Genomic DNA, 72,089 nt, shown 5'->3' with positions numbered 1-72,089 from the left:
CGGATTTCGCTATCGCGTTCAATTCTTAAAGGTGAAGCTAAAGGGTCTCCCAATTTTCGGTGTGATAGTATTAAACGCGAGATTCATAGGAATTATCCAGTTTCATGTGAAACCATGGTAGGTTAGCGTGATATTGGCAGTTTCCATCTACTTAAAGCTATGCCATGGAGTTTCGGAAGTTGTGTCGATTCTCGTAACATTTGTTTGTCGGCACCGCATCCCCAGCCAGGCATCCTCTACATGCTGGCTCCCCTACGCGAGGACAAAAATCTAGTTGATGCCTTCTATATACAAGCATGGATAACGTCACAACCGAAGGGCATATACGAACAAACTGTGCCTCTAATAGAATTATTTGATGAGTGTTGTTTTTCCTTTTTTGTAAAAAACGTGCCTAAAGTCAAACTTCTTTAGCCCAATTCATTCGTTGCGCTGATTAATTTTGCTACAAAAAGTTTAACTTGTATTACATATTTCCTCTTATTACACTCATTAAATTGTCGTCTTTTGTTATAAGACAATAATCTTTCCTTTATTCAACTAATTTTTTCAGATATTCACCTCGTATGGGTAAACCTCACTGCTGCCTCTGCCACCGTTATATCCACTCCAACCATTAAGGGAGTGTGATCTCATCGCACGCCCATACAATTCCCCTTGTTTCTTTGTACTTCGAGCACACATCAGAAGACTGGCATAACTTTGCAACACTAACGCTTTACTTCACTCGAATCAAACCCGCACTCAAAGCACTGTTGAACAACGTATGTACACAAACTGCTTTCTTATCAGTCCGAATCTCTCCCCATGGGCTTCTGGTGTTAAAGAGGCATTTGCTTATGCAGAAACACACACACACAGACACACACAGAAACACACACACACACACACACACACACACACACACACACACACACACACACACACACACACACACACACACAAGCATATTATTGCTGCCCTGCTAATGTATGAAACTCTACCTAAACCCCTCATAACATTAATTTTAACCTACTTATGAACCTACGTGTTATAGCACGACTGAGATGGGGCCCTTCGGAGAAAAGTCTTCTGCAGTTATACAAGGCATTGTTTGTGGGCTATATAAGGTACAGCTCACCTGTGCTTTCCAACATGCGGGCAACGTGCCTTCGTACTTTAGAGAGCCTTCAGGCACGAGCACTGAGAATATGCCTTCGCCTGCCACGGTGCACGTCCATAGAGGAGTCACGCACCTACCCTATACAGGTTTACACGTCCTGTGAGCCTCTTCCAGTGCACCTTCGTCTTCTGACCCGACATGCACAGCACCCGTTGTCTGCGCTACAATTGGACCGACCAGGCACCTATTCGCGATGCCTCGATACGCATATGCACATGATCCCTTCAGGCTTTGCACCTGCCGTAATCTCTGCAGTGCCTCCATGGACATTGACTAAACCGCTGGTGTGCCTTCACATACTTGGAATTTCGTATAAGTCGCGTGTTTCTTATATTTCCCTCAAGCAACTCACCTTGGCACATTTAGATGACCGATACAGCAACTCTGTCCACATTTACACCGATGGATCCGTAACTTCATACGCCTTAGCTGCAGCCTTCGTGTTCCCTCAACTCAGTATTTCCTGACAGTACAAATTAGATCATAGGTCATCTTCGACAGCTGCAGAACTTGTTGCTATACAAGAAGCCATAAAATTTGTGAACAACCAAGCACCGCGTAAATGGACGATTCTGTCTGATTCAAAATCAGTGCTTCAAGCTATCCATTCTTGCTCAAGAAGAGGCCAATTTTACGAGTTAGCGTTAGGAACCGTCCAAGCATTTGACCTAACACACAGGAGCGGTCACTTGATTACACACCAATGGATTCCTGGACACTGCGGCCTGGTTGGCAACGAAACAGCCAATAGCGAAGCAGGAGCGGCAATATACAACGCTCCTATGCACGTCAAAGTACCGTACTCGCGAAGTGACGTCAAAACATTGTTGAGATCACTCATGCACGAATGCGCTGCCACTTACTGGTCGCTACCAGATCACCGGAACAAGCGCCTGCGGGAAACAGACCCCGGTACGACTTTTCGTCTGGGCGTCGCCTTCACTCGCCACTACACCCACCTAATCGGCCGTGCGGACAGCCCAAACTGTGAACGCTGCCAAGTGTGCGAAATCATAGCTCACATATTTTGTGACTGTGCATTATGCGTGGCGCAAAGAAAAATGCTAACTGCAACGTTGGCAAGCATTGGACGAACACCATTAAGTGAAAGTCACATATTGTCAGCAATGAACGACCAAACAGTGTCAAAAACTGCTACAAAGGCTGTTCTAGACTTTATAAAAAGCACTGGACTAGAAACTAGACTGTAGGGTACAATGCTAAGTGGCTACTGTACATACGCACCACCTCTTCTTGTCCTCCCCATCATCACCATTCATCCCTCTTTCCTTCCCCTTTCCCTTATCCCCTGTGTAGAGTAGCAAGCCAGAGCGAACTAGCTCAGGCCGACCTCTCTGCCTTCTAATAAATTCTCACTCTCTACTTATGAATAATAACTTGAATAACTTGATATAACTGCAGTCAATAAATTTACGCACCTAAACATTGACTTCATGTGGAGAAAATTTAGCGTGCGATTTTGACTGCTAATCCTACAAATATTATAACGATGGAATGTCGATACTTAAATAACCATAAGTGCCTTGTCCCGACGGCACAACCCTCCGACTCAACAATATAACATTAAGGCATAACTGACATTCGACCGCCATTAGCAGTGTGCGAGAGCTATACAATGTGTGCTTTCACTGTGCTATGCGTCAAAACACAGCCTGTGCCACAAGGGTAAACTTCAGAATTTGTGTGAAAGGAGAAAAAAAAAAGAAAACGAACACCAAAACACTGACGTAAAAGCATGTTTTACGATGGGGGCGTCAAACAAAAACAGAGGCTACAAAATCACTTAGCTCTGAAATAACCGAATGCTTACGGCTCTAAACGTTTGGTTTGAGTATACCACGTTATGTTTCAGGTCATTCAACGAGAAACCAGCCTTCGTAATGAATTCAAAATTTCGTAGTACAAACGCATACACTGAATATAGCTGCATGGCTTTCCAACGCATTTTCGCGGGATAGCTGCGTTGAAAGACCATGACCATGCAGCTATATTCAGTATATAGTTCCTTATTTTAAGTGCGGGTCATGGAGTGTGCTCCAGTGTCCATCTTATACATAGCTAGAGCCGTGGTAGCTTTCGCACTCTGCGCAAGCCTTGGCTGCGGGATCGGTCGGAGAAAAAGCGCCGCCTTGGGAGTATGAGAGGTCACATGGAAGCCGCTCGTTTTCAGCACTCAAGCCCATTGGGGCCGCCCTATACGAAGTGCCGATGGTCGCAACATGGCGCTCGCACTTAGCGACGGCACGTGCGATAAGGGCCACCGGTTCCGGTCTTAAAGCGTACCAAGGGGCAGCCAGCGGACCCCAATATCTCCTATCTGCGTATTTTATTTCTTGGGAGTGCTTGCAGTGTAAGCGTGTGCTGGTACTTTAGAAAGGGAGTCCTTCTTCTTTAGGTCTGCATGTATACGTGCTTGCTCGGTGCCTCCATCCTGAAAGTGCACGATGGGTGGCAATTATCCGAGCTTCCTTTCTTCGTTCTACGCTTTCCGAGCACGGGTAACGGCGCCAGCTACCGGTTCTTAGCACTGCATAAATTCTTGCAGCCCGAACAGTGTCACGACTGGCCCATTTACACCACGCCTCGGCCCACACCCATGAATGCTCTCATACTGCATTGCCGAGAGGTGCGAACACTGTCAGATATATATAGCGTGAGCATTAGTTTTACTGTAGGCCATATCATGTAACAAAAATGAATTAAAAAAAAAACAGTGTGGCCTAGTGCCAAAAGCGTGCAGGGGAGTGCGTTTGAAAGGCCAAGACTGTTGGAAATGAAGCGTTGTGCGTCGGTACTTCCTGTAGCACCGCAGTCGTGATGCGGCCGTTCTTCGGCTGTGTCGTCGTCAGGCTGGTCATAAGCCTCATTTTTATTCAAAGTGTTATGGCCATTTTAATAGCAACGTGATATTACATCACGCAACATGTCATTGCACAAGTGTACGCCATCTTCGCGAACAAATACAGTCATTGGCATCTTCCTAACTTTCCTGTTGCCACGATAGGTGTTTAAGCCGAAAGACTTAGGTAAGTCGTATGTGAATACAAAAATTGTTGTGAAGCTGCAAAAAAAAATAACGGGAAGCCTGCGCACAACACACAGCCCAATCACAGCGAAAGCTGTTCGAAGAAAAAGAGCGGGAAAAAAACTTGAATAAAACATGAGTCAGTGGATGTCAGGAGAAAGGCGAACTCTTCCATCACCCCTAGTCATTGGCCGGAATCCCTAGAGACAAAGCTCGTACAGACAAAGCCAGACATCGTCAGTGAAGCGAAAGGCTGAAACAATGGTCTTTATACGGCTCGTTGTAAACTCTCTTGGGTAACCACTATAAATTCATAACTTTTATGACATAGGGAAACACCCACAATGAAGTTATTTGTTATTCTGCGGAGAAACGCAGTATCCACTACAAATCTGTACAGCACTATATGCACTTCTTTGATGCTGAGGCTGATGACAATTAATAACGATGGCTAAAGTCTGTTATAGGTTGTAAGCCTTAACCAACCCACTCGTTAAACAATTCACGTTGTTTTCAGCAATTTGCCTTGTTGTTCTTTTACTCTTCTCCCACGATATATATTAGGTCAGGTAATGTGATTCCTAGCACGACACAACGCCTGCATAGGAACGTTTTTGCAAAGGAGATTTAAGCACCCACTGGCTCTGTGGTAGAATATTCGCCTACTACGCAGCAAGCTGGGTTCATATCCCACACGTTCCTGGATTTTATTTTAAATGCGAAGCATTTCTTAGTGAACTTTGGTGAGTTTGACCATATCTATCTATCTATCTATCTATCTATCTATCTATCTATCTATCTATCTATCTATCTATCTATCTATCTATCTATCTATCTATCTATCTATCTATCTATCTATCTATCTATCTATCTATCTATCTATCTATCTATCTATCTATCTATCTATCTATCTATCTATCTATCTATCTATCTACGACAGTTACCTCTCCTGGCCGTTTGGGTATTGGGATCTATAAAAAAACAGCTAGGCATAACATGACTGTACGACGAGCATAAGTGACTAGTCATAACATGAAATCATGACATGGATGTCATGAAGGTCGTGATTTACATGTTCTGGTCTTGCTGCTCCTGCGGTAGTTTCGTTCACATGGCATATCGTAAAACTGGTATGATATGACATGAATGCATGGCGTACATACGTGACAGGCCCTCACGTCAAAATCTTGACATGTGTGTCATGTAAGAAAAGTTCGGCAATTCCCATGTACCTGGGATTCGACGTTATGCGAAGCATGCGGAGGGAAGGTAATAATGTGGCAATTTTTTAATTGAGCGACGCGCCATGAAATGACGCTAAATATATGTAAAAATGTTGCACGCACAGACATATGTTGAAGAGTTGCACAAGTTTATATAACCAGTTGTTTGCACTTGCGTATCGATGCCAACCGGAACATGCGTATTAGCAACACTAGAAGCTGATATGAAGCGCTGATACTCGCGAGAATGCTGGCCCTGGACACTGCTGAATAAATCAACTTTAGCGCATGCCACCTAACCATAATTGACGTTATGCCGACGTGACGGCTGTATCAAAGGAGTACATATGTAATGTTTATAAAATTGGGTCGGCAGCACAGCAAGCACTATTGACATTTCACGAAGATTAGTGTGTATATTTGAAAAGTAGTTCCGAGACCAGTCGTAGCTTTGTGGTAGAATGCCTGACTTCCACGCAGAATGCTTGTGTTTGATACGTGCTGGGACCCTGAACTTCATTATTTGCATTAGTCGGGGGGTCAACACTGCCTATGTCAGGTTTTCCTTAACACTGACGTTTATTTCATGCATTCGTTGGGTCGACGCTACCAATGTCGGGTATTGCCTAATGTACACGCGTTAAAATTGCCCATGTGTGTTTTCGTCGTTTCTATGTAGATACTAAGTGTTAATCACCTGTAGTACATACCCGAATACCAGCGGCACATACCCATCCGTCGGTATGTGTCTCTGTCTAGAGGGAAGTGTTTGTCGACGTAGGCAACGGAATTGTGACGTTATTCATGTCTTGTCTTGACCAGTGCGTCATATTCGTGAAACCTTCTCACCCTCACGTGCTAATTTGGTTGACGCCAAGCTGAAGGGGTGACCTCGAGAGCACCAAAACGTAAGCGGCTAGATAGATAGATAGATAGATAGATAGATAGATAGATAGATAGATAGATAGATAGATAGATAGATAGATAGATAGATAGATAGATAGATAGATAGATAGATAGATAGATAGATAGATAGATAGATAGATAGATAGATACGCTCAATGTCACTGAAGTTCCCTAAGAAATGCTTCGCATTTACCATGACTACATGCAACACTCATGATGCGCTCGTGGTCGTTTTGCTAGCTTCACGTACACCAAATTTTGTATCACGTGGCGTGAATGGATGACGAAGGTATATGACTGGTGCAAGTATTACATTTATAACATGCGTGTCGTGTAAAAACACAACATACCATTCTCATGATGCGCACGTGGTCGTTGCGCTAGCTGCACATTTACAGAGTTTGGTAATAAATGACGCGAATGGACGACGAAGGTAAATTACACGTCCAAGCATGATAATCACTACAAGCGTGTCATGTAAAACAAGACTACATGCTACGCTCATAGCGCGCTCGCAGCTGTTTTACTATAACTTTAACTAGATCAAAATTTGGTAATACGTGACGCAAATGGATGACTGAGCCCAAGTGCCAGGCGCAAACATGATAATCATGACATGGAATTCATGTACGGTATAATTGATGTCCACCCCGAAACGTTGTGCTGATTTTAAAGTGACAATTCAACCATCTTCATTCGTGCTTCGCACATGATCGATTTCCACTGTATGTGCGATCTACAATTTATTTTCTTAATGCACGTGACAGCACTAACTACAATATCAAAATTAGCTGCTGTTGTGATCTCCTAATAGCTTTCGCTGAGAAGGAAAAACTATTGCAGCCTTTAAGTCGACACTTTCACGTGCTAGTTACGTGCCACGAAAAAGCATATGAAGTGAAGAGCAAGTGAAGAGCGGTCGAACAAATAGCTTTCAAGGCAGCCATCAGCGGAGAGCATAGGTAAGTGTCTTCATTGAAGAGGTAATTCGTTTCCACATTCACTCGGTTTGAAGCTTCAACACTACCGCATCAGATTTGTATTGTGAAAGATAAAATCCACCCTGAATCTACCACCCTCTGCGCACTAAACAAGGATTTTGCCTGCGCTGGTCAATGTATGTTCCAAGTCATCGGGTACTAATTTCACATAGTGCACTAAGAAGAAATAAGGGGGAAATACAGAGTAATTCACGAGATTCAGCACGTGTCATGTTCCGAAGGAAGGAGTCTTCAGTACAAAAATAAATTGGAAGGGTTCTACCCCAGCGATCGATGACTAGATCAGATTTCGTCAAGGACCGTACTTACCGCGCAAGTAACTGTGTGTCATTCTTCCACCGTTTCTCTAAGGAAGAAACTAAGTAGTTTACGGTGACTTATGCCATGGGGAAAGGGACTGGACTAACATACCAGGCTGGCCACAACAGCAAAAGGATTATCACCTGGACCTGTTTCCTTCTCAGAATATTCATCATATTTGGCGGTCAGTCAGTTAACTTCACCCTCAGAGGGCAGGATATGGACGCAACGTCAAGCCAATGAAGTGCGCCACAGTTACTGAAAGTGACAAAACGAAATCACTACTTCTATACACTATGACAAAGTGAAAGAGCATTGCTGTCATCAGCTTGGAACTGCCTGCTAACGCCAAGGTGCGAGCAGCACGCTGCGTCACGATGGGGACAAGACAACGTCCGCAATGCACGCTCTCAAACGACACATTAGTGGAATGACTGAATGAGTTCCAGACGTGGCGGTAAATACCTGGGCACACAGAAAGACCCCAGCGAAATGAAAAAGAGCGCAGCATATATTACTGTTTCAAAATTTAACATGTATAGAGATATCGTCCTGGCGAGGAAATGACGATGCTTTTTTTTAATTGTGCATTTAATAACTCAAATTGTTCGGTGAAGTTTCGATCATCTAGAGGCAAGAGGCACTCTTGCGAGAAGGTATTTTGTATTTAAGTAGCAAATTACTTTCATTAAGATTAATGCTGATTTATTCCTAGAGACCATGTGTATGTCGCTATCAAGCGTACGTCCAGCCTAAAATCAACACATGATAAGGCAGAAGAAAGCTTAGGTAGTGATATTTGTAGTTTTATTCAAGGGCACTAATAATTGAAAAAAGAATGAAGGTGGAAGAAGAAATCAGCTGGCCGCTTGAAGATAGAGTGGAGGATGGCGGACGCACAGCACTCGCGTTACGCGTACTGTGCATTACAAATTTATATAAGGAGCGGTCGTTCTCCTGTCTTCTTTCTTGGTTATTTTAGTATGTGAGGTTGTGAGTTCACCCCCCCCCCCCCGCTGCCATTTGTCCTCTCGAGCACTTGAAATCACGTTTCCATTACATCATAATTACTACTCCTCAATGAAATTCTTTAAATAACTCTCCTTATGCGGTTGGCTTCATTATTTGGCCGTTTCATACACTTCCCTATAAGAAGAATAGCGACTTATCAATTCACTTTGTTTTATGCAGTAAATAGACCATGTTGACCGTTCCTTCGAGGCTTTGTGCCGCTGGCAGAGCAGAAAAAAGGTTGATTGATTGATTGATTTGTGGGGTTTAACGTCCCAAAACCACCATATGATTATGAGAGACGCCGTAGTGGAGAGCTCCGAAAATTTCGACCACCTGGGGTTCTTTAACGTGCACCCAAATCTGAGCACACGGGCCTACAACATTTCCGCCTCCATCGGAAATCCAGCCGCCGCAGCCGGGATTCGAACCCGCGACTTGCGGGTCAGCAGCCGAGTACCTTAGCCACTAGACCACCGCGGCGGGGCAGCATAAAAGGGGTGACGATGGTTCACAAACCTCGAAAGATTAACCAAACAACGATGTAGCGTGCAAGGAACATGTCGTGGATGGTGCACACATTTTTTATGTTTTGCTCTGTTGCTTAGAACATACTTAATCGTTTTGCTGGATAAAATGGCACATCATTTACTGGTAAATAAACATTTTTTGTATGAGAAAATCAATGAGCGATTACAGAATTGCCAACAAACGTCGGCAATGCGATTGTGCTGTAGCTGCAAGCGTCAACTGCGAAATTTTTGTGTTTCCACTGGTATACACGTATGCCGGCGAAAAGCACAAATTCTTGTATACTTAGGTTAAGGTCAACTTTGAAGAAACCCCAGGTGATAAAAAGTTCTTTTGTGAAGTAACTCATATTAGCTTGCTTAATAAATATCATAATAACCAGCGCACGTGCTTGCGCGCGCACACCCACACCGTTTTGTGTGTACTTTACCGCATTTAACGGTAACGCATATTAAATAAACACGCAGATATACAGACACACACACGCACACACGCACACGCACACAGCGCGCACGAAACCCAAACACTGAACTTTAAAAAATACACTGCACCTGCATGTCGACCTGCCCTTTCCTGAGAAGCTGATTGGTTTATTGCTTGCGCTTTTATGACACAATCATTATGTTTTACCCTTGATATTTTTAAAAGAAGTTGGCTTTTGAAAAAAAAAATAACTTTGGAAAATTCAGCTCATCATTTATGTTAGACTGGCTTGTACCCGTTATACCTTCTGCATGGTGGTGTGGGCTACGCACATTTTCTTAGTTGTTTTCATATATTTGGGGACCAATCAACCACCACACACACACACACACACACACACGCACACACACACACACGCACACACACACACACACACACACACACAAACACATATACAAACACTCGGACAAAAGTGAGAAAACATGTATATAAAACATGTGCTTTACACCCCACTCGATGGTCAGTATGTTTTGGTGCACAAATCAATGGGCAGCTAGGATTGTTCTAGCTCTATTGCACACCTATAAAGGTCATCGTTAAAATATTATGCTTTATATGGTTTAGTGTTAGTGTCGGTCGTGTTGCTGATAAAGCCAGAGAACGAATAGCATAGCAGCAAAATCTGTACATAATACTGACCCTAATGTCTGATTATGTGATTAGCCTAACCTATTCGCATTACCATGAATTTGCCAGTTCCAACGAACTAAACACGTCGTGTCACCAATCGATATGAATGCTGGCTTTGAGAAGTTGGGCTGCACGTCAAAAACTACAGCATATGCCAGAACAAACTTCACAGGTAGCAGCGAATATGTATATTAGCATTTGTGACATCGACAAATTAGCAGCACTCCAAAAACAGAGGTGACGTCAATTTTAATGGCGTCTTTCTTTTTTTCTGTGCGTGTGACTGCTTTTACAGAGCATGTGGCTGCGCAGTGGAACTCCGCTCTATGCTTAGTTTTCAGTTAATTTATTTCGCTATCATTCGGCACATCATAAGTAGAAGCTTAGTCGCTATAAGAGGTCGGGTACCACACGTTAGCCTAATAGCTAAAGTGCAATGCCAGGTTTGCCGTTGTTGGCTACTTTGCGCCAATCTAGCTTTAATATGACCCCATCGTAGACAAAAAATTTAAGTTGGCTGCTTTGAACTTCTGTTTTGTCAAACCTACCAGCATTTTTAGGTAGCATTTGCAGAAAAAAACATATTGTTTTCAAGCTTTTATGTTACGTGAGCCGATGAACAAGCATGTCATCCACTCGCCAAAGAGCTGATAAGCACTTTCAAAGACGAAGTGGCGATGTTGCACGCATGTTTGCCGAAACGTAACAGGCAGGCTACTAACGCTGTGCGTCACGTATGCTAGTACTGAACGCCAGTTTGTAATGCTGAGGGGTAGCGTGTTTTCTAATGAGAACTTCACAAAAATAGATAAACCGAAAATAATGAAGCTGAACTGGTCTTATGTTATACTTCTAGTTATCAATTTCCAACTGCGGCCTCAAGTAGCGCGTGTTTTAAAGTTTGATGTTCTACTAACTTGTTGCCTTGAGTGAAACATAGTTGCTTTGTTTCTGCCCATAACTCGATGCATTCTACGTTTATGTGCACGGACACAGATATTGTCACATTTCTTTAATTTATTGGCAATTTTTTTACAGTTTGATAAACAAATGAGATGGCAGATAGGAAGATATTGTTCTTTTAGTGCTATGTCTAATCTTTTTTGAATATATTATTTTTTATTCTTCAGTATAAACATTCAATTCATAATACCACTTGCGTTCTACGTACAAATTTGACGGCAAAAACAAATGGTATGGCGACTTTGGGCTGGTTTTAGTATGAGTTCTGGCTCCTTTTCAATACTAATGAGCGTGAACCTTGTGTTATGCCCCTAAACTCGAGGATGCGGGCTCTATATCTGGCGTCACCGGCCACATTTTAGTCAAAAGGGGGGGGGGGAGGGAGTAAAATGCAATGACTACATAAGTAATTAGATTTAGACGCCCATTTAATGAAACTTCATATCTTTAAATTCATCCGGAGTTCCCCAGAACGGCGTGCCTCACAATAATATTGTGGTTCTGGCCCGTAAGACTTCAGAATTTATTATGCGTGGCATGCACGAATCCAAAGTAGCCTCAAACTGTATACAGCCATGCAACGTCGAACTTTTCTTTCAGCTTGTAGTCTGGGGAAGCGCGAGTACCAGTATAAGAACCTGTTTCGCATTGACCACTCCCCACGCGGCCTGCAAAAGTGCCTGCCGCCGGCAGGCGCGCACCTACATTATACACTCAACTGCTTTGATTTGAAGCCGGCCAAAATAAACACGGATAGAAAGACAGCGCCACGGGATGATTCGGCATTAGAATGCCAGTGCGCGTGTTCACGGGAAAGGAGCTCCTCAAAGACAAGTCGCTGCGGAATAATTGATTTCGGGCACGTCATTCGTCATCGGCAACGTGGCAGGGCGAGCCGAATCTGATCTGCAAACACAGACAAATCATCGTATTACTCATCTCAAATCACATATCTGTTGGAATGTGGCCCTCCACGTCGTGCTTGTCCGTTCGACGGTGCTGCTGCGTACATGCGTGCGTATGCGCAGCAAACTTGTACAGTTGTCATTATGCAGTAAAACGCATTAGCAAGCACTCTCTTTAGCCTGTCTCTGAGTGCATACCCTGATATCGGCATTAATTGAGGACAGCATTGTTCAAAATTCGGTTATTAAGCCAGGAGCCCTCGATGACGCTCTCTCATTCTGCCTAGGCAGAAACAGTATATTTGCAAGCGATCACTCACTGCAAGCACATTGCAAAATTTTCTTATTGTGATGAATAACCCGAAAAGAATAGGTGCCATTAAGAAAAATACCTCGGGTAAACATCTCGCGCATAAACGCGCGTCATCTGACATGTGAGTCAAAGGGTTCGCTTTTATTTCTATACAACGCTTCGAATGTCGCCACTTCAAAGCGTGTCATGGTTTGACGGAGAACCAACGTTTATAGCGCTAGCATTGATTCACAAGTGTACCAGCAACGTGGATTGTCAAGAAACAAGAAAAGATGAGCGTTCGCTTGGGCAGGACATTAAACGTGAAAGGTAGAAGACACAAAAAACCACCAGGCCTGCGCTGAACGCGCAGCAATGTCATAGCGAAAGCTAGAATAAACGCCTTGGCGAGCCTTTTTTACAAATTTTAGAGTAGCTGCTGCAAGCGCACTTCCAGGGTACCCACTATGCCATTAATGATGAGCTTTATTGAATTTCCCTATGTGCAAATACTGTAATCAAAAGAAAATGATTAGTCAGTTTTTATTATGTTGTCCCTGTTTATGTTTATTCAGTAAAAGCATACCAGCACCACGTCTTCAAAAACTTGGCCTGCAACTATCAGAACCTGCTCTTTTCTCGATTGGAGCCTCTACACCGGGTAGAGTCACAGAGATGTTTTATTCGCCGTTTAGGAATACTTCTCTGCGACTCAACCATTCCCTTGCTAAAGTGTGAGCTCATTAGATATTTTCAAACTCCCAATTGCCACTTAAAATCCTTATTAACTAACTAGCGGTCTTAGGAATGAAGCAATGCGAAAAGTATTGGGAAAATTCACCTTATAATCGCCCGATCCCCTCCCTTCGGTACGACCCATGTTCAGAGAAAACCAACAACAACAATAAGCGGGCATTCACTTTTCCATCCTTCATCATTCTTCGGAGAAGCTTGGTACCTGCTGCACACTTGCAAGAAACTTTGTGCAATATTTTGTGTGCCCTCGCTGACGACGATGAAGAATTATGCCAGAAGCTTTTCTAATGCACTAGGGTAAGCCATATGAATGCTTTATTCGCCATTCAGGAATACGTCACTGTGACGAAATGACTCTCTTGCTGAATTGCGGGCTCACTAGATATTTTCAAATTGACACTTGGAGCTTCAAAAAATAACTAACTGTAATTCCTAAGATTGAAGCACTGCAGGAAGTATCGGAAAAATTCACCTTATATTCAGTCTATCCCTTGCATTGAGTACGAGCCATGTGCAGAAGAAAACATCAACAAGAGCAATAATCCCCACAGCCTTCCACAGAGGGTATGCGCCACAGTTACTAGGTGAACAAAATCACTTTTGTAAAAGGGTTGGAGCATTCGAAGACCCATTTGTTGCGCAATTCACATTATCTGACACCTGATTGTTTTTTTGCTGTTCTATAACGCTCTATGACTCATATTAACGCCATTACTTTCCCGACATCTAGCCTTACTGGGGCCAATGTACAATCAAGATTCAAGCACCGGTGTGGCTCAGTGTTATAGAATACTGGGCTGGCCTGCAAAGGACCCGGGTTCAAATCTTATTGTGTCCTTGGTTATTTACTGACCATTTTAGGGGCGGAGATCCCAAAGCCGTGGGTTTGTCCTTCTACTGTGACCGGTTCATGACCGCCTAGTTTATGAATTTATGGATGCCTCAGCAGGTGGCGCTAGTATGAGTGACAGACAGACGGATGGATGGACGGACGGATTCACTGTTTACCGATAAAACCCTGCAAAGCTTCTCCCCACTCATTATCATTCGCTCCGTGCATATGCGGGGAATTTTTTTCTTATTATTGGGCGATAGTCGTTACCGACACCGGTGGCGGCAGCGGCTGACAACTACAGCGCACACGCGACCCGTGTTGTGATCTCATAAAAGCTTTCGCTGCAAAACAAAAATATCCGACTGCTGTCCAGTCGTCAGACCAACAAGCGAAAAGCCATTGCACGAGGTAAGCCTTTCTATAGCATGCAACTGATGTAGCCAAGATAAGGAATGGAGAAAGACGGCTATAAAACAAACTTCCTCAGCCTCGCTGTAATTGGGCACACGTGAAAGATCCCCTAGTTGATTGATTGATATGTGAGGTTTAACGTCCCAAAACAACCATATTATTAGGAGAGACGCCGTAGTGGAGGGCTTCCGGAATTTCGACCACCTGGACTCTTTAACGTGCACCCAAACCTGAGCACACGGGCCTACAGCATTTTCGGCTCCATCGAAAATGCAGCCTCTGCAGCTGGGATTCGATCCCGTGACGTGCAGGTCAGCTGCCGAGTACCTTAGCCCCTAGACCACCACCGCGGGACAAAGATCCCCAGGTGGTCAAAATTTCCGGAGCCCTCCACTGCGACATCTCTCACTCTCACTATCATATCATGGTTTTAGGACGTTAAACCACACATATCTATCAATCAATCAGCCTTGGTGTTCACTGATGAAAAGTGCTTTGGAAAGATTCTTTTGGGGGCATTGTAAGACGCGCAAAACAAAACAAAACAAAACAAAACAGGCCATGAAAAGGAACTTACAAAGATAATGTTTTTTTCCCCCTGGGTTTTTTCAAAAACTACAGGCGATGCAGTAAAGAGTATTGGTTTGAATGAAAATCCTTGATAAGCTATCTGTGCGTGATAATTCCGCAGCAATATAATAAATCCACAGAACTCGCTAAATAAAGTTAGACGCAGGCGAATAAGACACTCACAATTCATTATTTGCTTATTCTCTTCTTCATTTCACGTTTCCGGCATATTAATGGAAGAAAAAAAAATGACAGAACTACCTTCACGCGAAACCATAGTTACTACGAAACATGTGGTTCGACAACACAAAATGAGTTGAACCACAGACCTAGGAATATTTATCAGAAGATAACATTTATTTTCTTAATTTCTCAAATGAATCAACCTTTTTGTTTTGATGAGAGGTGTGATCCCTTCACTCGCATGTACGAATCTTAACAATGTCATGACGGTGCAAGGAAGCAGAAATTATGGGCCAGAAATTCTGCACGTGCCAAGCATATTGATGAACAATAGAAGAAAAATGTAAAATAAAAAAAATGCCAACTCCAAATCCTGAGACGCCGTCGAAAATCGGCAGTCTTACCTCCACAAATTGGATTATACCGGCAAGAGCGGTGGCCCACTAGGTATGCGCGCCCAGTCGCGAGCACGGAGTGATCAATCGAACGCACGCTGAGAAAACATCGGTGACGGGGTGCTCACTCTCAGCAAATTGAAAAAACACACAAAGGGAAGCGTTCGGGCGTTAATAAGCAGTCGCCATCCATCTTGGAGCCCGGGTGGAAGGAAAAAAAAAAAACTGTGGATGCGGCGTGCACTAGTGCGCGTCGCCGCATTAGCGCTTTGGTGGTTGTCACGTCGACCGTGACTACTCGCATATCTATACTATAGTGTTGGCAGCACGAGCGTAGTTACGGAAGACAGCCTCTCTTCGCTTAGACAGCGGTGTTGAGTACTTAACGCCTTAAAGGCGTGCCTGCAGCGGCGCGCAGTTAATGCGCACGGCGAGAGTGATATAGAGCAGAGCGGACATAGGCAATAAAACAAAGTAAATACGGAGTGAGTTGGCCGAAGCTGGTGGTCGTCGGCGTGTGCTCGAGGTCTCCACTCGGCTTCTCTGCACAGCATATACAGGAAAAATGTAATTCAGAAACATAAGATGAAGTTTACCTAACCTGCCGTATGACAAGGCAGCGCTCAATTTCCATCACAATCTTAGTTGTCACAAGCACCTCAAACCCTCTGCCGCCTAGAAAACCTTTTATTCCAGCTTTCAAAAGACGTTTGAGAAGCATGTTATGCGCGCTAGGAGATATAAAATAAAAGACATGAAAGGCCGGGCGGTATTTGATTTGAAGCAAATTCGAGAATCCTACTGGTGACTGTTCGCATATCTACACTTCGCATATCTCGAATGCTCAAACCTTCACTGTTGCAGCACAGAAGGCCAGTGCTTTCTTTGCGCAAGGGTTAGTGTACCACCATGTGCACCGTATTGTCCCATGCTATGCAGCAGCCTCTCACTCAAGTTCAGATGTTTCATATTGATCAACTTGTTTATGTTCCTCTTGATCAAATGGCTGCCCTTGATTGCCATTGCGATAGCCACTAAGATTGATGTTGCTTGCCAGAGATAAATTGTATATGCGGTAATTTGTTCAAACAAATGTAATTTATTCTTAACTAATCTACGCCTAGATTCAGGAGCCATGAAGACGATATCTACATTTACACCTACTCGCGAACGTTAAGTAGCTTCAGAGCGTCGTAAATGTGTTGACAATTTTAAGTGAAAGCAACGGAAAAAAATTTAATGGTATTTATTTCGAAGCACACGTCACTCCAGAAATTATGCGAAGTGCAGATGGCCTTGGAGAATGTCTGGCTTGATAAAATAATTAATTCAGATTCTGTTGCCAATATACAGTTTAGTGCTACACAGTGGTAATTGAATACAAGTTCTAGAAAGGCAGTCGAGACCTACTTTGTGGTTTTCAGAACAGTGCTCAAATCTGCTCAGACGTCATCTTTGTTTGGGTCAAATAGGGGTCCTTGTGTTGATGGCATCAACCAACACAGCATGAATGAAAAAAATGAAAATACCATTCATGAATCGAACCACCTATGTACCGTATTAATTGAATTATGATACACTAGTCTCACTGTCACTTATTCATTCGCCTCAGAGGACTAGAAGGCGAAAGCCCTGTCGTTCTTATTTTTTCTTTTTTTCTTTTTGCTGTCATTCGATAGTAAAGATACAAATACCTGCTCCCCGACGTTCTGTAGCCTCACGTACTGTTCACTGCTTTCGGCATCGGCCACTTTTTTATCTAGCGGTCATACGATTATGTGGCATTTCGGCTATCTGTGATGTGAGAGTTAAGCTACATCTTAACATCTTGAACGACTCATCTCGAAATCTTTTGTGACTTCATACGACTATTTAAGCATTTGCGCTGGCACCCCCATCGACGACGAAAGTATTTACTTGGCACATTTCGTGATGTATCTTTCTTATTGGCAATTCGCAATGGATGAAGCCCCGTTTCACATACGGTGGTCGCAATTACAGTTATGCCAGCACACGATGCAATATATATATATATATATATATATATATATATATATATATATATATATATATATATATATATATATATATATATATATATATATATATATATATATATATATATATATATATATATATATATATATATATATATATATATATATATATTGTGCCTAGACAACTGGCTTACTTGGTCTGGGTGCGTTGGGCATTAACTATCTGCATCGGTATTTATTTATTTCCTTCTCCGACGGTCTTCAGAATTCAGTCTTTTCGCCTCTCGGAGCTCCAATTTGCGTCGCTTCTTTGATGTCACCCCTTCTAAACCAGGCGCTTTTTTTTTCTGTGCGCGCCAGCATTTATTATTCCTTCCCTAATTTCGTCGCACACACTCCGAGACGTCGACGCGCGAGACTGAATAGGAAAGAGGCGGTGGCCGAATCTCGCGCCGCAGGTGTGATGAAGGAGCCCGGTGCTGCCGCACTTTTGCTGACTGACAGCGGTCGGTGCCCGCGAGCGTGGAGAAGACGTGCGAAGTGACCGAGGCGAGGCGCCTTGGCGACCTAGCGCTGCTTTTCGCCGCTGTCGACGGAAACATAAATCACGCCGGCGCGCGGACCCTAGGAACCAGCAGGAGAAAAAAAGAAAAAAAAAAAGGGGAGGGAGGGGAGTATGGATGAGCGCTCGCACTGCCGCCAGCGATGAACCGTACCCCGTGCTTTCCGTTTCGCTGCGGGCACTTTATGCGGCCATCGGGCCAGTAGCATATTTTAGGGCGCGGAGCCAGTATGACCGCACCTATCCCAATTCCTATAGCGCATCGCCAGTAATGTGGCAAACGCTACCGGAATTCAGCAGCATGTAGGTAGTAAACTGTGTGCCATGCATTAATCGTTTAAAATAAAGATGGGGTAAATGGGCGCTTGCGATGAGACATTCGTGAACAAGGGGTGCGTGCTGATCGATGTTTCAAGGTGACTTGTTGCAGGCTTGGAAAAGACGAGAGCACATCTCCAATCGTTGACTCCTGCACGCACCTTCTGTTGGCAAATTGCCCGTTAATGCTCCAAAAGCGTTATTATTGAAACATATCTTAAACTATGTGAGCCTAATGATCTAGATACAGGAGTCCATTTAATTAGACTACTCATTTTTCTTCTCATCTTAGTAATTTCACTTTGTTATGAAACGTGAAAGGGACAGTGCATATGAGACGACATACATTTCAGAACTGTGGTGTGCTTTACGTATGTGCGAAGTTTATGAAAGACATTCCGTATATTGAACTAACACATTAGGGCACTTATGTTCATTTTTTTTTTCGCAGAGCACGTTTCCTCTGACTGCAGAAGAATATCCAGTACTATCTAGAACAATAGTGAGAATGTATTCACAAGAAAAAAAACGTATGCTAGCCATTTGCAATCTAAATTTTTTGCTAAGAGCCTTCCGTTGTCTTTCGAACGAAACCACTACTTTCAATTAGTGGAGGTAAAATACCTCTTTATCAAATATTTCTTGATTGATTGATATGTGGGGTTTAACGTCCCAAAACCACCATATGATTATGAGAGACGCCGTAGTGGAGGGCTCCGGAAATTTCGACCACCTGGGGTTCTTTAACGTGCACCCAAATCTGAGCACACGGGCCTACACCATTTCCGCCTCCATCGGAAAAGCAGCCGCCGCAGCCGGGATTGTTGTACAGCCTTGTAAGAATATTTTTACGATCACTCTAATGACCACAGAAGCGGGCTGCTACTGCCTCAGCAGAGACACTGGACCCCACCACCGCAACGTGATAGGTGCTTAGACCTATATATTAAGGCTGTACAACAAGATGTCATAGATTCTTACAAAACTCGTGCTCCCCATCGACATAACTTATCAACAAAAGAAAAAAGGGCACTCGAAGAGCTAGCAAATAACCCCGACATCATAATCAAGCCGGCAGACAAAGGTGGCACTATTGTCATTCTTAATCAATGTGACTATATAGGTGAAGCTGAGAGGCAGCTCTCAGATCGAAACTTCTACAGACCACTCCCTACCGATCCTACAAACGACTACAAGGTCCAATTGCAGGACGCACTCGCACAACTTGTAAAAAATGAAAAGATAAATAAAACGATAGCCCGGTCACTCGTCCCACTCAGCCCTGTTGCAGGTAGATTTTATCTTCTGCCCAAGATACATAAAGTAAATAACCCCGGACGCCCTATCATCTCTGGCATAGGAACAGTAACTGAATACTTATCCAGGTTTGTCGATAGCCTCATAAACAGGATCCCACCTACTTTCTCGTCATTTATAAAGGACACAAATCACTTCTTGAAAGACATTTTAGACATAGGTGTTCCCGATGATAGCTTTCTGGTAACACTTGACGTGTCGTCCTTGTACACAAACATTCCACACAACGATGGAATTTGCGCTTTCATCAAGGCTTACGATGATTGTTGCTTTGACAAGCCAGTTGATGGTGAAACCATTGGTACTCTCATGAAGCTCATCTTAGAACCAAACAACTTCGAATTCAATAACTTGCACTACGTTCAAACAAACGGGACATCTATGGGCACCAGAGTAGGTCCTAACTACGCGAATATCTTTATGGGCCTGTTGGAAGCTAACTTCATGGAGAATTCACCTTTGAAGCCATGCTTCTACAGACGCTTCATCGATGACATCTTCATGATTTGGCCACATGGCGAAGCGAATCTCTTAAGCTTCATTAAGAATTTTAACAATGCCCACCCCGCCATTACTTTCACCCATAATTACTCATCAACAACAATAAACTTTCTTGACGTTACCGTCACAGCTAGCGAAGGACGGCTCTCCACAAATCTCTTTCGCAAACCGACTGATAGGCATCAACTCCTCCATTTCCATAGCAGTCACGTCCGACATTGCAAAACAGGGATACCGTACAGCCAAGCTCATAGGTTTAAAAGAATATGTTCCAGCCACGAAGATTTCCTTTCGAATTGCCAGGATCTGAAACGTTCGCTCATTCAACGTAAATATCCACGGGGAATAATTGATGACGCCATAAAGCGCGCTGACAAACTAAACCGAAATGACCTGCTCAACGCTGACCCCAAGGCGTTGTGTACATCCCAGGTTAACCTTGTGCTCACCCATTCAACGCAGCTCCAAACGTCACCGCGATTTTGAAGCGACTCCGCAACATATTAACGCAAAGCAAGCGCCTTAAAAATGTATTCGCAGAGCCACTGAGAGTGGTGTACAGACGTGCACGTAACCTCCGTGATATTCTTTCATCGTCTAAGCTCGCTGCCCGTAAACAAAATGGCTGCGCTCCTTGTGGGAAGTCGCGGTGCAAGGTGTGTGCGCACATGGTAACTACGCAAACTGTCATCAGTTCATCCACTGGCTTTCAGTTAACAATCAGGGGCAATCTAAATTGTGACAGTTCCAACGTAGTATACATGCTCGAATGCGATATCTGTAATCTACAATATATTAGCCATACAGAAACACCATTTAGAACTCGGTTTAATAATCATAAGTCGCATGTCAAAACCCTTCCAAATCTGCCTCTATCGAAACATCTAGCAATGCCTGGTCATTCTTTCGACAATATTAAAGCAACGGTACTGGAATCCGGTTTCCGCTCACATCATGAGCGGGAAATGCGCGAGTCGTTTCTAATCTACAAGTTCGGTACACTAAACTCTGGAATAAACGAACACGCAGGCACACTCGCTAATCTACCTTGCACCACTTAAGGTGTCTCATACCCTTCCGAGATTTCTAGTTCATTTTCTGTTATTTGACTCCTTATTTTTGTTTTCGGCAGAACCATCCTTGTTCCCAGCTTAACAAACTCAGTTTACCTGTTCATCTTTAGTATGTATACCGCTCGTTCATGTGCTTCAATCTGCACGCATGGTTATCCTAATGCTTTCTACACCATGCGCCATATTTATATTTAAAATCTCTTTCACTCGTACTGATGTCGCTATAACGATAAGAGGTGACCACTGTGTCCATGTTACTTTACGCATTGCATCTTCACACTAAATGTATTTTGCCTTTTTGTATAATCATGTCGAATTACTTCCGATTGCTATTGCGCATGTCCCAAAACTGTTTTAGAAATGTATATAATGGCTACGAAAGCTGCATTACATGTCACACTGACGAAGGCTGGCCCACCAGCCGAAACGTATGTGATTAATAAAAGTGTTTCCTTGTTAGTCGTGCTTTTTCGCTTGCGTATATATATATATATATATATATATATATATATATATATATATATATATATATATATATGTGCCAATGGCCAGTGTACGAACTCACTTTACCCGAAGATTTGAAGCTCTATAAGATGGTCGGCCTCTTGCGGGTTATTGAAGCCGTACTTTTGAGGTAAAAAACAATTCTATAAAATCCTAATACATACATGGAGACTATTAGATTTTTTAAGATAAGGTTTTTAAATGCCTCTAACACATAGCGTAATTCTAGACGTTGAGCGAGATTACTTGAGCGACATTTCTTGAGGAATAAATTCTGGTACATAATCAGCCAGTCAACAGAAATAACGAAGAAGCTTTAGAATAATTACGTAGGGACCGATATTCCAACTTTCGCATTGAGAATAACCCGTGCTTTGGGAAAGCTAATCCACTACGGAAGGAATTTCCAGAGTTACTCGGGAGTGGGCCCTCCAACAGGCCAGGGCCATCGCCGAGGACCTAAAAAAATGTTTCTCGAACGGTGGATCTCTGGCAGCCTTGCACCGGGTACAACCGTTGCACCAATAAAGTTTATTCAACTCAGGTGAAATTTTTCAGATGTTCATTCACAAAATGCACAGCAAAATACGCGTGGCGTTCTCTTACTCTGTCGCTCGCGTTTTTTTTTTCTGTTGCTGATATGCATCCACAAAACGGCATTCCGGCAAAAACAGAAAATTGAATGAATGGCAGATTCTACGCACTGTAGGAATTCCTGTAACGACAAGCAGCCTGCAAGGAGAAAATAATGCTGTACATGACACATACCGTAAGGTTTGCATTTTTGGACCTCAGATTTTATGTCGCCAAGCATCACCCCGTGCAATATGAATTTCAGTGTGTATCAAGCTAGCGAAACGGTCGTAAGCGCATTATGAGTGTGGCTTGTACTGCTTACCGCACAGGTTATGCATATCACAAATTTCATGTTACCCCCAGCCATTTACGTTTTTCACACTATCTATCTATCTATCTATCTATCTATCTATCTATCTATCTATCTATCTATCTATCTATCTATCTATCTATCTATCTATCTATCTATCTATCTATCTATCTATCTATCTAACCGTTTACGTTTGGGTGCTCTCGCGGTCACCCCCTTGGCCTGAACCCAAATTGCATGGGAGGGTAAGATGGTTTGACAATAGGGAGTTTTAGAATAGCGCACCTCGAGCCCTTGCGGTGCGGTCGCTGCCACTGCACATGCGTTGTAACGTGAGTCGGCCTTCGCGTTCGCGGACCGCACGCAAAAAATTCGAAATTGCGTGCGGTGATGGCGGCCCGCATGTGGTCGCAAGCGCTGGTTTCGAGGCAACGGTGTCGCTGCGATCGTGCGTTGCGGTTCGCTGCAGGGCAAACGCTATTCTAAAGCTCATATGGCGCCCACTACGCCCGCAACGCCCGCAGCGCTTGCAAACGGTATTCTAAAACTCCCTATTAAAGACGTGCTGGTCTAGACATGATTAAAGTCACAATCGCGTCACTACGTCGTCAAACGCTTCCCGCCAGACATTGACACATACCCACGGGCGTGTATGTGCCACATGTGATAGTATCTACCAAGAACGAGGAGAGCACACACGGGCAATTTTAACTCGCGAGCGTTAAAAATACCGGACATCGGTAACATCAACCCGACAAATGCAAACAATAATTGTGAGGGTCCCTGCTGGAATCGAACCCAAGCATTCTGCGTGGCAGTGAAGCTTTTACCACAGAGCTACGCCAGGTACGGAAGTGCTTTTCAAATAGACGCTAATCTTAGTGAAACGTCAACAGTGGTTGCAATGCTGCTTACCCCATTTCATAAACATTACACATGTACTACTTTGAGACAGCCGTCATGTCGGAATAACATCAATTGCGGTTAGTTGGCATGCGCTGACGTTGATTTACGCAGCAGTGTCTAGAGCCAAAATCTTCGCGAGCATCAGTGCTTCATATCAGCTTCTGGTGTTGCCAATACGCATATTACATTTGGCATAGTTGCGCAAGTGTAAACAACTAGTTATATGAACACCAGCAACTCTTTAACATATGTGTGTGTGTGTGTGCAACATTTGTGCATATATTCAGCGTCATTTCATGAAGTATCGCTCTTGAAAAATTCGCAACACGGTCACCTTCCCTCTACATGCTTTGCATAACGTCGATTCCAAGGTACATATGATTTGCCGAATATTTTTATCGTTTATTAATTTTATTTGCATTGGTCTCGATTCTTCGGTGACCCATAAGATCAGAATTTTTAATGATATGTTGGTTTTAACGTCCCAAAACCACCATATGATTATGAGAGATGCCATAGTGGAGGGCTACAGAAATTTCTACCAGCTGGGGTTCTTTGACGTGCACCCAAATCTGAGCACACGGGCCTACTACAGTTTCGCTTCCATTGAAAATGCAGCCGGCGTAGCCGGGATTCCATCGCGCTACCTGCGGGTGAGCAGCCGAGTAGCTTAGACACTAGACCAACATGGGGGAAAATGATTTTTCGCTCAGAATCAACGACGCAAACACTAGCGCTGACGTTGGAATTACTGGAAACGAGTTTTTTAACACTATCACGCTAATGATAATTTTGGTGCATATCGGGCTAGTGCGACGACCGTGGGCGCACCTTGAGTGGCATGTAATATATGCGTGCGCGACATGCATGTCACAATTTTCAGGTTACAAGCTGTCATTTTTATTCATGATACAGTCACGTCGAGCAATAAGAATTTTGTGACAAATGATGCTGCGAACCAGCCTTTGGCGCGCCATGAACGTGGCATGTAAGTTGTGTCATTCGTGACATGCATGTCGTGATTTTTATACTGCTACCCGGCATTTATCTTCCTCATTGAGTGGCGTCTCCAATTACCAAATCTGGTACATGTCAAGCTATCAAAATGCCGCGATGGCAAGTCATAGCTTACATGGCATGCTTGTCATAGTTTTTTTTGTGCTATCATTTGTCAACAAAGCTGCCCTTACAGAAATGTTTGTCAAACCAATTTTTAATATATTTAAACAGCAGCAGCTGCACTGAGACCATGTAACGTCAATGATTCCATACATGGCATGTATGTCATAATTTTACGTTAGGGCCTGTTGGTTAGGTTCGTCATATACTCTTTTTACGAAATGTCTGTTTTATTGCATATATCAAGTTAACGAAAAAGCCGGAAGAGCCTGAAGGCCACTGCATGCCGATGACGCCGTTCATGACCAGTATATTATGATTTTCATGGTATTACCTGTCACTTTTCTTCGTCATACAGTCATGTTACGCACCAATGTTATCACATCTCCCATTAACTATACAACCTGGAGGGCATAAAGTCGTAGCAGGATAGATAGATAGATAGATAGATAGATAGATAGATAGATAGATAGATAGATAGATAGATAGATAGATAGATAGATAGATAGATAGATAGATAGATAGATAGATAGAGCGCTTTAAAAAAGAACGGGAGCAACTGCGCATTTTTTACTAAATTTCATGGCGCACATTACAAACGGTTGTCAACCTCGGATTTCTTCATAAGTGAATATGCCTTGTAAACTTAGAGGCTAAAATCCATAAAGTGCCTAGAGGGAATAAATAGTGAATATATAATCGTTGCTAATGAAATAAATTCGTATCTTAATTTTATGTCAAGCTGTGTCCGTCACTTGGTGTAACCGAGCTGTAGGCAATCATGCTTCTACGGTGAAGTTTACCGAAAATCTAGATTGTACATATAATAAATAAAACAATGACCTAACGCCAAGATTTCTATAGTTAAAAAAATACTTACTTCACATATAAGTACCGAAGCGGTCTTCTTTTCCTTTCAACGGCATAATCGGCTGTGACATTAGCGCTTTATTACCGCCTTCGTCCATCTGTATGTGATTGTGCGCGCACTTTTTACGAATGAGCAGACTCGCCCGGCGGTTCTTGCAGTCATCAGGAGCCTATGAGGAGCCACTGAAGCGACCGGATGCGATTCTTTCGCCCCCGTTTGCTCCGTGCTGACGGAGTTTGCGGCTTTTGCGCTAAAAGTTATCGTGATGCCATAAATCTGCAGGGGACGCCATTTATGCGTGCTGCACAAAGAATACCTATACTTACGCTTCCGATTTTTTGCTCTAGATGATCAAATGAAAACAACAGAAAGAAAAAATGAACGTGGACAAAAAACTGAAAACAAAAATTCGGTGCCTGCCCCTTTTCTTTCCCGCTGTTATGCTCCTCTCCTCCGCGTGGCTGTGCTTGTAAGCGACGTGCTTGAGCCCCCGTGGTGTCGGCAGCCGGTCAAGCCGCCGACGGAGGATGATGAATGAGAACGAGGCTTGAGTGAGAAAAGGAAGCCAGGCTGTCGTCCACCGTGGCCAGCCGATGACTGGGCGGTGAAAGGCACTACTCGCCCAGGAGGGCGAGCGAAAGGGCGCCTCTTTCTGAGAAAGGTGCTGAGTGGCTCGCATGGCCTTGCCGGCCGCGTACGGCGCCGTAAAACGAGAGAGAAATGAAATTACATTCGCAACATACGAGACGGCAGAACCACATTACGAGCGTTAAAGGCAATGTGCATTAGCATGCGCACGCTTTTCAATTGCTCCTTAGATTCGCACTGCTATTTCAGTTGTGATTACGTTACGGGAATCGCTTGACTGACGAAACACAGAGCTTTGCTTGATCACATAAAACTAGCCGACAACAGGTCTAAAAACAGGTCATAAAACTAGCCGACAACAAAAAACGACAGGTCTGCGCGAAACGCGCAGCACAGTCACAGCAAAAGCTGGAAGAGTGGCCTTTCAGAATCTTCTTTAAACACTCTTTGGGTAACTGCTACAAGCACAATTGCTGGGTACCCACTACGCCATCAATAATCATATTTTTTGTGTAGTAGGCCTGCATGCACTACGCTATCTTTCGTTGTTCTTTCGAGAAGCGTCGTATCCGCTACACACTTGCTAGAAATTTTGTGCAATTTTTTATGCAGTTGCTGAGGACGATGAAGCATTATGCCTGAAGTGGGTAGGCGCCACAGTTAATATGTGATCGAGAACAAGCTTTAGTAAAGGGTTGGAGCATTGGGTGACCCACTCGATACGCTATTTGCATTCTGCGACGTCTGGTTGTTTTTTTGATATTCTAAAACGCTTTATTACTCATGTTAACACGATTCCTTTCCCGACATCAAGCCTGCCTAAGGCCGTTTAGAAACGAGTCTCAAGGACTAACGTGACTCAGTGGTAGAATTCAGGGCTAGCACGCAGATCAGCCGGGTTCGAATCTCATTGTGTACTTAGAGTCTTTCTATTTATTGAGTTTTTATTTCATGCGATACTGGCTACGGACACCAGTGGTGGCGGCGGACAACTACGGCGCTGCGCGTGACCTGCATTCTGATCTGATAACAGCTTTCGCTATAAAAACAAAAACAAAAAGAAAAGCACAGCATAGCGAGCATACCTGTAGGATTATCTATCAAACATTGGTGTGTTTGAATGACATAAAATATAAATTGTTTTCTTTCTCTTTTTTTTGTGCATAGTGGGTGCGGGAGATAGCGGGAAACCAGCACAGTCAACAATGCGCGCTATCACTCGATAAACTATGGAAAACTTAATGAAACGCACGTGATGGTCGTTCAACTGAAACAATGGAAGCGTACTCTTCGTTGTGTTTCTGTTTCATATTTAGCTTATATCTAATGTGGGTGGTTTTCTTGCCACCATGGACGTACATGTACTATCTATCTATCTATCTATCTATCTATCTATCTATCTATCTATCTATCTATCTATCTATCTATCTATCTATCTATCTATCTATCTATTTTCGTGTGACGAAGTACTCACTTCCTAGCAATCTAACTTCAACAAACGGAGTGAAGCTAAGGAAGGTGTACGAAACGTTATTGTTCTGAAATATATATATATATATATATATATATATATATATATATATATATTTAAATATATATCAATAAAGGAGCACAAAAAACAAGTAGCCAGTAGTTGGGACTGAACCAACAATCTCCGTCGGACAGCGTGTCCAATGCTACCAATTCAGGTTTCGTGGTTCTCGTTTATTCTCCAATCACCACCATGGCTACGTGCGGAGCTGGCTTACACTGGTTCGGAGCGTTATGAGATGGCACTCGTTAATGAAACTATATTCATACTGTGACATTCCGCAGCAAATATAATGAAAACGGAATGAATTCAGTAGGATAAACAGATACACGACATAACGCAACATTAGCGAACACCACGAAGGTCTCTGAAGTCGTTTTAACTGCAGTATCAACTTTAGTGGGAACACATACGGAAACTTTGGCCTACCACTGGACGGGAAGAACGCAAGGAAGCTCGATGCATCTGTCTTAACTTGGTGCGAAAGAAAGATCGGGTGCAAATCAGACTTCACATTGATAAAACGTATGAGGCATTGTTCCCTCTTATGAGAGCCGCTAACAGACGCATGCGTGGAAGCGAGGATCAGCTAGGTTACCCGGAGACCACATACGGGAAGATGGAAAAGAGAGAGAGAGAAAGCAAAAAAAAAAATATGTGGTGGCTATGTTGACTTAGCTTTAGATGCATCTATGTCACTCTTTATATTTCTGCTATCTTAATTCTGCCAACTTCTCTGCTGATTGCTTATGCGTCTTAGCAAAGAAGTTTTGCTGACGCACCTGCTTTTTGTGCGAATCGGTCTGACTTCTACACTTTAAGCAGGAGGCCAGTGTTGCTATGCGATGCACCGGAATATGTAGAGTTTAAAAGACTTTGTAGGTCATCCCAGAATGCAAGTATAATCACGTGAAAAAAAAGTGTAGAGAAGCAAGGTCAGCTGCACTCATAGACGCGGAGACAAACTTCATCTCACGTTGAGCACATCGTCGTCTTGTTAAGCACACTCTCAAACTATGCGCAGCTTTTTCAGGAAGCAATGCTCGTTCTGCCTCAAACTTTTATGACCGTGGTGGCCGGGCACCCATGCGGGCCGTCTGCGCTGTGCAGCGTGTTGTTCGGCTATGCGCATGTAAGGAAGCACATTTTGGAAATAATATATATACCTAACTGAACGGAAACTTTCAGTGCGCGTGAAACGAGCCACCAGTTTCTCTGCCGGGCGTTGATTAGGGCCCCTCGTGCTGGTCGCACTCCACGTTTTGAGAAGCGAAACTGGAGTATACGCCTCAAGGCCCCAGCGAAATGACTGCTATGAGGTGGAAGCAGCATTCACACAGTAAACAGCCGAGAAAAGAAATGGGTGCCCAGGTCAGTAACGCTCCTCCAGCGTGCGTATTCATGAGATGCAGAAATATGGCGATATGAGCTCATTTTTTTATTTTTTCGCTTCCTCTGCGGCAAGGGAAAAACTAAGGCCCACCTGCGAATTATCATGGCAGTCGGAGCGGTGTCGTTGCTGCAATATTAATGATGGAAGAGGAAACCCGGGCAGAGTATGAATGTATTTCCCTCTCTCTCTCTCTGACATGGGAGTGCGAAGGATAGAAAGGCAAGTGGAATCGGTACTGCGGAATTAGCCGCGAATAAAGGAGGGAGTCTTATTCAGAAGCTGACCGTGCGTCTAATGAGCACGGCGCTGCCGCACCTGATACGATACTTGCCGCGCTCTGGGACACCTTCGAGGCATGCAGCGGCCCTGAGAAATTGTGGCTGGGTTTTGAGATGCTATGCTGGCCGATTTTGGGCAATTAGTCAATCTTGCAAGTAGCAGACAAACAAACAGAAAACGCAACAGGTTACTGAAGCATTGCTCTGCACCCACGCGTTTTTAGCAATAGTGACCCACACTTCAGACGGGCTTTGTGTCATTATGCCAACTTACGAGAAACCGTTAAGCAAACAGTGTCACTGGCTCCAACGATTTTCTCTTTTCAAAGATTTTTCATCACTTCAAGCATTCAACTTGTGTTAAACGTCTCGTTTGTGTTTCTGCATGGACTGTCATGCGGCTGATTAGTGCTGATGTGTGAGACGTGTGATTTAGGAAGACGTTTTTAATGCACTTTTTACTACGCTGTTGCGTCCCTAAAGTTCTCATTTGTTTTTTTTTTCAACTTATGTGGACCTGAAAAAGGAATGGTGTTCGCAGGTTTAAACACACACGCACAGAAACAGCGTCACCCCCCCAAAAAAAGCTTACTGACTGTTGCTGCAAGTCCCGTGCTACGCCTTTTTCATTGAGAATCTTCACGTACTTTTGACGAACCGAGTAGGCAGGTGGAAAGCTAAAACTAAACAACAAATGTCATAGTTAGATTTTTTTAACTTGAAACTACCAAGAAACAGCGATCTTGGTAGATATATATATATAGGCGGTCCGATAGGCAGTGTCCTCTCTCGTACTTTGACCGTCTTATATATAAGACGGTCAAGACAAACGCACATAGTTTCTGCAGATGCTTGGTCACTGCTGGTCCATGCAACTTCAGCACGGTCTCAGTTTCCAAACCAACATCCCAAAATTGTCATGGTAGCGCGTGTAACCTACATGGTTACTGGTGGCATTGCACTTTCTTCGATGTTGCCGGCGAGCGTATACTTGTATTTTGAACATTCTTTGCAGCTACAAAAACTACGAGCAAAGGCCACTTTGCCGCCGTTCTGCGTAAGTAAGTTCTGGGGTACTGAGAGAAACATTGACTCAGTTGCCTGCACCAAAGCCGACGAAACCATATTATCATACCTCGTCTTCGAGCACATTCTGTTCGCCAACCTCCCAAGTATTTATGCAAAAGTAAGAATATGGCAAAAATTGCAAGGGATTGAAATATTCGCTTACTACAGCTCATCAGTATTCCAGCGGCGAGCGACGAGCTTGAACACGAACAGCATGATGGAAGCGCTGACGGAGAGCATCCTCCTTATAAGAAGCTGCCAATCAAAAAAAAAAGAACACTTAAAGTTCTCTCGGTTGTTTTCATCCACTCCAGTAAGCTCACGGGCATACAGGCTCACCAACTTCTGAATATACTGCTTTCTTACTTTGGCATTTTCGAACTTCTAAATAGACGGACGGAAGTGGAATGTTTTGTGCCAAATTCATGTGAGCAAGCAAGTGTAGCAAAAAAAAAGTCAAATACAAAAGTGCTAGAATTGTGCAAAAAGAATGCCTACTTCTAAACGGCCTCAAAACGAATTAGCGAAGCGCCAGTGCCCGGATAGAAACATTCTCTCACTGCTTCTTCGAACATAAAGGTTGCAAACCCGTGGGCGCAATAAAAACAAACGAGATAACATGAAGACAGAAATTTCTTTTCACAATGTACTTGAAGAACCTAAAAGAATCAAACCACTTGACAGACTAAAATGAGTGATGTTTGCCTCAAAGCTATATAGAGGACGTTGTATGTATGGAAAGCACTGAAATTTAATAAGGGGAGAAAATTCGGTGCACCTGTATAAATAGATTCAACCTCACAAAAAGCGCCATCACCATCCATTGTGCAGCCCGCTCAATCCTTCTCGCACGTTGTTGAAGATTTTGAGTGTGATAAAATTTTTATCCGTAAGTCTATGGCATTTAGGAGAATTTTCTTCATGTTTAGATCTCGTCGCAAAGGCGTCACATTCATCATATGTACTGCTTCACTTTAAAAAATGTGTACAACAAGAACAGCAACAAAAATGAAATAATAATAATAATAATAATAATAATAATAATGCTACTTTATTATCCACATCCATTAAAAGTAAAAAGAAAGGTGCGTATCTAGGTCTCCAAGGACTTGTGCGACTAGGCCCAGGATATGGTTACAAGGCCACAGGAACTATTTTTTTGCCAACGAACAACCACAGGTTAATACCCTTGCTTTTTTTCACAGGCAGTAAATAGAAAAAGAGGAAAATGGAGGGACCAAAAGCACATAATACATAGAAGTACACCATAGTCACATCAATTTACAGCTCAGAGAGTAATTTCTTTATTGCTTCTTTGAACTATCTGAAAAAAAAAACTCTTCAGGTACTTCATTGAAAATTTTGGGAATATATGCACTTCTACACGCTTCTCCGTAGCTGGTAGAAAATCGTGGTACAGTAAAACGTTTTTTTTCTCTCAAACGTTGACGCGCAACAAAAAGCACTTTAAAGTCATAACATCAATTGTATCTTAGAACAACTGTTTTTGTAAACACATCCTGGGAGTCACAAAAACCTAAATCACGAAAAATTGTATTGACATCTATGTTACTACCGCAAGCAACACTTTTTAGAATGTTTTGAAGCAAACTGTCAAGGTGTTTTTCAGTGCCCTCAGCTAAATGTGAAAATTGTTATACCATATCTCACAGCTCTATATCCAAGCGAACTCTTTATGTTGAAAAGCAGACATGCCACACTTCTATAGAACATATAAATTCCACTGTGATCCATTCACATGGATTGCAATTATTATTGTTATTATTATTATTATTATTATTATTATTATTATTATTGAATTCTAATAAAATTGGGCAGATCCCACGTACCTGGGAAGCAAGGTTATGCGAAGAATGCGGAGGGAAGGTGATCATGTCGCATTTTTCATATTGAGCAACACGCCATGAAATGACGCTAAATATATGTACAAATGTTGCACGCACAGACATATGTTGAAGAGTTGCCGATGTTTATATAGCCAGTTGTTTGCACTTGCGTAACGATGCAAACTGGAACATGCGTATTAGCAACAACATGCGTATTAGCAACACCCTTGCGAGCATCTTCGCGCTGATGCTCGCGAAGATCCTGGCCCTGGAAACTGCTACACAAATCAACTTCAGCGCATGGCAACTAACCACAATCGACGTTAACCCGACGTGACGGCTGTATCAAAGGAGTACATAAGTAATGTTTATAAAATTGGGTAGACAGCACTGCAACTACTATTGACGTTTCACGAGGATTAGCGTCTATTTGAAAAGTAGTTCCGAGACCTGGCGTAGCTCTATGGTAAAATGCTTCATTGGCACGCGGAATTCTTGGGTTCGATTCCAGCTGGGACCCTGACATTTCTTGTTTGCATTCGTCGAGTCGACGCTACCGATGTCGAGTATTTCTTGACGCTCGCGTGTTAAAATTGCCCATGTGTGTTCTCGTCGTTACTGGGTAGATACTGTCAATCACCTGTGGCACGTATACCCGCCTACCAGCGGCGCACACACGCCCGTGTGTATGTGCCATTGTCTCCTGGGAAATGTTTGACGATGAACGCGACGGTATTGTGACAGTATTCATGGATTTACCAGCGCGTCATGTTCGTCAAGCTATCTTACGCTCCCATGCTAACTTTGGTTCACGCAAAGTTAAGGGGGGGGGGGGGTTACCACGAGAGCACCCAAACGTAAGTGGCTAGATAGATAGATAGATAGATACGCTCAAAGTCACTGAAGTTCGCTATGAAATGCTTCGCATATAATACATCTGGCGTAATGTTGATAATACGTGTGACACAACGCAAGCTCCATTAGTAGTGATTAGCGCCGCACACTGAGAATCGACAGGTTGATAGCTACATTCCGCGAGTCGTATCCTTGCCTTCTCTTTTTTTCTTTGCAATCTCATAGTATACTTCAACGTCACTTCCGTGACGGACCACGTCAGCGGAGCCATCGTAGACCCCGACATAAAACACCGCCGTGGTAAAAAAGAACGGATAGACAATGAAGAAAATAGGGTACATATATCTTTAACACACTTGTATGCATAGCAGCGTTCTCGACGCATAGCCCTTGTGTTTCGATCTGTGAACTGTAACAAAGTACGCTTAGACTTCGCCTGTCTTAGATTAAGTACAATGCATCATGTGCACATTTTTAAGATAGCTTGCAACGTGCAAAAACTGGATCTAAGGTATGCAGAGCTTCCCAGCGGGCTACTGGACGTCTACTTGCTGACAGCTACCACAACTGCCACCACCACCACCCTATGCCAACGCGATACATTACGAAAGGTAAAAGGACGCCGAGACAATGAAAGCTTTAGCGGATGCCTACGGCCCTCATTACCATGATTTCGCTTTCTATAGAGCCGGTGCAAGGTTCCACTTATGGCGTCTGAGAGGAAGACCAACGTGTCATGGCTCATTTCATTGATTAATATGTAAAACTTAACGTCTCAAACCCACCATTTGATTATGAGAGACGCCGCAGTAGAGTACTTCAGATATTTCGACCACTTAGCGTTCTTTGCCCTGTGCCAAAATCTGAGTATACGGGCCTACAGCATTTTCGCCTCCTTCAAAAATGCTGCCGCCGCAGCCGGGATTCGATCGCGCTACCTCCGGCTCAGGAGCTGAGTACCTTAGCCACTGGGCCACCGCGGCGGGGCACATGTCACAGCTGTGTTAAGATCGTTGATAAACGAAATGCGCACGCTCAGGCCTTCACGGTAATGACAGCCCCATCAGTTAAATAGGCCGGATGAAGCATGTAATCACCGGATCAAACGACGCTGCTCATACGAACGGATTTAAGTATAAAATTCCACAGGCAGTCTCTTCGCAAGTAATTCTCGAATACCTAAAACTCCCCGTGTGCTATTGCCACCACAACTGCTCCGTCCAACAAATTTTGGCCCAGACATCTCGAAAACAGCACAGGTCTCAGCTTCGGCTCCTCTTTGGACGCGGTCAGGTAGCGTCCTTGTGCTGCGCAATAAACGCAACCAGGGTTTTTGAGTACGATGGGCTAAGGTAAATGCTATCAAAAGCTCCCTTACGTATGTATGTATGTATGTATGTATGTATGTATGTATGTATGTATGTATGTATGTATGTATGTATGTATGTATGTATGTATGTATGTATGTATGTATGTATGTATGTATGTATGTCAAAACAATAAATGATACAATGGATGTTACAAACAATATATTGATTCTGAAAACTACACAAAAACTGACATGGCATGCAGCGAGTAGAACAGTCCGTTCTCTTTTCAATTCCTCATTGCTGTTTGCAGACGCTTATTTTTGCTTTTAGCATTAGCAACTGCAGTGGTAGAGGGGTAGGGGCCTGTCCAGTCGCGCCTTCTGTCCTTCCTCTCACTATGGTTTATCGTTTCAAACAACATCGTAAACAACATAAACTATTGCAGAGAAAAGCCGCACTTTCGCACTCAGTATTTATCAAAGTGTGAGCAGTATCCAAGCTTCGCTTAACTGCAATCGCGTATCTTCAACCTACATTTTGACAACTAAGTTGGCAGCGAGCGCACTAATTGAATACAAAACTTAACGCCCATGATAGATGCAGTGGTTTCGGTATTGCCAGAGAAAACTTTCGAGAGGTGAAACGATGAGCGACCAAAGAAAACAATTGTCCGAAGGCTTCGTATTATGATTGATTTATATGAATTTATGTGTGTTTTTATCATTTCTTTGAGCTATTGTTTTTGCGCACCCTCATGTTAAGATGAGTTTACAACAATAAAACAATACTTCGTCAATATGGACAATAAACGCTTCTTCAATCTGGCTCCAGCCGATATTTGCATCGTATTACTACTCTGTGACATTAATTACCGTCTCAACTGTAAATACGTTTAGGAGTCTCAGAGGAAACTGCGCAACAATACTAAATATAGCGCCACGTACGAACTGTCTGAACATTGTCGCGGGCTTCTAAATTCTGCCGCAGCAAAGGACAGCAACGTGATAATACTAACTACGTGTTAATTCCTACTTAAGTTGTTATATGGTGGAAGGACATGCAACTACACAGAGAAGTATTCCTCGAAGCATTTATTTTTTGCGAGCACAAAAACAACACTAGCATAAAAAAAACAGCAGATTGAAATGGTATCTAGCGTAAGTTATATATCGCCATCACAGAGCAATTGCCATCGTATCCTGCTGCTTTCCATTGAAGCAGAAAGAAATTAGAGGAACTGATTTCAAGTGACGCCAGAGAGTGGGAAATCGGGGACACAACGGCTTTCAACAGTCCACATCCATCTTTGGTTGCTCGCAGTGAAATTACAGGCGGAGAAAAATTAAAAAAACGAGGCAAAAGAAAACCAAAATATGTGTACGAACCTCACGAGCACACCTGTAAATGAAACTATCCGAAGGGAGCGACATTGAAGCCTTATAAATGATATGATGGCCAATGAGAATGGAGAAGGTAAGTGGCAGTGAGGGAAAAAATAGAAAATTAACTGGGAAAGCTGGCGGCCCAGCTTAATTGACGACTTTCTGCTCAAGCAAAATGGCGATTTAGACGCTTTCTACAGGGCGCGCCCCAGGTAATTTCAACCATAAAGTTGCCGACGCACTTTATGATGACGCTACCAAATGAAAGTTGCTGACAAGTACATAAAGAAATAACACTATTTTTGTCATTGTTTATTTGTTTAGGCAAGATAAGATGAGCTGAATAACTTTTAAAATATCGAAGCTGGCCAAGAATCTCAGTTAGGAAGTTGCAAATGGGTTCGCAAAACGACCGATTAGATGCTTTCTAACTTTGTATTGATTGAGCATTGTGTGTTTCCATTTACTGCAAATACCCGAGAAATACACAAATTTCACTTTACACACATCGTGTGTGTGTGTGTGTGTGTGTGTGTGTGTGTGTGTGTGTGTGTGTGTGCGTGCGTGCGTGCGTGCGCCGAGCGGCTCCATTATTGTCATGTAACTGAGCAAGTGTGATGCTCACAGTGTAATGTAAACAATAAAGAATATAATAAGTTAGCGCAGCTTGCACTCACTCGCGCAAGACTGGGTCACAGCAGAGCTGGCAGGCACATGGTGAGCTGCTTCTATGCTTAGTTAGACTTTTAATTGGGAAGCACTTCTTAGCGACATTTGGCGAGTTTGACCATATCTGTCTATCTATCTACCTGGCCAACTACGACTTTTAGCTCTCGTCGCCGTTTGAATAATGGGATCTACACCAAAAGTGGTATGACAAAACATAACTGTATGGCGAGCATAAATGCCTAGTCATAATACGAAAATCATTACACGTATGTCATAAATGTAAAAATTTATATGTCATGATTTGGCTGCTCTTGTGGTGATTTCGCTCACATGACATATCGCAAAACTCGTATGGTATGACATCACTACCTGGTGAACATAAGTGACAGGCGCTCACGTGGAAATCATGACATGCGTGTCATATATGGACATCACTACATGCCGTGCTCACAGCATGCTCACAGTCATCTGGCTTGCTTCACATACACCGAATTGGGTATTACGTGACGTGAATAGACGACGAAAGTAAATGACACGTAGCATAATGATAATCATGACATGCATGTCATCTAAAACATGACTACATGCTACGCTCATAGCGTGCTCGCGGCCGTTTCTCTAGCTCCGGAAACACCAAATTTGGCATCACGTGACGTGAATAGGCGACCAAGGTAAATTACACGTCCAAACATGATAATCATGACATGCGTGTCATGTAAAACATGACTACATGCTATGCTCATAGCGTGCTCATGGTTGTTTCGCTAGCTCCATATACAACAAATTTGGTATCACGTCACGTGAAGCTAGCGTGGGAGCTAGCGTGGGTTTGTGTCTGCTATCGTGAAGAAAAATTTTCTCCGAGAATAATTTTCGAGCTTGTTTGGATGAAGGTAAATAACACGTACAAACATGATAATTATTATAAGTGTGTCTTGCAAAACTTGACTACATGCTAGGTTCATAGCGGGCTCGCGGCCATTTCGCTAGCTTTACATATACCAAATTTGGTATTACGTGATGCGAATGGTTGAGTGAGTGCAAATGCCTGACGAAAACACAATAATCATGATATGGGAATCATTTACTGCATAGTTTGCGTCCGCCTCGAAACGTTGTGATAATTTTAATGTGACAAGTGAACCTTCCTCATTCGTGCTTCGCATATCATTGTATCGATTTTCACTGTACGTGGGATCTGTCAATTTTTTATCCTCTCACATATCTCGTTCGCACCCTTTGCTGTAATATACTACACATGGTTATGTTTGGTTTGTTTATCTTCTTTAGTTTTTGCTTCTGTCATTTATTCTATCTCTTTCTGTCATCTCTTTATATTTGACTCTCGTTGTGTAGATGTTATCTAACCTTGTATCTTTTTCGCTCGTTCTTCTCTTTCTGTCTGTCTATTTCTGTCTTTCTCTTTATTTTATCTTCTCGTTCTTCTCTGTACCTTTTCCCCTTCGCCTTTACTGCTCGTCATCTTAACAATTCTCTCTTCACCCACGCTTTGATTTCCCGTTCCCTAGCTAAGATATACAAGGCTATGCTATGCCCTCCTAGCCAACGTTACTAGGACCTGGTTCTATTAACGTTGCTGCTAGCTTTTCCGTATAGTACAGCGGTTTGGACACTCGCCTTCAGATCGCGGATGCGTGGGTTTGTGTCTGCTATGGTGAAAAAAAATTTTCTCCGAGAATAATTTTCGAGCTTGTAAGTAAGCTGGTTGTCTATATTTTTCTTTTTTTCTTCTCTCTCTCTCTCTCTCTTTCTCTCTCTCTATACGCGTTCTCTCGCCTATTACAGTTATTTTATCCCACGCCAGAAGACAAAGATCGCGTGCCGGCTCATCATGATAATTTTCGATCTGAGACACACGTCAGACATCTAGCTTAACAGTTCTGCTGTAATCAATAGAATACGTACGGAAGCACTATCACACACACACACACACACACACACACACACACACACACACACACACACACACACACACACACACACACACACACACATCAACGAGCAGAGCAGTTGCAGGCTCATAATGATGCCATATACCACACAAGACGACGTAATATAGAGTATAAATGCCATGGGGCGCTAGTTAGAACCCAAGCGTGATTTAAATTGAGGGGTTAAAACTTATAGCTATATCACTGCGATGTATGAAGGCACACCAATAGAACACAATTTATCTGAAGCAACTTTTCTGCAAGCACGAAGATGGCAACACGACAGTACGCGCTCTACTGCCGAGACGCTGCGGATACGCGGCTTATCTGAACGGCTTCGCCGTACGAGCAGGAGCTTAGGACCACCGGCAAAGTGCCCCACGAGAGAATTTTGTCGGGCGAGAGAGAGCAGACCACAGCGGCCACACAGAATTAATCAAGCTCCACCAGGACGCGCCCGCACGATGCCCCCACTATACAAATAGAGCCTTATACGCTGTCAAAGCCAAGGTCACTTCCTTGCAACAGTACATATACTATAGCACGGTATATATTACCCCACTTAATATCAGCCGCCTCACCGATCCGATCAGCAGGACCCTAATTAAGACGCATCCGTAAAAAAAAAGGCAGGGATGCTCGGGGTGCCCGCGAAGGAGTGCAGGCCCAAATACTGTAATAGCCACACACGTTATCGCTTCCAGCTCAGCTTTGTCCCCAACCTAGGCCTCCAAATAGGGGCGAGTCCGTCGCAAATACATCAGAAGTGAGTTCTCTGAACGACTGCGGGTGCTCATGGAGACGTAATGGGCGTGCGTGAGGAGCAAATTTGCGATGCGGGCGGTGTTTGCCGGTAACCGCAGGCGGCACTTCCCAGTGTGACGGTTGCGTAAAAGTTCGCGATCACAATATCCACATATCTTTTCTCGCCCGTAGCTTGGCCGTATGCTTACAGTTATTAGGCGTGTAGCGAAGTATAAGTTATCGCCAGCACTCACGTCTACAAAACTATACATACAAGTGAATCACCTTGCTTAAGTAAAGGCTATTTCTTCGTTCGATAATACTACTTTAGTTGTTCTAAGTGGTTCAAAACGATAAAAAAGTAGACTAAGGAACCAAAGAATGTCTCCAATAATTCCCAACTTAAAAGTGTAATCCGCGCGAGGTCCACTCAAGTGTGATGCTACAAGAAAACTGCTTTACCCACTTTCTTCAGCTTAGTGGGCAAGAGGTTCGTTTAAACTGACATTTGTGAGTGTACCTCATTGCTTGCCGCATATTCTGAAAGACGTGAGGTCTGTTAGGCCTGCCACTTGATGTCTTTCTTAGGTTCCTTCGGGTGATTTCTCGCTCAGTTAACAACGAACATGTTAGAGTTTCCAGCGTTTAGAGGTCAATGCCCATAAAACGTAGGGTAATGCGATTGGGCCTTTCGGTGAAACCATAAATTTCAGATAGTTTCCAGCTCCCGAAACGAACACAGAGCTACTCCACAACGGAACCAGTTGCCTGTTACACCGGCTTCTATGTTAATCACCTCTACGTTTTGTTTGCACAGTACTATGCTGCGATATAGTCGTACCAAAGACTGCTTTATTTCAGAGCCAGTGCACACGCGCGTCTTAACGGGAGCCGTGGGTGCGACTTAATTCAGGGAGTGGTTGTGATGCGGCGCTATATGAGAGTTCGAGCTAGGGTTCCTCGATGCGCACTCCCCATCTGCCACTTTGGAGAGTGGAGACAACCGTGTCGTCTGCTATGGAATCTACCATTAGAATGCCCTCTCCGCAAGTCGTCTATAGCCACGACGGCCAGCCACCGAGTGTTGCGCTGCTGTATACAGTGTCTGTTGCGTCAAAACGTGTGGTACTCAAAGAACATAGTATTCCACCCTCCACTTTATAAGTTATATATGTGGATTGGACGTGGGAATGTGAGTCAGCGTCACCATTAGCTGTTGTGGCGAGTGTGGAACTCCCTTTATCAGCATGTTTAGCGTCACGTAGCCGAACTTATTGCAAGCTGGATATATATACCTTCGTTCCTTTTTTTGAGCCCCTGCGGATGATACTTACGTTTAAATCTCGAAGCGATGGTGTACTGCACTCAGGTCAGTGCAGGAATTTCAGAAAACATAATTCAGGCGCAATGCTAGAATAACATGGTATGGGCTGCGAGATATGGCAATGTTTCCGGAGCCCTCCACTATATGGCACCATTCATAATCCTATCATGGTTTTGGGACGTAGAACGCCACATATTACTGTTATTATCTACGACGTATCTTAGCCCTATTTGAGGGAATTCTCCACTGAAGATTGAGTTCAAGATGTGCACCATTCACTTTTTCTTTCTTTTTTCTATGATATGTAATTTTACGCCAAGTTAAGTATTGTTGCTTTAGTATTCACGACTTTTACGGCGTCCTCACATTCTTCTTATCATTACTGCAATAGTATTTGCTGAAAAGAATGCTTTTGAACACACACTGCTTGAAGTGTAATAGCCTGTTTTAGAGTAAACATTAAGCTCGAGTTGCTTGTTGAAAGAATTTCTTTATGCGCTAGACTGACCGACGTGTTAAGCACGCGCACAGTCGGTCGCATTTTCTCGAAAGCCCGTAAATAAGGAATTGTCGTAAATATGGTTGTGCGAATAAACGATCCATGCTAATTAATTTGGTCGTCACTCTAATCGACATTGTTTTGTTTGAATAAGGGATATTTATTTATTGCAGTTGTCGAAAAGTTCGCTCTTTTTTATTATTGCAATAGCAATTATAAGGAGACTCTCAGCTGAATTTTTACATATACGAAAACGCAAGAAAGAAATAATACAGAAAAAGACTCTGGCATGCCGAATCGAACGCGGGACCTCTGAATTGCGCGTGCGAAGCGGAGCCACTGAGCCACGAAGGAGCACCTACGTCAACACTCGAACGGCAAGCTATTTATATCTACCACTTACCGCTATAGTGACGGGAATTTCGGGGTGAACTATCGTGTTTCCAACATTATCAGCAAGGTGGCGCAATGAGCGCGTGTCGCCACATCATCACGACGTGGTGGTGCGCGCTCTCAGCTCCCACGCGTACTTTGCCCCGTGGAGAAGGGCAGGGTGGACCTCACGCGTGCCCTTATCTTGCGGTGGGGACAATCGTGCTTTTTGGCTGACCTTGGGTTTTGACCAGAACAATTCTTTTGCATACTTACCGGGCGCACAAAAATCACTGCAACCGTTGCACAGTCTTCGTTTGCAAATAGGGAGCGCTTTTCAGACTCGGTGAACTAACAACGGATACGCTTATTTGTGTTCATCTGTGCCTATTAGTGTGCTCCTTGCGTCATATGTGTGTGAGAAACGCGGGGAGTGTTTCGATTTGCTTGCCATTCTGCGCGTGACCTTCCGATTGGTTGATATCGTGTTCATTGCTTCGCCTTTGCGGCAACGCTGTGATTTTCTCGTTTTACAATCCGAACTGTCGAGTACGGAATCACAGCTCGCTTCATGTGCTACAATGGTACAATTTATAAAACAGAGGGGATGCTTGCGACCACTTCCGCACTTACATGCGCAAATATACTGCCAATAGATGCAGGCGCAAGGAATAAACGAAATTATCACTCGTTAAACGGCTAACTTACTATAATATAATTTGCTAACACATCTCAAAATAAAGTAAGCGTGGCACGCCTTGAGAACTGACTATCACGAATACGATAGTTTCGATCGGCAAATCTGCAAAATCATTACTTAATATTTTTAAAATTTCTAGAAAACAACCACAAATCAATATGTTTTTGGTTTCTGAATATCACGTGATAGTGGGTGTCAGCCGCTATAAATAATTAGCTCGTTCATTGCGATTTTATTTATGACAGGCTACATTTTGGAAAATGGGGAATAATGAATTATGCTGGCACAATTTACGCAGCCTTTTCTAAGTGCGCCTGGCTTGGAAGAAAGAAATAAACAATTCGTTCAGAGCATGCGTCAATGTAGGCCTAAAGAAAGCACGTTCTCGGGATAACGTTCTTTCGGGGTAGAAAAAGCTATAAGCATAAAAAACAGGGCGCCAAAAAACAAAAAAAAATGCTGACAACACAGACGCAATTTTTCTCCTCTCGTGTCCATGGTTGCCCTTCTATCTTTTGGTATACAATTAACATCACCGTATTCCCAAGATCGGTTTTTCAAATATCGTCAAAATTTACATATACCAATCAATTATTTGTAAGTTCCCCGGTTTGTGGGGTATATTTGACGCATGTTTTTCAGCAGAAGCGGGCAGTGCTGCATCTATTTGTGTGTTGCCACTGTGCCGAGGTCCAGAATCATGCTTGTCATTTTGTCATTACTTCCATGAGCGCTGCACTAGAGTCCTGGTGACAGTTCTTTAGAAGGCTTTGTCTCCGAACCGCTCGCCTTATTCAGGCTTATCACCGTTTCAATTTTCACTTTTAATTCACCGCGGCGGTCACGATAGACAGATTACCGAGGCAACATGGAGACTTAAAATTTGTGAGGGAAACGAATGCTGCATTGCGCAACTGCACAAGGAGTGTGGGAAGGCTCGGCATTTGCTGAAGCACTCGAATCGAGAATACTAGGGTAGAGAATCTAGAGAAAGTGATGCAGCTAAAAACTATAGCATTAATGCCACAGCGAATGCACGCCCTGGGCGATCATATAAATTCCCGTGATCCTGCAGTCTTTACCACTGGTCCGTACCAGCGGAACCGATAGCTTTGTAGAGACCTCCTCAACGAAGAGAATTTCTTGCGAAGGGATAGAGAGAAAGAGTGGAGTATTGCTTTGTCACCGGGCGCTAAGATACGCGGATCAAGCAGTGTCGTCTTCTTAAAGAGAGCCTCTGAAATGTCTGCGACGCCATCCACATGTTCCAACAACAAGAAGCCCTCTCTTCTCTAAGTGAGAACTTGACGTTCACAGTTTTGACAGGATGATCAGTCGCTAGCATTCCTCCCTGTATACTACTATTCGCGCTTCATTACGATGTATAATCTTCTGCGTTTGTAGGACGGCGTTTAAATTCGAACGCTTTTTTTTTAAACAGAAGCGCGCGTAGGTAATGCTCGTTAGTTAGGTATATATGATAGCCTTTGGTATACGATCATGTCATCTAGAATGGTAGTAACGATAGGACATTCTGACCAAATGATCTCTACAGTAACGTACTATAGCCAAATCTATGCACAATTTAACGAAAGCGTCAGCGCTAATGAGGGCACTATTTTTCCTTGCCGCGAACGTGCAAGCAGTGCAGATCCCGGTGCTCGGTAGTTTTCTTGTATGCATGCAGCATACACTTATGTCTTTCTCTGGTTGTTCTATTTACCTTTTTGCACATTCACGTTTGATGACATCTAAAGCTTTCACCTTTATATATTTCCTGTCCTCCACTAAAGATAAAAGTGCCTCGTATTGCGTGGAAATATTGCGGTTACGCAGTCAGACCCGCTACATACCGTACTTCGAGCATGTATAACAATAATTGTTCGGGTTTTATATTCTAAAAGTCATGATATGATTATCAGAGACATAGTATAGTGGAGGGCTCCGGAAACTTCGACCACCAAGGATCTCTAACGCGCTGCGGTCTTTTCATGCTGTGTATTCACCAAGTTTTTACCGTCAGTAAACATGTCAGATGCACGCCGCGGCCGCTCCACAGAGCACGACCATGCTGAGCCGTGTTCGCCCTAAGAAAGGATGACTCTGCATATGTTTGACCTTTTTGGTCCCCCGTGGTGGTGCAGAGGTTACGGTGCTCGAGTGCAGACCCGAAGGCCGTGGATTCGACCTCTGCTGCGGTGGTCGAATGACGATGGTGGTGCAATGCTATAAGCCGGTTCGTTGTGCGCTGTCAGTGCAGGATAAAGCACCACACACGGTCAGAATTCACGTAACCATATTCTGTTTTTAGGCATGAAAACAAAATTATTTTTATAATTATTATTATACTTTTCATAATGATAATAATAATATTACACCTTTAACGTGTCTACTCGCCGTTGTATCTTGAAGGTCAGTCTTATTTCTTACACTATGCATTGCGCTTCCTGCTGGATCATACTGCATCACTTGAAGATCATCTTTGGCGCACAAACACTTACACTATTGCATATTCTTAGTGCCAACTGCGCCCACTAACATCACATCTCTTCGCGATTTATCTCTCTCCTCAAATAAGATCAGCTTTATTGGAAACCCTCGTAGTGCCAACGTCTGCGCAAGAGACAAATGTACACACATGCCCTTTGTTTCTTTCTCAGGAGTTGGTATAGACGGTTGCTTGATGAGAGTCAACTACCAGATTCGCATTGTCCCGAGAAGCGGTTTGCCTTATGAGGAAACTTCAAACACTCGCGATGACCTATATCATGCACTGGGATAACGAGGTGTGCGCGTCAAGTCATTTGCATTTATACTGTGCCCTCCGGCATTAATTGCTTATCACTTTATATCAGAAAGCCCATGCATGTCAAAGCTGATGCTTGCGTGCACACGGCCACTACCTGGTGGCTGTGCGCACTGCGCAGACTTCCTGGCACCACTGGCAACATGTGGAACTTCAGGGAATCGCCGCCACCATTGGGGTGCTCTGCGTAAGTGGACGCTCTTTAGTACGCGGACGGACATTACAAGGGCGGTACATTTATCATACAGCCAGTTTCTCGGGCTCCATAAAAATGTGGGCATCTTACATTGGCACGTTTATTTCGTACTGCTATGCGCGCGGCTAAGCGGAAGGTAGGCGATGGCAGCGCGATGGTCCGAGAGGGGTCACGCAATTGCGCGAGCATATTTGCGCGCTGGTCCAGTTTCGGTGACGTGCACAGACTGTATAACGCGAGGCATTTCGTTTAATCTAAATTCATATCGGTTTTTCATGTACGCTTTGCCCTAATTAGTGCTCGCTTTTGAGCAGAACGCAACAGGGTAGCCCACCTTTAACCGTGATTTGACCATGTAAAACGTGTACAAATTGTCACAATTCTGAAGCATGACGTCATCAACAAATGCGCTGGCAAAAACTAAACGCTATTCAATGTTCAACATTACGACAACCAGATTTCATGCACCCACCAGGCAGCGTAAGCATGGGCAAGATAGTAGCACCAATCGCAAATTTCCTTTCATGCTATCATAGATGACAAAAAAGTATTTGATTCAATTTATTTTCGCAGATTGTTATTTTTTCCTTGCGCAGCTGTACTGCAGTGCGTTACTTGCTATACACACTGCTTTCTGTAAAATGCTATGGTAAGTGGTCGCTTCCAAGCCCTTTTTAGAGGCTTTTTGTCCACTGCCCACAATATCACTGTGCACTCTATCTTCGTGCTGAAAATAAACTGCAACTTAAACTGAATAAAGTATAGTTACCAGCAGACAATTTGTTCTGCATGAGCACGTTGAGGATGTGGTTTACTAAAAAAATGTTTCAAAAGGCTATACAATGTATTCAAGGCTATGCAAGGCTATACAACTATCTATTCTATGCTATTCACCGTATATTGAAGAATATTCAATCTATTGAATGGGAGGAACTTGTGGTAAAAAATAAATAACGTATATATTGAAACCAGCGCTTTGTTGTCATTGTCGTATTGGGTAACTCTGGAGAACACGGTCCACATAGCCAAATTAGCAGCTTATCTCTAACGTTGCAGACTTAACTATCTCGAATGCGCTCTAATGCAAGTGGATCTGATGCTTTAAAGGTGCCCATTCAACAGAGTATGTCCGGGCGAAAATAAACTTATGATTTAAAGATGAGGAAACCAAGCAAGTTATTGATTAAAAAAATAGTTTGCATAAAATTGCTGAGCTTGCCTAAAGTCGCAAGGCTGAGTCACAACAGAGCTGGTGGGCACGTCTTAGCGTCTCCTGTTAACCATCTCTACATAATGTTTGGGCGGTCAACGAGCACGTGCCGGCTGATAATGATGATGATGACGATGATAATTTTGCACCTACGACAGACTTCTAACGCCGACCACAACAGCTCTGCTGTCAAGCGAAAAGAGAAGACCCGATGTTTCGGGTTCCATTCTGACCCGTCTTCAGCGGTTATTGGAAGGGGGGTACCACAAAGCAGTTTTTATATAGCCTCGTTTTATTCACGCCTCGGGACCACGTTCTCAATTGTGTGCCAAAATTCGTTAAAACAAACGCTCGCGAGTGCTCCTGTAGCCGTTTCATGTTACCGGGCGTCACCTTTATGTGTCACAATTCTACAAAAAGCTGCTTATGGTGGGAGGTTGTGCTGAGCAAGTGCACTACTCTGTCAGATGTCGTTCTTGTAATTGCGCAGCGTCCAGAAGAAGTTCTTCCTCCGTGGAAGCATAATTGCTTATGCTTCCTTGTGAAGCATAATTTCGGACGCTTTCGTGCTTTCCTACTCTACACCTTAGGGCACATGTGGGGACAGGAAGATAGCGTCAAAACGATTTGCTTACTATTACGCTGAGCATATATAAGGAAATGCACATTGCACCGACAAGATGCTTTTAAGGTACACCCATAAATCGCTTATAGTTCCTTGTTGCGTGCCACCACTGTCCTTTCAGAAACACTGCGAGACCACTTATACAGTGACCCCCTCCACCTCCCTCCTCTCCTATATACCTTTTCTTTTTTCGTCGCTCTCTTTGACTCGCCGTATCAGGCAGTGTAGCTCCGTTAATGTAATATATTACCCGCGCTGCACATTATGGTCTTCCGTCATTCACGCAGAAGGCGAGGCACTGGTTGGTGTCGCCCAACCCCTTCCCGCGTTCACGTGTCGGAGTCGGTACACGCATTAGGCCAATTCGTGAGCCCAGCTGAAAGTGGCCGTCAGCGACAGCCGGGTGTGTCTCTCGCACAGGGAAGGCAGCCGGTGCCAGGGAATGCCGCGCGACGTACCCCGTTCCTCTATTACAAGAGCGACGATCTGATGTGTCGAGGGGAAGAGAAAAGACTGGCGCGACGAGGATTGAAATTGCCCAGAAGTGGCATGGATAAGAGCAGCATTTCGCCCAGGGCTTCCGAAGAGGAACGGTACTTGAGCGGAACCCTGTAATTGAATATTGGCTGGAATAAAACCAGAGAGGGAGAAGATGGTGAACGACCCGCCGATGCTCTGGCCCCGTCGGCGGAATTTCCTGAATAAAACATAGGTGACACGCTGAAAGAAGACAAGAAATGTTTCGGTGGTGGCGTGTACACCAGTCATGTATGCATAATGCTGTTCGCGCCCCTTTCGGCACGCCCAGCATAGCAGGCAAGTGCTCACTCTCATGCAAAAAAAAAAAAAAAATGGCGAAGACAACAAAGGCAAGATTTAGCCTGCAGAGGAGAGATTATTAAAGACGATTCTTTGTTGGGGAACTTCAACGCCAAAACTTTGGTCTGTCTGTCTATACATTTGTCTGTTTGTCCGCAGTAACGATTTGCTTAGATACATCAAACGGTACCTCAAACGGCAAACACCACCCGCAGCGCCCACCAGTCACACAGGATTCAGCGTTCATACTTATACGATTGTCAATTAAAAAGCAGTTATTGCGCATATCGGAGGCACCATAACAACACGTCGATATTTTTTATGTGTGCCTTTGTACTATAGAGGAGGCGCACACAAGTAATTTTTGAGACCGTAGCGTTGATCACGCTGCGCTGACAGTGCAACGCGATGCTTTTGAGCATCGCGTTGCAAGTGTTTCCAACGCTTTGCTAAGACGACACGGTGGTGGCAACTGCCGGTCGCTTTGCGTTATGGTTCTTATCGCTTCCGAGACAGGCGCGCATCTTTCTCCGCACGCGTTCACGCCTTCCTTCGTTTTCGAAGACAACTGCCATACGGCGCCCCTGTCTACGTATCTCGATGCGCTCATTCGCCTTCGCTCCACGGATGGAGACTCTCTAACGCAATGCTTCCAGAATACAATTCACCAATTTTTTCTCACAGAACTTTAAATAAACGTTTTGTTCACTCTCTCTACACGCTAGACTATCGTATTTCGACGGCATTTGCAGTGAACTATGCAGATATGGGGCCAACTTTTTATTGCTATAGAAATTATATGGACACTCTCGGCTGGATTTTGCCGCCGGCGTCGATGTCATGCACCGTATATGTATACGTATCTATATATATGAAAACGCAAGAAGGAAGAAAAATAAAAAAAAAACCACTTCGGTGCGTGTAATCGAACGTGGGAGCTCTGTGGCGTGACAGCGAGACGTTAACCACGAAGCCACCCCGGGGCACATCCTTCACCGCTCAAACGGCAAGCTACTTATATCTACCACTTACCCCTGCTCACGAGCATCTCCTAGGGGGGGGGGGGGGGGGATTGTGTTTTCAGCATTACCAGCAAGATGGCGCCATGAGCGCGCGTCGCCACATCGTGCGGCGGCACCCGCTCCAATCTCCTACGCGTATGGCGGCCGACTTTACCTGGAATGATTCTACAGTATAGTTACCGGGTGCACAAAGGTCACTGTAATCATTGTAGTCTCCGTTTGCCAAAAGCGCGTGCTTTTCAGACAGAGCAAAGTAATAAATGACACACTTATTCGCGTGCATCCGTGCCCGTGAGTACGTTTTGTGCGTCATTTGTGCGTGAGGATCGCGGGGCATGTTTAGATCTGCTTTTCTATCTGCGTGTCACCTTTCAATTCGTTGCTATCGCGTTCATTGCTTCGCCTTTCCGGCAAAGCTGTGAGTATTTTTTTTTCTCATAATGCGCGGATATTGTAACATAGGCACTATACCTCAACAGCTTTTACTGTAAGCCAATACAGATTTTAAAATTCAGCAAGATTTCTTTTTTCGCTTGCTTCGAATAATTTATGTATTGTATCATTGAAAACAAAATGCATATTGGTACCTTGAAGGAACCAGAAACTTTACAAGGAAACCTGTGTGCGTATATTAGATTGAGCACACTTCTGTTTGTAAATATAGGCAAGCTTTATTTATTAGTTACTGGTCATCAATTGCCCGGTGAATATAGTCAATGTCTTACATGCTGCAGTCACTACAGTGCATATGAAGGTCACGGTGAGTGCACATATCTCTATTGGTTCTTTACGTGAGCTCTCAGATTCATAATGCATGATCAAGGAATGCGAATTTGCAATATTGCTACAGTATTTTGTTATTAGGTGTAATTTTATTCACTACGCTGTACGACAGTATGAATGAATAAAAGTTGAATGTTCACATAACACGGCCCGGTAAATTAACAACGCAGCACTGTCTTACTTTGTAAAAAAGGAGAGGATTAGGATTGGCCATAGCATGTAATTTACGACACCTCGCAAAGGAAACGACCTCTTTTTCACATGCGCACAGTTTATGGCACCTTTCTCTATAGCAGCATGCAATGCCCTTCCCTCGCATAGAAAACCCTTCTGGTGGAGCTTTCAACTAATTGCCACAATGCTGATTTATTTCGCGCATCTATGTTAATTTAATTCGCTGCCTAATCTCTACTTCAAGTACCCAAAGAAAAATAATCCAAGCAGTAATTACAGGGGAACACATCAGCGATGCACCTGCAGCATCAAGATTTTATCGCCGCTACTCTGGTGTTCCTGAATAATATTTTGCTAACAAAACGATGCTGCGCGATCATTCTTGTTTCACAATTTATGGGTATCCATTACCCACACACTCCAAACCTCTCGTCGTTTATTTCCTATAGCTCAACGCCTTAAGCGCATGACACCACTTGCTCATGCAAGCACTCGCAGTAGCCCCGTAGCGCTCCAGTAATCTAAAGGGTAATGATATGGCTAGTGCCAGTATATATCAATGTACTCCTCCACCATTCCACTATTGAAAGGTACCACGTAGGTAAATGCAAACAAAAAGAAAAGTGAACGCATCAGAAAAAGACGACAAAAGATTACTTTCGTGATAATATTTAACCAGAAATTTAAATAAAGCAATTGCAAAACGTCAATTAACAGGTATCAGTTCTGAAATTAATATTGCATACAGGTTAGCAAAGCTCAGTGCTCGTTCCGCTGGAATGGCGTCGGCATAGGCGAGGCGGTCCCTTTTGAGTACGGAAGAACGGGGGTGGTACTCGGCCGCAGATGAAGCCACGACTAATACCACGTTACGGAGTACATTTCTTAATTGCGCGTGCAGACAAGAACTAAACTGGCGGTGGTAGGAAGGGCTGAGCCAAAGCCTGCGGTGTGCCTTGTAGCGAAAGAAAGAAAAACCGCCGCGAGCTAGGCAAGGAGTGTTTTGCAGAGCCATCGATTAATCGAGTGCGGCAGCTGCAATGCGCGCGTATACCCAGAAGCGCGGATGCATTGTGTCATCACGCCGCCGAAGCTTAGTGCGTGATGGTGATCTTCTTTAGCGATAAAAGGAAACGCCGCTTATTTCTTCCCGAGCGGAGAAAAAAAACATAGGTGCGCAGGTAACCACGCTTCTCGCCATACAATTACGAGACAAGAACAAAGCAAGCACTCCGGGTGAAACAGAAAGCGCGCGCACGATTCTAACCCACAGGCCGCTGTTCGGAACAAAGCTGCACACAGGGGACACCCAGTGCGAGCAGTGTGCAAGTTACACTCACGCATGCGCCAAGCACGGCAGCCAGCGTTCGAAACTTGGCAGATGCAGTGTTAATGGCCATCTATTATTCGCTCGTTGTTGCGCGTCGTCGGAGGCTGCGGGAACGACGGGCGAAACAGCTCAGAGTTTGGGTGCTTTTCCGAAGGCGCTGCGAGGAGCTCTCTTAGCTCGACGCGAGCACCACCTTAGTAGCTCGGGGCTCTCGTGCTGCAGCTTCTTTCCTGTACGTAGTGGCTGAATTAGTGCCAGGTAAGCGCGCGCGTGGTGGGGGTAGTACACGTTGAGTTGAGCGGGCTGGTGAGCGCTTGTCCCAAAGGCCTGGCTGTGGTGATGTGCCTCCCCCAGCTTTCCTCGCCTCCTCCGATTGATTACAGAGCGCGGCCACTGCAAACACAGCCGCCGGCGGCGGTGCGCCGCTTATCGCCTCTCGCCATCGGTGTGAAACTCGTCGCCCGACGGAACGCCATTAATTCACCCCCTAACGAGGGCCTGCGAGAAAGGTGCCGCCGCGCCCGAACACAGGGTCACTCACGTAAGCAGTGCGAGGGAGAGAGCGAGCTTCCTTCAGGTGCACAGACACACGCACGCCGACGGCGAGAACTTCGCGGACTAGCACGTGCGGATGGACAATGAAGTAAAAAAAAAAGACATGGCTGTGGTGATCGGCCCAAAGGCAAGATTTATCCGCATCTCCGTTGAGAAAAAAAAATTCCGTCAAGCCAAGCAGGCCAGAATATGTTCGCCCTTTCTTCTTCAAGTGGCTGGTTCGGTTCGGGTACGCTATCGGGTCGGGACGGCATAATGCAATGCGCAACGCATGCGTCGTTGTTGCTTTATTGCTCCTTTCTACGTATTTCTAACCGAAGAAAAAGCTGGTCCAGCTTGACAAAAATACGAGAGGGATATAAATTAATACAAATTAAAGCGTATTGCGCTGCATTGTCAAGGTGAAAGACTTAGGTGCGTCATCGAACGCGAAATTTCATCGTCGGCGAGTGACTGCTGGTGCGTGAGCGGTGAACGCCCATATGTGTCCGCGTATGACTTATTTTCTTTCTTTTTCTTTCTGTCCTCTTCTCCCCTACTCCTTCTTTCGCGTAGGCTAGCGAACCGAATAAAATATGGTTAACCTCCCTGAGTTTTCTTTACCTTTCTTTCTCTCTCTTCTGACCGTTGACGTCAACGTCCCGCAGTGTCGGGCATGAGTGATGCAGAAAATCATCATCATGATGAAACGTCCCCACATGACGTTATCATGACGTCACAGGGAAACGAAAATATTGAAATCATTGCGACATCACGTGACGTAATTCACACGATGACCGAAGGTCGATTTTTGAGGCAGGGCGAAACAACAGTAGGCGCAAAATGCATTGGAAGAGTGGCGGGGAAGGATCAATGCATCCAACTAAAAGAAAAAGAATATAGCTTTCGCCTTCGAATCTATAGTCTTAAGTGAATCCATAAAGGGCCCTGTGAACTGTTTCTACTTGAGTTTGAATCTTCTGCGTACTACGGTCTCTGTTTTTTTTGAATATTTATTATTTAGGACAAGTATAGTGAAAAAAAACTTGTACTTCCCACCGTAACGAAGCGTGTCGGCATTTATCGGCTTCATGATGCACCTGTCACTTACGGGATCAGATCGAATGTAGCAGGGAACTCACCCGCCCTCAGCCTTTTCGTTTCCTTCCTTGCTGGTGAGTGCAGTAGTACGTGCGCAGACAGGTCTATGAGCTATCCTCATCCAACATAAATAGCTAAGGTTCGTGCTACTCTTTCACTTACCTGTGCGACGAAAAGTGGGATGTAAGCTACAAGAAACCGAAATGAAAGAGACGATACTTCCGCGACGAGCTACGAATGAACTCTTCTCACTTAGATTTGCTACATCTAGTTATCATTTACTGTCGTGCTCGAGCTTTGCTTGATTACTGAAGTAAATGCTCAGCTCGGTCATCTAACGAAGGTATACCTTTTTAGCTCGGTATAAAGACGAAATATCAAGGACCAGCAGAGTCTGGCCTGGAAGCGGACGTTGAGGCATTCTAGATAACCCTGCATTTTGATCGGTAGTATATTGGACACTATACTAAACCGTCGACCTAGACTAATAACAATTCTTTTACAAACAAGTAATGGGTAATCCCTGCCAGCCAAAAGCAAAATGATTAAGGAAAAGTGAACGAATATTGCAAATCTAGCCTATAAAAATGACTTAAAATAGCCAAAATAATGCAGGTGTAACGTAAATGATCTTACAATTATAGGCGTTTTGCGAATATCCTTCAGAGAGAATTCTTCAAGATATTATTAAGGCCCAACCACGTAGGCCCCTAAATACACAAAAGCGTCGTAAGATTAACATGTTCTTAAAATAAAACTCTAGCCTCTCCTGATACTGGTAGTTTAATTAAAAAGCCGGCTGTGGAATGCTGAGCACTATAGTTAGGAAAGAGAACTTTTGGAAATTCAGCCCCGAATCTCTTGAAATGTGCTGAGCACTTCGCGGTTTTCTTGAATATAACTGCGCTATACTACAAACTTTTTACTTTCAATCACCTTTCTTTCAGATAATGTACACCAGAATATTTTTAATGAATACTTCGGGCTGTGAAGAAGTGACAATATTGTATATAGTTCATGTACAAGGTATGCTCGACATCTTATTGAACGTAGAGAAAACGAAAGGCTGTTCATTCGTAGTCCTGACAACTCGCTGCACCTCTTTCACTAAAAGGTGTGCTAAAGAGAGAACTAATCCTTAACAGAGATGAAAATCCTTAACAAATTGCCACTAGATGATTTAATTATTTATGTAGGGCCCCTTGGTCGCTCCATTCTATATTTTCGCCACAATCTGAGTCGTTTGAGACTGACATGCCAACTCTCGGAATTTTGAAATCTAAGTGTCATGCACATTCAAGGAACTCTGACAATAGACAATATTGAGGTATCTGTGGTCTCAATGTTACTAGCTCACTATTAGTCACGAACTTTATTTGTGCTGCTGGTTACTGCCGGATCAAGTTCAGAATTGTATAGACAATTATTCACGGGCAAAACACCAAGCGAAGCACAACGTTACCCTATCGCTTTCTTTAACATACACGGAAAGACACCTTCGCCACCTGGCAAGTAGCCTCTCTTTGTAAAAGTAGAGCCCACAAAACATAAGGCATACCAGACTATCTTCCCTGCAGTTCCCAGTTCTATTTGAAATTCGCCAATGTGAAGTAACACTTCCCTAGCAGCTTTGGTTGTCAGTTTCGTTCACTAAGACGCGTATTGCAACAATTGGATGACCCGAAGTGCGACTTGCGATGTCTGTCGCAGCGTAAGAAACAATGATAATTTGTTCGGCCACTGCAGTGTCTTCAATTTCACTTAGAAAAGCAGTCATTCTCTAAGGCGCTGCGATGACTAGACAATCAGTCGTCTGTTGTCTTTAGACACCTGGTCTCTCGTTCATTGGCCTAGCAGTGAAGATATTTTTGATCTTCTTGAAACAGTGGCATTGCCAGGGAGTGGCAAAACGGGCCCGTGCACCCCTCTCCCGAACTATTTTTCGCCATGGCTTAAAGCAGAAAAAATTACCCCCCCCCCCCACGCTTAATAAAATTTCGCTTTCGATCCCGCCTCGGGAAGAGCCTCTGTGACAATATCTTTGATTTGGTGGCGCAGTTGCGCACCCCAGCGCTGATAAGACACAACCTTTATTCCCCCTCCTTCACATTTGTCCGCTCTCTCAAACTTCGATATTTGATCTTGCGAAGATGGGGCTATTGGCACTGCTGGTAATTAGAAATACCATAAGGATAACCTGGCTTCAGGTGTATAGTGTTAATATGTGCCTTAAGATGTTCATTAAACATTTCATCAGGGAGAAAAAATTCTTACTTGCTTTAGGAACATGACTTTCTTGTCCTTGCTCACTTCACAACTTTATCGAACTCCGGAATAGTGTTGAACACCCGGAGTTCTTCAACGCCCGCCAAAATTTAAGTAAAGACGAGTTCTTAGCCTATTTTGCGTTTCGCCTGTATCTAAATGCGTGTGCCGTGGCTACATCTTGAATCAGCGTCTTATGGCTAGCAGCGCAAACGTTAGCCGAGGTTCAAACGCGGTTATTTCGCTTACCTAGCCTGAAAATTGACTCAAAGCAAACAAGACAAAATTCTATCAAACTCTCGACTTGGAATAAAGTGTGGCAAATTACCAACACAACACCAAACAAGAAAGGAAAGCCCGTTAGAGAAATCTGAATATAACTATCCACGTCCCAAGTCCGAACTTAAGGTTTAGACATATACAGAGCATGAAGCCAAATATCCTCTGCAGAAAACAGGTTTTCGTCGTTGCGTGCAACGACGCAAACGGAGGTGCGTGATTAAAAAAGCCTGCTTTTATTATGGGCTCGCACATGGACCTATATACGTGCAGCGTTCGACGCCGGCGGTAGTCTGCCGATGGCTCAGTAGAAAGCCGCAGTCGAGAATGAGAGGGTGTGGTCGCGGCAGCGTGCAAAGGAGGCCTCACAGGGAGGGGGTGTGATGCTGTCGTGCGAATTTACGCGTGAAGCTGTGACCTTACGCAAGCTCGAGGCGTGCCTTTACGAGAACATAGATCTCTACCTCGTTAACGACTCAGAGACAGCGAGCGCGCGGCCGGGCGAAATCGCCGAGTATATGATGGCTTCACTTGCAAAGTTCGGCATTTTCACCGCATACCGTGTCGCAAATAGAAAGGCCAGAAACCGGAGTAGCGGCGGCGACATCTAAAGAAAAAGGTGACTCGCAACGACGACGGCAAAAGGGAGCGTCTCCGCCTCGTGCCACGGCTAATGCTTGGCGGTCTGCGTAACGACAGGGCCACACACCGGGCAGCCAGCCAGCTTCAACCATGCGTCCGCTCACAAACGGCCACAGCCGCTTGACCGAGCAGTCGGCGGACTGATGCCGCCCAGGCAGCCTGAAATGGCAGTACGGCGTCAGACGGCCAGACAATGATAGACGACGGCGAGACGACGACAAACGAAGGAGGCGAAGACACTGGTTTGCAGACACAGTCGACGACGCCCGTCGGTAACAGTGCCTGGTCCCCAGCGAGAAAGATGGCGGCACTGGCACACGAAGCGCACAGACACGTCGTTGCAGCGGCTCGGTGGATTTTCTAGGGAAAAACAAAACTAAGCTCCAAGGAAGAGGAAGAAAAAGGGGATGAAAAAGAATGGGCACCGACCTACACGTGCCTTGTTTTCAACGAGTATGAGTGGTAGCAAGAGCAGCGGTGGTGCAGCGGGCGTGAGGGTGGCGGGGCTGCAAATGAAAATGATTAGTGGCTCGGCGGCCTCCTCCCCACTCGTGATCTACCGGTTGAGGGCCAGCCCGGGAGACCACCCGCCGCGGACGTGCAGCTCCCGAAATGCCGCCGTGCTCGGATACATGTCCGTCGCACGGTGTGGTTAGCACAAAGCCTGAGCTGCGTAGTCGATGCAAGAAATTCTCACGCAGGTATGCGCTACACCTCCAGGTCCCCGTTTTAAACAGCGGTGTTCCGTAAATCCTACGTCCCGACACGCACGTACACACGGAGAGTTAAAGTGTAAGAATTTTGTGGCCCGTAAGTGCACGATGGGCTGTGAGGACTCCAAATTATTTAGGTCATTTGAGGCTACTTCGTGCATACTTTAAATAGAACTATAGAGATGTTGCATTTGACCCGATCGAAGCGTGACAGTATACAGCGCTCGGAAACCAAGCCCGTAACTTCATGATCAGCAGCAGAATGCCATAACTTGTCCGGTGGTTCACATAAACGGCTGTTAGGGCTGGTTTCTTATCTTGTGATTCTGTTTTCCAATATCGATGTGTTTTTGGCGTTCTTTGCTTCTATTATGAACCAACTACATCGAAAATAAGTCTTGAATGAACAAGTTAGCCTTCATATATGAAGAAAGCTTCCGGTATAATGACATCCCCATGTGTCCACTGCACTGGGTATTCGTTATTTACCTTTCTAACAATCCACATCCCTAATTATTTCTGGATCGAGTGCAGAGTACATACAGCTTATTGTGAATTGTTTAATTTCCCCGCCTTTTCTCTCTTTTTCTCATGTTTCCTTCCTTCCTTCCTTCCTTCCTTCCTTCCTTCCTTCCTTCCTTCCTTCCTTCCTTCCTTCCTTCCTTCCTTCCTTCCTTCCTTCCTTCCTTCCTTCCTTCCCGAATAACCGATTTCTCCTGTGCTCAGTAGAATCGTATCGTTGATGTGTTTTGAAGTAATGAAGAGGCACTATTCAGGTCATCTCCCTTTTTTGTCTTCTTTTTTTTATTTCTTATCTCTCGACCACCTGTGCAGCGTAGAAAATCTAACGCGCATGTGGCCGATCTCTCTGGTTCTAGTTTTTCTATTCGCTCTTTCGATCTGACAGGCATTCACATGAAAACATTCTTCTAGGAATGTTTTAATGCTTACTATATGCTTACTATGCTTCTAATGCTTACTTTATTACATTTGTTATCCTTTTTGTCATGTGACCCCTTCTCATATTTTGGGTGAACCACAGGGCAGGACCTTCATTACGCACTGTCCCTCTTCGTCCTCGTTCTCTGAAATACTCCCTAGCTTTTCATTTCGCTAGACTTTGATCGTTCTGTTCATATTTCTCGCAGCACGTGGAGTAATTGCATCGCGGCTAATAAACGTTCCTGCAGATAGCCTCATGTAAACACTAGTGCGTTAAAAATATGGTATGCGCGTGGTGTTCATTCGATCAATGCCCTTTGTGCCCCGATAAGCTATGTGCCGATATTTCTGGCGAATACCTGGCACATCTCGGCACATCAACGGAGATACGGCACATCAACGGCACATCTCAGAGATAAATTTTCGGGTTAAATCTGTGGAGTTCCAGGAATTCTATAAGCACATTTGAAATAGTTCCTCCGTACGCAAAGCAAGGAGTGGCTACAATCTGCTGTGAATGTGCAAAAGATCAAAGTTTCTGCAGTAATAAGCAAATCGAATCACCTAGAACACGACGTTAAGAAACTAGACTGCCATAGCTCCTGGATGGTCTCGTACGCCGCTAGAATTTTCAACAATGAACTACTGCAGGCCTTAGCAGCACTACTTTAACTGTTGGTACAATGCAACGTATTTTCAAATACGGCACCGTCATATCACGCGCCAGCAAATTGGGTAAAAATACCAGTGAGCTTATCAGGCAGCATGTCAAAATATTGTCCTTTTGAGCGTCATAGCGGCATTAGATTAAAAACAAAGGCAGTAAGTTAATATTTCATTGTTCTCGTTTGCATTTGTCAGACCTCGCATCGACATTTTCCGCCGTAATGCAGTCCGATTACCTTGAACAATATCAAACATATAATTACCAAGCGTACAAATTTAAGACGAATCTACGCTAATTGTTCATGCTGGTTGTGCCGAGTCCTTAAACATGCTTTCTGAAAATACGCCTTAAAGTGTCCTTAATCCCATCCGTGATTTGGACGGCTTTGAGCGTTGTCATATGACGCTACATGAAAAAATTTGTAACCATTGCCACCGTTATTGTGTAAATATGAAGTTTACACACAGGAAATGTTCAGTGCGTTAACAAATGCAGATACATCGCGTGTGTCTGTACACGCCTATTTCTTCATTACGCTCCTTGTTTTATCTTCTCTATAATGTGGGATAACAAACCAGATGTCTCACTTTCGGTAAACACCTCGGTCCTCCCCTCTTGTATCTCCCTCTTTTCCTTTCAATCAGTGTACACGATGAACGAGATCTTCCATTACGCTTTCACATAATCATCATCATCATCAGCCTGACTACGTCCACTGCAGGACAAAGGCCTCTCCCATGTTCCGCCAGTTAACCCGGTCCTGTGCTTGCTGCTGCCAATTTATACCCGCAAACTTCTTAATCTCATCTGCCCACCTAACCTTCTGTCTCCCCCTAACCCGCTTCCCTTCTCTGGGAATCCAGTCAGTTACCCTTAATGACCAGCGGTTATCCTGTCTACGCGCTACATGCCCTGCCCATGTCCATTTCTTCTTCTTGATTTCAGCTATGATATCCTTAACCCCCGTTTGTTCCCTAATCCACTCTGCTCTCTTCTTGTCTCTTAAGGTTACACCTACCATTTTTCTTTCCATTGCTCGCTGCGTCGTCCTCAATTTAAGCTGAATCCTCTTTGTAAGTCTCCAGGTTTCTGCTCCGTAGCTAAGTGCCGGCAAGATACAGCTGTTATATAGCTTCCTCTTGAGGGATAGTGGCAAACTACCTGTCATAATTTGAGAGTGCTTGCCGAATGTGCTCCACCCCATTCTTATTCTTCTAGTTACTTCAATCTCGTGGTTCGGCTCGGTGGTTATTACCTGCCCTAAGTAGACATAGTCTTTCACAACTTCAAGTGCACTATTACCTATCTCGAAGCGCTGCTCCTTGCCGAGGTTGTTGTACATTACTTTCGTTTTCTGCAGATTAATTTTAAGACCCACCTTTCTGCTCTCCTTGTCTAACTCCGTAATCATGAGTTGCAATTCGTCCCCCGAGTTGCTCAGCAATGCAATGTCATCGGCGAAGCGCATGTTACTAAGGTATTCTCCATTGACTCTTATCCCTAACTGTTGCCATTCTAGGCTTCTGAAAACCTCCTGTAAGCACGCGGTAAATAGCATTGGGGAAATTGTGTCCCCCTGCCTTACACCCTTCTTTATTGGTATTCTGTTGCTTTCTTTATGAAGCAAGCAACAGAAGATATAGCGAGATAAAAGCGGAGCATGTGAAAAGGACAACAGCAGCTTATAATAGAACATCAATAATAAAATTGAGCCACGAGTGCTCACCGTAAACTTGCAACTGATTCAAACGCGTACTCAAGTACCAACAGGCGTATGTAAGTCACTTGTATGGCAGGAATTTTAAAAGGAATATATACACAGTATAGGTCGGTCGGTCTGTTGCACTGTTTACCTTTTCAACTTATTCTACATATCGGCTGACTTACTGTAGTATGCATTCTGTGTGACAGAGACGAATACATTTTACGAATGTGACGCGAATCGCTTAACTGTCCAGTACTGATGGGCATTGAGGTTTTGTCGCTCCCACACACAGAGAAAGGCTCAACAGTGTGGCATCGGTATTGAAGTGAGGTCGAAGCATTGTTAATACAGCAGGGACTAGACAGATCGAGGATTATCAGAACTTCTACATACAACGCCAATTTTCATCAGTACGAGCATTCGTGGGCAGTGGTTGCGATTGAATTGAACGTTTGTGCAGCAGAGCATTCACTGTGTATGCCGCGCACTGTGTCTTTTACACTGCTTTAACTTTTGAAGGAATATTCACCCTATAAATGCGCTAAGTTAACCTTCAAATGCTGCTTAAACATATTTTTTTTTCTTTTTGAGGAAGGGATCCTAGAAACATCCACCTTCAACTCGAGCTTCAAGTTCTAGTGTATGCGCTGTCCTACTAATGATTCCGTTAGTAGGACGGCGCATTCGCGTAAGCGCAAAGTGGATGTTGTTACTTTTATTTTAAATAGCGGCATTTGCTGGAGCCAGTCCTGATTTTACAAATTCAACATATTTAAAATGTAATAGTTGATATGTGGGGTTTAACGAGAGACGCCGTAGTGGAGGCTCCGAAAATTTAGACCACCTCAGATTCTTTAACGTGCACCCAAATCTGAGCATACGGGCCTACAGCATTTTCGCCTCCATCAGAAATGCAGCCGCCGCAGCCGGGATTTGATCCCACGTCCTGCAGGTCAGCAGCGTAGTACCGTAGCCACTAGACCACCGCGGCAGGGCAAAATGTATTAGTTAGAGCTGTTTGACAAGTAATAGGTATCACAACACAAACGTTACTTGCTTCCCAAGAAAGACACCCTTAATGGCAAACTGATGCATGGATGTCATGCACAACTAAATGATGCGGTACATCGAGTATACATTCAAATGGCCAGAATGAGCTACGTGGGACTTTGTTTTTGCGCCTTAAAATATACGCAATAAACACTGGCAACCGAAACGACTCTTTAAACTAGTTCTTCTTTTCTTTTCTTTTCCGTCATTTCCACTAATTCGCGCTAAATGGACAGTCAGACCCACTGCAGGCAGTTAACAAGAGAGAGAGAACTTCTAAATATTATACTTCGTTCTACTTCCTTTTTTACTCTCAGTAATTTAGCAGTTATTCCTTGTCGGCTGGAAAGGGGCCACAAGAGGGAGTGTTCCAGGAAATGTATGAAAGAAACGCAAGAACTGAAACGAGCCACTCAGCCTTGTTCAGCGACCTTTTAGAAAATCGTGACTGATCGGCGACCCGGAGCCGTTGGTTCCGCTCACACATTTACACCGGGCCTGGTTGCTTCGCCGATGACAAGAAAATAGCTTCGTGAAAGCTTGTGATGAGGGCAGTTCATCGCTGCTTGCAGCCTCGTTGTGAACGAATGGCGTCGAGGGCTCACAGCATTGCCAAGCAGTCCACAGGGGTTGTCTAAAGTACATGAGCACGTGGTTAGCGGAGGGAAAGCCTTCAGGCAGACGTTAGCCATCAGCACGCGAATATCCACTCTACTGTGGGGAAGTGCAACATCATGCAAGTTTTGTGGTCCACTGAACTCCATGCATCAGCTGCTCCCCACTGTCTTCATCTAAGTGGTTTGACTTGTAACTAAGTTATGTCGTATATGACTCTGCACTCTTGCCGCAACGCGTATAGTGGGCATTGTATTACCCCATTTCGCATCCGTGTGTTCGCGCCTTTCTCAAGGGCTGTTTACCAAAGCGTTGGTGCTTTAGTGCGCAGCACGTACAATATATATATATATATATATATATATATATATATATATATATATATATATATATATATATATATATATATATATATATATATATATATATATATATATTTGCGATGCAGCGAGACATTTGGTTGTGGTACGCTTTTGCCGTTCACCCATCAATATACTGACGCCCTTTTTTTTATTCACAAAATAATTCTTGAAGTGTAAAATGTTTCCAGAGTGGTCTTATTGCAATAAAATTGCCCCTTCCTCCTGATTGATACAAGCCTTTGAGGCTATGTAGACCGCCTTTTTGTGTTTGGGCAGTATCTAAACAAACGCGAGAGCGAATTGGAAGCTTCGGACACGCAAATTCCCAGGAGAAGCATTTCGGTTTTCGGATCTGAGTGCATGCCTGTGATAGGCAGTAAAACGAAATTGCGCGAGTGTCGGTGGACTTCCTGTGACTCTTTTTTGCTTAGCAGGCTAAACTACCTAAAAAAAGGCGCGTTGGAGTAGAAAACAAAAAGTTATAGAAGTGCTTACGAAAGCAATAGTAAAGAGAGCACCATTCCTCCACTCTTTTTAATAAAAAAAAGAAACTTGGTATTTTGCAGCAGAGATCTGCCACTAGTGTCAAAAGGGTTGCGGAATCACCAGTCGCTCCAAGAGACCATGTACACGCGGCCCATGTGCAGCCCTTGCATTAAGAGCGCGCCACTGGGGGGCTGAATATTGCAGAGCTTACCGCCACGCTCAATTATCACGGCAGACCACTTTCGCCTGGCTGTTTGATTTAAACACAATTATCGTTCTAGGCAGTCGTGTATTTTGAGAAGGTGATGTACAACACTGCCCCACTCACGAGCACACTATTCGAACATTCCAGACAAAATGTAATTTGTTGTCTTTCACGCCATTGGATGCTATGTCAGAATATTGCAACGAAAATGTGCCGACAGCCATAGTTACGTGCCATTTGGGAGAATGTTAAGCAGTGAAGACGTACTCATCTCGAAACGGGAAAAGTGAAGACCCACAATGGAAATGGTAGAACTGTACTTCCGTTCTCCTGATATGAGTAGTTCGCTTTTATTACAATATTATTACAACTGTTTCGTGCAAGTTTCAATCTATTTCCGGTTAGTGTTAAGTTGGAGGCTCTTTTGTGAAAATCGAGAGCTAAAAGCTTCTTAGCCCTGCCAGTTCTTTAAATTATATAAATGATCATAACTTGAGCGACTTTCCTGGCTCTGCACCAATTTATAATCCAAATACTTATCAAATGTTTCTCAAGAACACAAATTAGGATAAAATAAACAAAGCAACCGTCTTGATTTTCGTTGGCTACAGAATTATAAGTTGGGGCCTCCCGATGCTCAGAGAACATCGCTTTTAATTTTGTCGGACGCAAAATACGTCGTAAACCACCTAATACCAGAGCTGCATGACAGTGTCAGAATGAGTGTGTCTACAGCATGCCAAATCCCTAACACCTTATTTCTGCAGGAGAGACGCTTATAAGTACTCATAATTTCCACGCATGGTATCAGATTGAAACAAAATAACTCAGGAATTTTCATAGTATCTATTTCTTTTTCGCTCTAAACAGCACTGTCTTTTATATCCAAGTTTCCAATCGTTTATTACAGTGTTTTTTTTTTCTGTTCTCTTTTTTTCTTGTGTGTGCTGTTTTTACTGTATACATATGTATTCACAACCTTCTTGGCTTGAACAGTGAAAATATAATGTTTATTGTTTTGCTTTCATGATGTATTTATTTTTACGGTAATCGCGCAACATACAAAGTACGGATTTGTAGGATCCTTTTTTTCTTTTGTTCGGTACATGCGTTATTACGAAATAATTTTCTAAGCCGCTCTTTGTGTTCGGTATGAGTGTATGAAACACTCACCCCAAACAATTCTGATATCATTTATTGCATCAATTATGTCCTCTTGAAACTGCCCCCCTGCTTGAACCTAAGTCTGTATTATGCAATAAATAAACAAAGAAATAAATATATATATAAATAAACAAAATTCGGATTGCACTGCTCAGGAGGTAAGTTCGAATCCCAATGGCGGCAGTGGCTGGTGAAGTTATATATCTCTTCCCCTTCTGACCAAGCTAAGGCAGCTTAACGATGACGACTTGACTGTGAGCAAAACAGTCGTCATCCTGTTGTAAACAAACACGGGTGCCCATACACCGCAAGTTCACCTCAGAGTCCCTAACTATCACAGTTAAACTTGTTTAGGGCGAACGCGAGGCTTATGACAACAAATGTAATTCACCTGCGCAAGCAATTCGTAACGATTTTGTGCCCTATACACAACGTGTTCACACAACACAGTGTTTCCAGATTTAGAATTCACCGCTATTTGAATTTGCAAATGTTTCAGGTTTATGCTGTGCCGGCTGTGGACTGGGGTAGCGTTTACCAAGTCATTCAGCCATCGCATTGGCATGGCGGATTCATCCATGTGTGAAAGTTGCAACTGTATAGAGACTATTGAACATCTGTTGTGCCACTGTGCCCAATTTGATGAAGATCGCCGGACTCTCCAGTGTGCCTTGAATAGACTCGATGACCGGCCATTTAATGAAGCAAAGATCTTAGGAGCCTGGTCGCGCAGCACATCAGCACAGAAATCCACACGAGCCCTCCTGAGATACTTGACAGCCACTTGATTGAGGGACCGCCTGTGAAACTCGGAATTGTGTGTGTGATGTGACATGTGTCTATCCTTCTCTCTCTTTTTTACTCCCCTCTCCCCTCCCCATGTGTAGGGTAGCAAAATGGACGCATAGTCTAGTTAAGCTCCCTACGTTTCCTACATTTCTTCTCTCTCTCTCTTCAGGTTTATTACTCAATGTGGAAAAAAGGTGGACGCACACAGGTTGATATCAGATTGCTTATAAACGGGCACTGCAGCGCATTTCTTTGCAGGCCAGCCCTAAACATCGAGGATGCATGCGCATATAGTGGCACAGTTCTTTCATTTGCCATCTTAATAGAGCACCTCAGTGCTTTAATGCTGCCAAGGCTACGCTGATCGTGCTTTAAGTGACATGCATACCTTTTTTTCCACAGTGTGTGGACCTGAATTGCGTGCTTTTACTATATACCGTAGCTTCAATACATTTGTGCTAGTATTGGAACAGCTGACTACCATGTAAAAACTTGGAAGCTTGTCAACATGCTCACTTTTCGCGTGCATATCTGACGAGGGACAGATGAACGGACGCACGTGCGGATGGATGCCTGATCTACAAGTCTAACTACTGAATGATAGTGAGCACAGGTTTAAGACTAGCATGATGGTTATCGCCTTCAAAGCAACTGCAAGATACAGAAATGTGGGGGAAACGTGTTAAATGAAAAATGAAAAAAAAAAACAACAGACTTAGGTAATCTAGCAGTCCCCTAATCCCCTCAGAGTGTATGAAGGGCATCGTTTTGGTTGCCGCCCACAGGTGTCAAGTTTAACACCTCCAAGGTAGTCGCCATCTTTGAGAGAGCTGATAGAATCGGCCACCCCTGCGTCACGCTGCGCTAACTAGCTACTCTCCTGCCAGCGAAAACGTGAGTTTGCGCGTGAGGGCGGGCTCCTCGAAATATACAGCCGAGGCTCGTCAGCGAAATTCTCGCAAATACGTCGTAAAGAAAACGGAAAGTGAGTTTGGGTAGCTCGTGATTACTTCGCGAGAAAACTTGGCGATACTACTGACCCCGGCCAGCCGTGCTGTAGATAGCTTGTGACCCACAGCTCTTCGGGCGAAAACAAGCGGAAGAAGGCAATGAGGGGAAAAGAAGAAACGCGAGCGGTCAGTGAACTCAGAGTAAAACGACGCTTCCGCTTCTTGTTTTTCCTCGTTTCGTCGCCTATACGTAAAACCACGGAGCTTCAGTACAACACAGACACATGCACACACGCATGCACACACGCGGTTGCATACGCATACGCACACATTATTGACGCTTCACCCCGACAAAGACAACCTGTTATGTATAATATCTGATATAAAAAATTCGACAGATGCCACGCCTTGTGGCAATCGCTTTCATGAGAAGCAACCGGCCAGTTATTGTCTATGCTGCATATTGTGGCTTTGAGAAGAGATTAGGAGGTGGATCTAACTGTTTTTGCAAGGGAAGTACCATCGTGCACATCGCGAGCTTACCAGGAACATCGGACACACTGGCATCTAAAGGGTAACTTATGGTCTGACGAAACGTCACATCTCGTAAGAGCACAGGCCTCAGTATAATCAAAGCAATGACCACTTTACGATGTGATAGTGTGAAATAATGCCTAAGTTTTGTTAACATATTCCTCTGAAGCATACGCTGGATTATAGCTTGCTGAATCATCGAAATACGAATGTAATATTTGTTAGACTGCTAAAAATCGGAATCATTGGCCTAGCCACAAATGACGTTATTCCGTGGTGACGTAGGCTTATCACGAACATGTAATGTTCATTGGTTTGTTATAAAATTAGATAATCAAAAGTTTCTAAATTCGAAAGCAGCTTCAAGACCTGGCGTAGTTGTGCGGCACTATCAACTGACGGCTACGCAGAATACTTGCATTCAATTCCTGTTCAGACCCTGATTTTTACTATCTGAATTCATCAGGTCAATGCCGACGATGGCAGCTTTTTTTTTTTAATTCTCTCGTATTTAAATTACAAAGCTCTATGGTCGCCATTGCTGAGGAAATAGAAATTGTCAATCACCGGTGGCGCATACCCACATACAGCATTCAGTGGTTTATGGATATGTGCTGCACGTGTCTGGTGAAAAGGCTTGATGACGTACATGATAGGATTTTCGTGTTATTCATGTCATGATCAGACTTTCATATTCATCAAACCACCTTACTCTCCTATACCAACCACTTACGCCTACACAAAGTTAACGAGGCCATCACGAAAGCACCCAGACGTAAACGAGTACATAGATAGATAGATAGATAGATAGATAGATAGATAGATAGATAGATAGATAGATAGATAGATAGATAGATAGATAGATAGATAGATAGATAGACAGACAGACAGACAGACAGACAGACAGACAGACAGACAGACAGACAGACAGACAGACAGACAGACAGACAGACAGACAGACAGACAGATAGATAGATAGATAGATAGATAGATAGATAGATAGATAGATAGATAGATAGATAGATAGATAGATAGATAGATAGATAGATAGATAGATAGATAGATAGATAGATAGATAGATAGATAGATGTCATAGGTCATGTCATAGGTTCTTAGAAAAAAATAATCTTGTTCGTGACCGAAAAGTCAGCAAAGATGCAAGTAAAATAAATAACAAAAAATGGCGGTTCCGAGTGAGTATCAGACCCCGGCCGACTACGGGGCAAGGACGCGTATGCTGGAAATAAGACTTAAAATACTTTCCTTTTCTTGGAAATGCAAGGTCAATTACACGTGCTTTACCAAAACATGCGTCCTGTATACAGGCATCGCTAAAGAACATGCGATAACGTAGTAATATTGCGTGGTAGAAGTGAAAGTTGCATCGGGCATCAGAAAACGTGATTGATTGATTTGAAGGTTATGTGGGGTTTGACGTCCCAAAACCGCCATATCATTATGAGAGACGCCGTAGTGGAGGGCTCTGGAAATTTCGACTACGTGGGGTTCTTTAACATGCACCCAAATCTGAGCACACGGGCCTACAGCATTTTCACCTCCATCGAAAATGCGGCCACCGCAGCCAGGATTCGAACCCGCTACCTGCGGGTCAGCAAGCGAATACCTTAGCCACTGAACCACTGCGGCGGGGTCAGAAGACATGACGCAACAACTTCGTGGTTTAAAGCCGCCCACCCATTACAAAGGCACACAAGTTACTGCACGAATTCCGTTAAGACCACGTAGCGAGTGTATGACGAGCTCAAAAACACTTCACGCGCATCAGTGCTCGTGGTTCAAACCATGCTCTTCATTTCACAGTATGGACTAAGTGGTTGAAGTATACACGGACAGGTTATCACTATCGCGTTCAGCTCCTAAAGGCAAAGTTTAAGGATCCCCCAATTTCGATTGCGTGTTACCAAGCGAAGCAAAGGTGAAACTAACGCACACGTGTCATATTAATATATTGTTTTCGCACAGCTACAGGCTCCACTGTCAATCCCTGTTTCTCGTGTAAAGCATCGCATAGATACGGCATACCATAGACCTCTCCGACAAAAGCCATACCGGGTATCGCTTTCGGAACGCGCAGTGATAAATGAACAGGTTGGCGAGATGCTAAAGAAGCATGTGATTTAGGAATCATGCAGTCCGTGGGCCGCTCCCGTAATATTGGTCAAGAAGAACAATGGAAAATGACGATTTTCCGTTGACTACCGCCGTGTCGACGCCATCGCAAAAAGGACGTGTACCCACTGCCATGTATTGATGATGCTATAGACTGTCTTTCATCAGCCTCCTACTTTTCGTCTGTTGATTTGAGGCCAGGGTATTGGCAAATTCTGATGCACGAGGAAAACAAAAAGAAAACGGCATTTGTTACACCAGATGGACTTTTTGAATTCAATGTGATGCCATTCGGACTATGCAATGCGCCTGCAACTTTTGAGCGCTTCATGGACAAGATTCTGCGTGGTTTGAAGTGGGAAGTATGCATGTGTTATCTGGACGATGTTGTGATTTTTGAACGCACTTTCTGGGAGCACAACACACGCCTCGACCTCGTGCTGAGCTGCCTAAGCAAAGCACGCTTAGTGCTGAACTCGAAGAAATGTCGTTTCGGAGAACGCCAAACACTCGTTCTTGGACACTTGGTGAAAAAAAAGGCATACGGCCAGATCCCGCAAAAACGGCTGCAGTGGAGGCGTTCAAGCAACCTCGCTCAGCGAAAGAACTACGCAGCTTTTTGGGCCTCTGCTCATACTTCCGTCGATTCATCCCTGGATTTGCCAATATCGCGCACCCACTCACGTGCCTGCTTCAGAAAGGCGCGCCATTTGACTGGACTATATACGGAATGTGCGGCCGCCTTTTCTGAGTTGAAGTTCCTTTTGACATCCCATCCGATTCTTCGACACTTCGATCCTCTGGCTCCCACAGAACTTCACACGGACGCTAGTGGTGTCGGTGTTGGGGCCGTGCTGGTTCAACGCTTGGATACCAAAGAACATGTCATTGCCTATGCAAGTCGCTCGCTAAGCAAGTCCGAGCGTAACTACACCGTCACAGAGCAAGACTGCCTCGCAGTAGTCTTCGCAGTGCAGCGCCTCCGGTCCTACCTGTACGAACGCCCCTTCACCATCATGACAGATCATCATTCGCTCTGCTGGCTGGTCAATCTGCGTGATCCATCTGGTCGACTGGCGCTTTGGGCACTCCGTCTGCAGGAATATGACTTTACGGTTTCCTACAAAAGTGGTCGTCATCACGCTGATGCAGATTGTATTTCGCGACTACCACTTCCATCAACGGACTGTGACGCGGGCAACTTGGACACCTACATCGCGCCATTGGACCTGCCATTTCCTAATACCAATGCGAATTGAGCAGCTAAGGGACCGCACCATACAGGAGCTCCTTCCTACCGAGTCAAGACCATCGGCGACTCGCTTCTGCATGCACGACAGGCTTGTGTACAAAAAGAACTATGCTACGACCGGCTTACGATATCTTCTAGTTGTTCCGAAGAGCCTTCGCGTTTCCGTCTTGCAGGCCATGCATGATGACCCAACTTTCGGCCATCTAGGCACAGCGAAAACTCTTTGCCGGCTTCGAGAAAGAGTTTACTGGCCGAAAATGTGCCAGACGAAGGAACAGTACGTCTCTAGTTGCAACGAGTGCCAACGCCGTAGGCGCCCTACCAGTGCTCCTCCAGGGCGACTACATCCTATCCCACCCCTAGAACTCCATTCGAGCAAGTTGGGATTGACCTTCTAGGTCCCTTTCCGAGGTCTTCTAGTGGTAATCGCTGGATAGTCGTATGTATCGACCACTTAACACGGTACTGCGAGACAGCTGCTATACCATCGGCAACTGCAGCTGACGTGTGTTTATTCATGCTGCGTTTTGTGGTTCTACGACATGGACCTCCTAAAATTGTTATCAGTGATCGTGAGCGACAATTCACTGAAGACGCGGTGGAAGAGATGCTTCGCTTATGCGCTTCAAGCTTTCGGCACTCTACGCCATACCATCCCCAAACAAATGGCCTGACGGAACGAACTAACAGGACTCTCACGAACATGCTTTCTATGTATGTCGCAGCAGATCACAAGAACAAGGATGGCGTACTACCTTTCATCACTTACGCATTTAACGCCGCACAGCATGAGACTACCAGCTACAGTCCGTTCTTTCTTCTGTATGCTCGGCCACCTCGTCATACCCTAGATACCGTCTTCCCGTTTTTGGACCACCATTATTCAGGTATATTCGAGATCATCTGCCGAGCAGAAGAAGCCCAACGTCTTGCTCACCTGCGCACCCTCGCTTCGCAAGATCGCTCGAAGACACGTTTTGACCGTCGACGTCGACACATGACGTATAATCGCGGAGACCTCGTGTTGCTGTGGACGCCAAATAGGAAACGTGGGTTGTGTTAAAAACTGCTTGCACACTATGCGGGACCTTATGTTGTTCTAGAACGTATTAAGCGACTTAACTTACCGCGTAGCACGTCTTCATTCAAATGGCCGACGGTCTGCAAAGACTGAACTTGACCATATAGCCCGTTTGAAGCGCTATATTCCCAGAGAGACTCTTTAACTCACCCGGTGGGCTTCGTCTGCGCGGAGGGAAATGTTACTGCATATTTGATTTGGGTATGAGCCTCTGGGTAGCGGGGAACAGGCAGATTAGAGAAGAGAACGTTCGGCTAGCGAGATAGGCCTCTGGTGCACGACCCCTTCAAGCCTCCCAGTACGCCACAGCCTAATAAACCCATTTAAAAACGTAACATATGATATTCAGGTTCTTTGGCTGACAAAGAGATTGATGGCCTGCTTATGCATTTCACTTTGAGACATGAGATTTTGTAAGCTTCAACGACTAGGCATGTCGTTTTTCTACTGTTCTTTGTCATTATAGTGCAACTGTGAAGTTCAGATTTACAACCACATTTGTCGCTGTGATTGGCCAGCCACTCCCTTGTTTTGCTTGTCGCATTGAGAGCTTGCTTGCAAAAGCGGTCGTTACTATACAGTGACCTGTTTGACCGATATACACGAAGTTATATGTCAAAGCAATGTGATACACAACCTCCTCAATGCAGTTTACTATCTGGCGCGTTGATTTTTATATGATTTCTTTTCTTTGCCGTTAGGGTCAGTCGTTTTTGCACGCTGAAGCAAATTTGGCTGGTTGAGGAAACAAAACTCTCCCATCAACTTTTAGCAAAATATTTTTCATGTGTATGACAGTTTACGATTGTGAGGAATTACAACAAATTTTACTTTATCCCTTACATGAGGTGCCCGGCGGTATGTGTAAAGCCGAAGCTCTTACATTCCTGAACATAATTCATATGGCGTTGCGCATCACGGCAGCTATAAAGAACGCATGCGCACAGTGCTAATTTGGAACTAATAGTTTTATTTGCGATCACACCTGCCATTTATACAATAGCATAGCTGAATAAAACTGAGTGATTGATTGATTGAATAATATGTGTGGTTTAACATTCTAAAAGCACCATATCATTATGAGAGATGGCATAGTGGAGGGCTTCTGAAATTTTGACTACCTGGGGTTCTTTAACATGCACCCAAACGCGAGCAGACGGGCCTACAGCATGTTCGCCTTTAAAAAATGCAGCCACTGACGCTGGGATTCGAACCCGCAAAAAATATATATATCAGCTAAATAAATAAAATATGTAGTTAGTATCGTCACTTTGACGTACGTGGGTGGAGTTTGTCATGGTTAGTGATGTCAAAAGCATGCTCTGCACTGTATATTTAGATGTTCCTTCGGTTTAATCTATCTACTTTATTTGATAAACGACAAGTGTGATCGTAATAGGACCATTAATTGGAAGTTGACACTTTTTATGCATGGTCCTCTTCTATGTTCCGGCAATGATGTGCAACGCCAACCAGGTAGACTAGCAAC

Source organism: Rhipicephalus microplus, chromosome X (assembly GCF_043290135.1).
Source record: "Rhipicephalus microplus isolate Deutch F79 chromosome X, USDA_Rmic, whole genome shotgun sequence".
Lineage (NCBI taxonomy): Eukaryota > Metazoa > Arthropoda > Arachnida > Ixodida > Ixodidae > Rhipicephalus > Rhipicephalus microplus.
The sequence above is the reverse complement of the archived record's forward strand: the minus strand, read 5'-3'. Positions refer to the sequence as shown.